We start from the raw sequence: 68,441 nt of genomic DNA, 5'->3' as shown, positions 1-68,441 counted from the left end.
GTTTTAGTTAACTTTTGACATGGGCACACCCAGGTAACCACCACCCAAGTTAACATGGCAAGTCCCCTGGTGCCCTTCCCAGTACAACATGTCCCAAATAGCTGTATGCGTTCTACTATCTTCACAGAGGTTGTCCCCCACTTTAAAAAATAATTTTATTGTTTTCCATTATTTTCATTATGCCTTGATCTTAATTTCTCAGCATTCCGAGTCTTTTTTCTCCCTTTCATTAAACATTTTTTTGGGGGTTTCATCTTCAAGTTATTTTTTTCTTTTTTTAAAAACTGAAGTGCTGTTGACTTACAATGCTGTGTTAGTTTCAGGTATATGGCACAGTGATTCAGATACACATACGTGCTGTGCTTCGACGCTCAGTCGTGTCTGACCCTTTGTGACCCCGTGGACTGTAGACCGCCAGGCTCCTCTGTCCATGGGGATTCTCCAGGCAAGAATACTGGAGTGGGTTACCATTTCCTACTCCACGGGATCTTCCCAACCCAGGGATCAAACCCAGGTCTCCCACATTGCAGGTGGATTCTTTACCAGCTGAGCCACAAGGGAAGCCCTGGGAAGTTATATATACATATATATGTGTGTGTGTGTGTATATATATATATATATATATATATAAAATACATGTATTTTTTTCAGTTTCTTTTCCCTTACAGGTTATTAAAAGTATTGAGTATAGTTCCCTGTGCTATACAGTAGGTCCTTTTAGTTATTGTCATTAGATTTTTTTATTTCTAAAGTTATTCTAGATTCACATGCAGTTATTAGATTGGTGCAAAAGTAGCCGTGGTTTCAGACCCTGAATTTTAAATCATCATAACTAGGCTCAATGGAGAAGGCAATGGCACCCCACTCCAGTACTCTTGCCTGGAAACTCCCATGGACGGAGGAGCCTTGTGGGCTGCAGTCCATGGGGTCGCTAAGGGTCAGGCAAGACTGAGCGACTTCATTTTCACTTTTCACTTTCATGCATTGGAGAAGGAAATGGCAACCCACTCCAGTGTTTTTGCCTGGAGAATCCCAGGGATGGGGGAGCCTGGTTGGCTGCCGTCTATGGGGTCGCACAGAGTCGGACACGACTGAAGCGACTTAGCAGCAACTAGGCTCAAACACATTTTATTAATCAAAATAGGAACAATTACAATCAGCACATTTTTGTCAACAAGAAATAAGTTTGTTTATTCCTGTAGCATAAAAATCCATGCTTTGGGATTCAATGATACTAAGAGGTGGCAAGAATATGCAGAAGAACTATACAAAAAAGATCTTCATGACCCAGATAACCACAATGGTGTGATCACTCACCTAGAGCCAGACATCCTGGAATGTGAAGTCAAGTGGGCCTTAGAAAGCATCACCATGAACAAAGCTAGTGGAGGTGATGGAATTCCAGTTGAGCTATTTCAAATCCTAAAAGATGATGCCATGAAAGTGCTGCACACAATATGTCAGCAAATTTGGAAAACTCAACAGTGGCCACAAGACTGAAAAAGGTCAGTTTTCATTCCAATCCCAAAGAAAGGCAATGCCAAAGAATGTTCAAACTACTGCACTAATTTCACTCATCTCACATGCTGTCAAAGTAATGCTCAAAATTCTCCAAGCCAGCCTTCAACAGTACATGAACTGTGAAGTTCCAGATGTTCAAGGTGGATTTAGAAAAGGCAGAGGAGCCAGAGATCAAATTGCCAACATCTGTAGGATCATCAAAAAAGCAAGAGAGAACCAGAGAAACTTCTACTTCTGCTTTACTGACTACACCAGAGCCTTTGACTGTGAGGATCACCACAAATTGTGGAAAATTCTTCAAGAGATGGAAATACCAGACCACCTGACCTGCCTCCTGAGAAATCTGTATGCAGGTCAAGAAGCAACAGTTAGAACCAAACATGGAACAATGAACTGGTTCCAAATTGGGAAAGGAGTACATCAAGGCTGTATATTGTCACCCTGCTTATTTAACTTATATGCAGAGAACATCATGTGAAATGCAAGGCTGGATGAAGCACAAGCTGGAATCAAGATTGCCGAGAGAAATATCAATAACCTCAGATATGCAGATGACACCACCCTTATGGCAGAAAACAAAGAAAAACTAAAGAGACTCTTGATGAAAGTGAAAGAGGAGAGTGAAAAAGTTGGCTTAAAGCTCAACATTCAGAAAACTAAGATCATGGCATCTGGTCCCATCACTTCATGGCAAATAGATGGGGAAACAGTGGAAACACTGAGAGACTTTATTTTCCTGGGCTCCAAAATCACTGCAGATGGTGACTGCAGCCATGAAATTAAAAGATGGTTGCTTCTTGGAAGAAAAGATATGACCAAGCTAGACAGCATATTCAAAAGCAGAGACACTATTTTGCCAACAAAGGTCCATCTAGTCGAAGCTATGGTTTTTCCAGTAGTCATGTATGGATGTGAGTTGGACTATAAAGAGAGCTGAGCACTGAAGAATTGATGCTTTTGAACTGTGGTGTTGGAGAGATCCAACCAGTCAATCCTAAAGGAAATTAGTCCTGAATGTTCATTGGAAGGACTGACGCTGAAGCTAAAACTCCAATACTTTGACCACCTGATGTGAAGAACTCATTGGAAAAGACCCTGATGCTGGGAAAGATTGAAGGCAGGAGGAGAAGGGGATGGCAGAGGATGAGATGATTGGATGGCATCACCAACTCAATGGACACAAGTTTGAGTGAGCTCTGAGAGTTGATGGACAGGGAAGCCTGGCGTGCTGCAGTCCATGGGGTCTCACAGAGTCAGACACGACTGAGCTATTGAACCGAACTGAAAAATCCATGCTTCGGGATTTAATAAACTCTTGGAAAGCACTTTCTGCATCCTGCTGGTTGTGGAAGCATTTTCCCTGCAAAATGTTGTCGAGATGTTTGAAGAAGTGGTAGTCGGTTGGCGAGAGGTCAGGTGAACATGGCAAATGAGGCAAAACTTTGTAGCCCAATTCATTCATTCACTCGTTCAACTTTTGAAGCGTTGGTTGTGTAGCATGCGGTCAGGCGTTGTCACGGAGAAGGATTGGGCCTATCCCATTGACCATGCTGGCTGCGGGCATGCAGTTTTTGGTGCATCTCATCGATCTGCTGAGTTTACTTCTCAGATGTAATGGTTTCCCAGGTAACCAGGGATAGGACAGTCAGCAACCTCTGACTCAACCCAGAGCAGTCTCCAGGGCCCCTGTGGGCCTGTCCTAACAGCTTGCCAGCCCAGCGAGCTGTTTTGTCAGCAAAATGGAATGACTCATTTAGCGCGATTGCCAGCGGAAGCAGGGTGGGGAGGCCCAGGCCCGCTCTAGATCGCTTCCTTCCTGCAGGGATGGCGAAACATCTCACTCTGCCTCCCGTCTGCCCTGACCCCACCTTTTCCATTTTTTCCCTTTCCTGCCTTCTTCTGAGGGGAAGGTGGTTGTCTGCACTGCGACTGTAGCCCTAGTACGGAAGGTCCAGCATGTCTTTGCCAAAGGGAAGTTCATGCTTCACGAACTATATGTAAGTTCGTGCTTACATATAGCACTTTGGTCCCCTGGGAGAGGGGAGCGTGAGGGTCCCAGGCCACCCTCAAAGAGGCTCGCTGTCCCCCGAGTCTCCCCAGATCAGGAAGTGTGCCTGATCAGTTGCTCAGTTGCTCAGTCGTGTCGGACTCTTTGCGACCCTGTGGACGGTGGCCGGCCGGGATCCTCTGTCCATGGGATTCTCCAGACGAGAATACTAGAGTGGGTTGCCATCTCCTTCTCCACAGATCAGGGAGAGGCTCTAAGGAACCCAAATATCCAGGAGTCTCCCTAGATTTCTCTCCTCCCTTAGGCCCTGGAACATTCCTCCCTTCAGCCAAATTCTTCCCCTGCTCCGGTAGATCATCTCTCCCCCAGCAGGTCTGGGGATGGTCAGGAAGCCAGGAGGCGTAGGGTCCACAGTTGGCGCCTAGCAAATACTGAACAGACCCATAGTTCTACTCTATGCCTCCTGACACCCTTGTCCCCAAGTCCTTTCTCCCTACAGCAGCCACTGGGAGCTTTCTAGAACTTAAAAACCATATCAGGTTACTCCCCAGCTCCCCCGCGTCTCCCATCACCCTACTCCCTGCAGCCCCCCAAGGAGCCTCAGGCCCTGCCTGTCTCCTTGGCCTCCTCTTTCTCCCTCCCCCACCTGCTCACCTGGCTCCAGCTCAGCACCACCCCTCTCTGTTCCTCAAACACTCCCATCTCTTTCCACCTCAGGGCCTTTGCGTATGCTGCGCCCTCCTCTGGAATGTCTTTCCTCCTGATCTCAGTGCTCCTGACTCCTACTCTTCCTGCTTTCACTTCAAATGTCCCCTCTTCCACTTGCTTCCCATTTCCTTCCCAGTGCCTATCACCATGTGACCTCTTCTTATTTATATGTGGCCCTTCATGTTTTTTTGTACCGCCCCCCACACCCAGTCCAGGGCCCATGACATGGTTAGAACTCAACACACCTTTGTAGAATGAATGAATGGACTAAAGTGGTTAAGGGGCCAGAAGTCGCAGGAATCCCTTCTGCGGGTCCAGCCATGGGGTAGACTGTTTACACCCTCCCCGGTTTGGAGATGATCTCAGCCATGGCCCCTGGGCCTCTCTGAAAGGGCCTCTCTGGAATAGGATGCGAAGGTGCAGGCCAGCCCTGCACTCGCCTGGCCTGGTGCCCTGGGGCAACCCCAGCATTCTGAGCCTCAGTTGTCTTCTCTGAGAAAATAATTTTGCCTTCCTCTGCTCTCCTCTGCCTTGTTTGGACCAGGACAGAGTCTAGGCACATCAGCTCCTCTCTCTGCTGGGATGACCGGCCAGCAGGAAAGCGTGGGAGCCACTTGTTGTTAGGCACTAAGTTGTGTCAAGCGCTTCTGTGACCCCGTGGACCCCAACAGGCTCCTCAGGTCATAGGATTTCCCAGGCAAGAAAACTGGAGTGGATTTCCATTTCCTTCTCTAGGGGATATTCCTGACCCAGAGATCGAACCCATCTCCCTGCATTGTAGGTGGATTCTTTGCCATTGAGCCACTGGGAAATCAGTTGGGTTGCCCAACTTCCCAGGTGGCTCAGTGGTAAAGAATCCACCTGCCAATGTAGGAGACGCAGGAGACTTGGGTTCTATCCCTGGGTTGGGAAGATCCCCTGGAGGAGGAAATGGCAACCCACTCCAGTATTCTTGCCTGAAAAATCCCCTGGACAGAGGAGCCTGGCAGGCTATAGTCCAAATGGTTGCAAAGAGTCAGACACCACTGAGCCACTGAGCATGCACGCACCAGGAAAACTGGTGTCTAATCAGCTGAGCAGAGCCACAGTTACTCTCCTTGCTTTCCTTGGGCTCTTAATTGGCAGAGCTTCAGGTACTTCTCTCTGCCTCCCTCCCCACTGCTTCAGGGGGTATGTCATCTCTCTGGCCCCCACTGCTCTAATTGAGCCCCTAGACTGGAGAATAGATGGTGAATTTGAGCCTTAGGGACCCCACCCCCACCTCAACCTTGAGATTCATGGCCGCCCAGAAGAGGAAAGGGAAGCCCACAGGGGCTTCCCATTTGCCCAGCCTTGAGAAGGGAACTAAGCGGTGGGGGGGGGGGGGGTGTCTTCCAAAAGATGCCTCACTGGGCCTCTCCAGTACAAGCTAAGGACGGCATCAGGGGGGCGAGGTTCAGAGAGGTTACCTTGCTCACCCAGAAATAGAGAGGGGAGGGGCAGAACCAGGGTCCTCCTGAGACAAGGGGGTGCCCAGGCTGGCTCTGTGCCCTGCAGGACAATCAGCCCAAACACCCCTCTGCTTCTGAATACTGACAAGTGTCAGGTGTCTGAGTGCAGCTGGTCGAAAAGTGAGATGATCCTGAGCACCTTTCAGTGGAGACCCAGGGAACTCCCTCCCTTCCTCCCTCCTCTCCTCCTTCCTTCCCTTCTTTTCTCCCTTCTTTCCACTGAAGACACCAAAAGTTCTTTTTTTTTTTTTTTTTTTTTTTTGGCTGCGTCTGTCTTAATTGCTGCCTGCAGAATCTAGTTCCTTGACCCGCGATGGAATCTGGGCCCCTATGCTGGGAGTGTGGGGTTCTTAACCACTGGAACACCAGGAAGTCCCTCCCCACAGGTCTTTAGAAGCATCCTTGCTTTCTGGACTCACAAGATGCTCCTGGATTCTCTGCCCAGTTCGGGAATCAGCCATTCCTCCAGGAGCCCTGGCTTCTTTCTTAGGAAATGGTAATTAGAGACCACATTTGGCATCAGGGGTGCTCACTGCTGCAGATCTGGTCACTGTTTCTAGGCCTTTTCAGTGTAGAGAGCGAGAGCATGCTTTTTCTGTTTAAGAGATAGTACATGCTGTATTCTTACTGATTTTCCAATTCAGTTATTTGGATTGCCGGATTTTACTTCTTTGCTCTATTTGTACATTTGTCTTCTAACACTGAGAATCTTGGTTTCTAACATTCACCAAATGACTTATTTGCTTCATCTAAAAATAGATATATAATAGTTTCAGAATAGCAACATTAATATTGTTACTAACATTATGATTTCCCATTAGAGAATGTGCTTTATGTAGTTATACTGTGTTCAAATGACTGTGTTCTAAAGTCATCTGAAATAATTCCTGTTTGTGTGCTTAAGCCCCCAACTCAAAACCACAATTAAGTTCATTTGTCTCTTTCTCTGTCTTGCTTTTTTGGCATCCTGCACAAGTTTGTGTAATCTTAGTTCCCTGACCAGGGTTTGAACTCAGGCCTTTGGCAATGAAAGCACAACGTCTTAACCACTAGACTGTCAGGGGATTCCCCATTTGTCTCATTTTTTTTTTTATTTCAAGGGTTTTTTTTTTTTTTTTCCCTCTCTCTTTCATTTAATTTTCTTTTGTAACCATGCAAGACATTTACAGGATCCCGAAGTCACATTTACAAAACAAGATAAGCTCAGATAAATCAGCTTTTAGCTTGTCCCTTTCATCCTGTTTTCCTTTAAAGTGTTGAGGTTTATTCTTCCTTTTTAGCTATAAGCAAGTAAATATACATTCATAATCCCCCTTAGATAAATGTTAGCCTATTGTCAATACACACACTTTTCTCTACCTTGCCCTTTGCACTTTATAACATACCTTGGAGATGACTTCAGTAATGTAGAGCTTTTACTTATTGTTTTTTACAATGTATTCCTTTGGGTGGGTGCATCGATAGTTCATCCCCTCATCCCCTCTAGGTCCTTTCCAGTTTCTTTTATTATCATGCACTTCCCACTCATCTCTTTGGACAAAATTCCTAGAAGTGGAGTTGCTGGTTCAAAGGATAGATGAACATGGGACGTCCCTGGTGGCCAAGTGGTTGAGAATCTGCCTACCAGTGTAGGGGACAGGGGTTGGGTCCCTGGGCCAGGAAGACCCCACGTGCCATGGGGGAACTAAGCCTGGGAACCACAACTACAGAAGCCCACATGCCTAGAGCCTGTGCTCTGCAACAAGAGCCACCACAATGAAAAGTGTGAATGCTGCAACCAGAGAAAGCGTGTGTGCAGCAGCAAAGACCCAGAACAGTCATAAATTTACTGCATACTTCCACCATGCCATTATACTAGGCTACATTCCCACCAGCAATGAACAGAAGTACCTATTTCTTCACAGCCTCACCAAGGATGTAAGGTCGTGTTTCTATCTCTGTATGTTTTCTTCCCCAAACAAAATGGAAATTTATTTTCTATCTTGTAAAAGTCCAGAGATAAATAGTCCAGGGACGGTGTGGTACTGCTCTACAAAGTCCTCTGGAATTCAGCCTTGTTTCCTGGTGGCCTCCATGCCTAATGTCTCATGGTTCAAGATGACTGCCTCAGCTCCAGCCATCACACTTGCAGTCCAGGTATAGGAATGATGAAGGGATAGAGAAGGATAAGAGAAATTGAGATTAAAACTTTCCATTTCTCTTATGAGAGCAAGGTTGAGCATGTTTTCAGGGCCAGTGTAATTTTTAATGGGATCTCTTGTCCATTTTTAAACATAAGGTAGTTTACTTTCTTCTTTATTTCTGGGAACTCTGTATTAGGTATATATTAACCCTTTGTCTGTGATATAAGTTGCAAATATTTCATCAGACTTGGAAACTGAGGCTTAGAGAGACCAAGGGGAGTGGGGCTCAGACAGAGGGTGGGGATCCCACTTCCTTGAAGAGCAGCTTAAAGTGGCAGCCCCTTCCCCACCACAGTGCCTGGACAACGTGGCCCTGCAGGTTCTTGCTGGAGCTGCCAGAGCAGACAGCACAGTCTAGGCACAGCCATGTGCAGCTGCTCTGCCGAATCTCGCCCACAACCATTCAGCACACTAATACCCTTCCATAGAACAGAGGGCCCAGCCCTGCCCACGAAATGCAGCGATCTGCCCCTCCCTCACTCCATGACTCCATCCAGCTGTTCTGAATAGCCTCGCCCCACGAGCCCCTTTAAGAGCATCCTCCAAGGGGCGCACAGGTGCATCCCAGCTGACCCCTCCTGTGGGGAGCCCTGCCCCCCAGGAGTGCAGCCTCAATGCTGGCATCTGGGTGTCCTCCGGCAGCTCACTGACCTCTGGGCCTCCCCCCTTGCCCCTCTGTACGGTGGCCTCAGGAGTAGTGTCACCTCAAAACCCACGCCTGCACGTCCTTGATGTGTGACCTTAGGTGTGCACTTCACTTCTGCACACCTCAGTTTTCCTCTCTGTACACTGAGCTCCCTCCTCCAAACCTAGACCCGCATTTCCCAGCTGGGCAAGGACCTTGACTGCTCTGTTTACCCATTCATGATGGGCTGTTGAGAGAACTTTGAGGAGTCACACTGGGTGCTCAGCATACAGCCAGCACTCAATAAATGTTTGGAGTTGTTCACTTAGTTCTTCCAGGTAAGGAGATGTGGAAACAAGTGGTGGTTGGAGAGGGTCATGGCTGAGGCAGAGGCCAGCAAGTGGAGGGGAGCCCAGGGTCAGCACTGAATCTGTTTACCTGCAAGGTGGGCTTGTGAGACTGGGCAGGTCAAAGGGGAATTACCAGCCTGGGCTTTGAGACAGAACAGAGTAGGTGGTTTACAAATGAGGGTTTGGGGACTTCCCTGGTGGTCCAATGGTTAAGACTCCGTGCTTCCACTACAAGGAGACCGGGTTTGATCCCTGGTTAGGGAACTAAGATCCCACGTGCCGTGTGGTGTAGCCAAAAAAAGCCTAAAACAAACAAACAGAAACAAGGATTTCCCTCTGCTGGTAGCTACTCACTAGTGATAAAGAACCTGTCTGCCAATGCAGGAGATGTAAGAGACATGGGTTCGATCCCTGGGTTGGGAAGATCCACTGGAAGAGGGCATGGCAACCCACGCCAGTATTCTTGCATGGAGAATCCCATGGACAGAGGAGCCTGGCGGGCTACAGTCCACACAATTGCAAAGAGTTGGTCACCACTGAAGCGACTTAGAAAGCAGGCAGTAACCACTCAGTCATTCCCGACTGGTTCCACCCTTACTGCAGGAACATCTAAGAACATCTATGGCTGGTTTCCAGCAGACCCCAGATGTTCCCTTAGAGAACACTGCCCAAGCAAAGGCATAAAGCCTGGAATACGCCTTTGAAGCCGAGATTGTTGAGGGTGGCTGGAGTGGGGAGGGGCAGGTGCCTGAAAGCTGAAGACGGTATGTGGGCTGGGGGAAGCGAGCCCAGATCCTCCTGTGAGCAGGACATGCTCTGGAGGAGGAGAGTGCATTCAACCTATAGTTTCACGGGGCACGTGGCGGGGAGGGGCCAAGCAGCCAACTCTGGAAGTTGAGTCCTGGCCTGGAGTCTGCCTGACTCTCCTCAATCTGTCCCCCCGAGAAAGATACCTCACCCCAACTCACACCCCAAGCCCCAGACAAACTGAGGCACTGGGAAGAGCTGGGAGGATGGGACGGGTTTGGAAGCCCACGTTTGGAGCCCTGCACTGCTGCTGTCTCTCCTGCCCTGCGGGCCCTTGGCCATGGCCATCACAGTCTTTGGGTTTGATTTCTGGATCTATGTCATGGAGATCGTCACACTGAACTTGGGAGGTTCAAATACCCCGGAGGTGGGGAGGGTCTGGTCAGGTGTTGGGGAGTGCGGGGCCGGGGGCGGGGTGGTTCTCTTTAAATGGCTGTAGAACGAGCAAATCCAGTCCATTCAGTTCAGTCACTTTCATCATCAGTAGCGCTGTTGTTGTTGTTTAGATCCTAAGTCATGGCTGACTGTTTTGCGACCCCATGGACTGTAGTGTGCCAGGCTCCTCTGTCCGTGGGATTCTCCAGCAAGAATACTGGAGTGGGTTGCCATGCCCTCCTCCAGGGGGTCTTCCCGACCCAGGGATCAAACCCACGTCTCCTGCATTGGCAGGCGGATTCTTCACCACTGAGCCACCTTGGAAGCCCCAGCGGCAGTTTGGGGGCCCCACAGACTGACTCTAAGACAAGGACTTGAGGGTCCCTGGATTACTTGGGAGGTGACCCCAGGAAGAGCTGCTGGGGGGTGAAGACCTAGGATGCAGGAGCCAGAGGATGGAATCATGCAGGCAGTGGTGCGGGCAACTGGGGCTTGTGTCCACCGAGAGTCTCGCAAGATGCCCTAGACCACACCTCGGAGCAGTGCCACTCCAAGGCTGACGCCACAGTGGCCTGGGCTGACCTGATACCAGTGGCCTGGCACTTCCAGCCGGCCCCCCAGGTAGGCAGAGATCCATGGCCAGAGAAACGGTGCTGGGAGCTGAGCAGGTGCAGGGGGTACACAGGGCGCCTCATCAGCGGCTCCTCTTCACATCTCATCCCAGCGAGCCCTCACCCAGCCCTAGAGCCTGGTGTCAGTGCCCACTGGTGTAGCTGAAGTGAGTAAGACCCAGAGAGGGTGTGCACCTGCCCTCGTCACACAGTCAGGCTGGACAGCTGAGCTTCCCCCGGCCCATACTGTGGGGTCCCTATAGCACAGACTGGCTCTCAGCAAAGCCCTGGGCACTTCCTCATGGCTCTGTCCTGCTCCCAGAGGACAGGCACCCGCACAAGCTCACGACCACCATTCAGAGACTGTCATCATGGAACAGCCTCCTTAATCCCCAGTCCATGGGCTCTGTGGAGCTGTCTCCCAGAAGAGAAGGCCACCCCCTCCTTGGTCCTTGGCTTTGCCCATGGCCAGCTTCTCCCTCAGAACAAGTGACTCCTTCAGACACCTTATCCCCAAAGATGTCTTATACTGTCAGCCCTCTGTATCCATGGGTTCTGCTTCTTTGGATTCCTCCAACCACAGATCAAAAATATTCAAGAAAAAAAATTCCAGAAAGTTCCAGTAAGCAAAATTTTGTACCAGCAACAACCATTAACATTTACATGGTATTAGGGATTATAAGTAATCTAGAGATGATTGAAAATGTACAGGAGGATATGCATGACTCATACGCAAATACTACACCATATTATATAAGGGACTTGAGCATCCACAGATTTTGGTATCCAAGGGGGATCCTGGAGCCAATGCCCCCATGGAGACTGAGGGACAACTTTAGGACATCTTCTTATCCCAAAGACATCCCGAGTCAGCCCACTTCTCTCCACCCTGATGCCCCCACCCAAGCTGCCCCAGTCTCTTCTGGGAGGCCCCAAGCCCTGCTTCCTCCTCCTCCTCCCTACTTCTGCTGCAGGGTGCTTCTCAAAATCCTCCTGTGCACCCCCAGCCCGCTAGGGATAAAACCCAAGCTCCCCATCAAGACCCTGCCCCGTCTTGCCCCTCCTGATGGCCCCAGCCTGGAGAGTTCAGGCCACGCTCTGCCTCCCTCTGGTCACATTGACATCTGCCTCATCCCCACTCCTAGGCCTCTGCACATGCAGCACCCTTCGTCAGAAACACCTTCTCCTGTGCCTGCCTCTGTCACTGAGTTCTCCATCCCTGAGCGCCAACCATCCTCCAAAAGCCTGCCCCAGCTCCCAGCCCAGCTTAAGTCACCTGATAAAGCTCTCATGGAGCTAATTCTTTTCTTTCCAATAGCTCCATTCAAACTTAGACATTTATTTCTCTATGTCTTCTGTGGGCTTCCCAGGTGGCCCTAGTGGTAAAGAACCCGCCTGCCGATGCAGGAGACATAAGAGACGCGAGCTCGATCCCTGGGTCTGGAAGATCCTCTGGAGGAGGCAATGACAACCCACTCTAGTATTCTTGCCTGGAGAATTCCATGGACAGAAAAGCCTGGCAGGCTCTGGTCCATAGGGTTGCAGAGTCGGACACAACTGAAGTGACTTAGCACGCACGCACAAGTATCTCCTGCACTGAATTGTTACTCCGTGATAATAGACCCAGGTCTCTATTTGTCCCCAGTGGCATCCCAGGCTCAACCCAATAGGATTCAATGCATGCTGAATAAACCTCCCCTGCACTCCCCCCAGGCCTGGACCTCCCTGTATATATAGCTCTCTCCACTGTCTCCCAGCCAGTGTTTATTGAGTAACAACTGTGCCCCACATGATTCGCGGGATTGCAGGCTGGGAAAGGACTTGCATCCCAGAATCCCAGGCCATAAGTTCCCTGGATGTCCCTCTCTCGATGACATATGTCTCCAAAGCATTCTTGGTGTCAGGCCGTCGTCCTCATCCACTCCAGGCCCCTGAGACCAAAACCCCTGATGCCTCTCACGCCCAAACCCACGTTCACTCAGGCCTCTCGTCCTGACAAGTCTCCCTCCTCAGTCCTCAGCTCCACCCTGGTGGCTGTGCCTCAGCTCCTCCCCACACCCTGCCTGGGCTCACCCTGGAGGGTCACGGCTCCCCAGCACCCTCAAGCATTAGAAGGGCGCTCCATCTCGGCCCTGCCCAGTGTGCAGAGCCTACTGGAAGCCGGGAGGCCCAGGAGGAGGCCAGAGAGGAGACTGCGGGTTCCTGCAGGCTATTTGTCACCCATCGACTTCATCCCAAGGCTGCTGGCTCACAGAGGGAGCTTGTTTTTGGAGGTCGGAGGCAGGCTGCAGCTCAGGAGCCCCCAGTGCTGGTGGCCTGAGGCCTCCTATTTGTGTCCTTATGGAGTTGCACCGTGGCACGGAGCTGCTACCAGCTCACCCTTGACTGAGTCCCCTCCCTACTGTTCCAGGGCCCTGCACTTTGCCCACTGAACTCCCCTGGCCTGGCCTCCTCCCCTAGTTCTGGTTGGCCCACGGAGGCAGGGACCAAGGGTATTCCTTGCTCCCTTTTCACAAGCAAGGGAATCGCGGTGTCACGGCACACTAGGATAGGAACCCTAAATTTAGGGTCCTCAGCTATCTTAACCACTCTCATATAAGCCCATCACAAGAATTCACAATTGCTGGGACTTAGCTGGTGGGAGAAGGCAATGGCACCCCACTCCAGTACTCTTGCCTGGAAAATCCCATGGACTGAAGAGCCTGGTAGGCTGCAGTCCATGGGGTCGCTAGGAGTCGGACACGACTGAGCATCTTCACTTTCACTTTTCACTTTCATGCATTGGAGAAGGAAATGGTAACCCACTCCAGTGTTCTTGCCTGGAGAATTCCAGGGACAGGGGAGCCTGGTGGGCTGCCATCTATGGGGTTGCACAGAGTCGGACACGACTGAAGCGACTTAGCAGCAGCAGCAGCAGCAGCTGGTAGAAGACAGCCTTTCAATGCAGGGGTTATGGGTTTGATCCCTGGTCAGGGAGCTAAGAATCATGTGCCTTGGAGCCAAAAAACCAAAACATAAAAAACAGAAGCAATATTGTAACAAATTCAATAAAGACTTTAAAAAAAATTCACAAGCATTCAGTTCAGTTCAGTTCAGTTGCTCAGTCGTGTCCAACTCTTTGTGACCCCATGAATTGCAGCACGCCAGGCCTCCCTGTCCATCACCAACTCCCGGAGTTCACTCAGACTCACGTCCGTTGAGTCAGTGATGCCATCCAGCCATCTCATCCTCTGTCGTCCCCTTCTCCTCTTGCCCCCAATCCCTCCCAGCATCAGAGTCTTTTCCAATGAGTCAACTCTTCGTATGAGGTGGCCAAAGTACTGGAGTTTCAGCTTTAGCATCATTCCTTCCAAAGAAATCCCAGGGCTGATCTTTAGAATGGACTGGTTGGATCTCCTTGCAGTTCATGGGACTCTCAAGAGTCTTCTCCAACACCACAGTTCAAAAGCATCAATTCTTCGGCACTCAGCCTTCTTCACAGTCCAACTCTCACATCCATACATGACTACTGGAAAAACCATAGCCTTGACTAGATGGATATTTGTTGGCAAAGTAATGTCTCTGCTTTTGAATATGCTATCTAGGTTGGTCATAACTTTCCTTCCAAGGAGTAAGTGTCTTTTAATTTCATGGCTGCAATCACCATCTGCAGTGATTTTGAAGCCCCCCAAAACAAAGTCTGACACTGTTTCCACTGTTTCCCCATCTATTTGCCATGAAGTGATGGGACCAGATGCCATGATCTTCATTTTCTGAATGTTGAGCTTTAAGCCAACTTTTTCACTCTCCTCTTTCACTTTCATCAAGAGGCTTTTGAGTTCCTCTTCACTTTCTGCCATAAGGGTGGTGTCATCTGCATATCTGAGGTTATTGATATTTCTCCTGGCAATCTTGATTCCAGCTTGTGCTTCTTCCAGCCCAACATCCGCTGGATCATCAAAAAAGCAAGAGAGTTCCAGAAAAACATCTATTTCTGCTTTATTGACTATGCCAAAGCCTTTGACTCTGTGGATCACAATAAACTGTGGAAAATTCTGAAAGAGATGGGAATACCAGGCTACCTGACCTGCCTCTTGAGAAACCTATATGCAGGTCAGGAAGCAACAGTTAGAACTGGACATGGAACAACAGACTGGTTCCAAATATGAAAAGGAGTACGTCAAGGCTGTATATTGTCACAAGCATTGAGTCACCTCAAAACCAGGGACATCCTGTCTATTTAAAGAGCAAGTGCTGAGTGGGTTCAAAGACTGAGCACGGTTTTGCAAGGAGGGAGGGGAAAGGGCATTCCAAGTGAAGGGCACTGCATGGGCAAAGGTGTGGTGGTGGGAAGGGCTGGGGGGTTTCTGAGGCCAGGTAATCGGACTGATGTCACTGCATTGGAAGAATCGGCAGGAGAGAGCAGAGCTGAATCACAGAGGCTTCTGAGACCTGCAGGATCCACAACTGCTACCGGAATTGACAGTGCCTACCACACACAGGCCGCTGGGCACTCAGCGCTGTTTGTATGTGACGACTTGGAAGACTGTGCTCATCCCCACTTTTCCTTCCTCTTTCTTTTAACTTTTATTTATTAACCTTTGGTTGCCCTAAGTCTTCATTGCGGTGCCCAGGCTTCCTCTAGCTGCAGCGAGCTGGGGCTGCTCTCTGTTACTGCGCTGAGCTTCTCATTACAGCGGCCTCTCTTGCTGCAGAACAGGCTCTAGGGCACTCAGGCTTCAGTAGTTGTGGCTCCCGGACTTAGTTGCTCTGCGGCATGTGGAATCCTCCCAGACCAGGGATCGAACCTGCATCCCCTGCACTGACAAGCAGATTCTTATCCACTGTGCCAGCAGGGAAGTCTTTGTCCCCACTTTCACACAAGCCCACGAGGCTGGGAACACAGGGTGGAAAGGGCGGCCTGGCAATGGAGCCCTAACCCTCAGCCTCATTCCTCCCTGTTTTGTGTGTGTGTGGGCGGGGGATTAATTCAGAACATCTAGTTGAACTAAGTACTCTTGCCTGGAAAATCCCATGAACGGAGGAGGCTGGTGGGCTGCAGTCCATGGGGTCACTAAGAGTCGGACACAACCGAGCGACTTCACTTTCACTTTTCACTGTCATGCATTGGAGAAGGAAATGGCAACCCACTCCAGTGTTCTTGCCTGGAGAATCCCAGGGACGGGGGAACCTGGTGGGCTGCCGTCTATGGGGTCGCACAGAGTCGGACACGACTGAAGCGACTTAGCAGCAGCAGCAGCTGAACTAAGGGAAGGATGTCTGGCTGTCCAACAGGTAGTACAGGACACACGACGGAAAGACTCCTCTGCTATCTCCACACAGCTCTCTAAGCAGAGAGTGTAAGCTCTGACCAGGGACCAGGAAAAACAATCAAGGCTCCCCAGGGCTTGGGTTTTGTGTGTGGGGACCAATGTGGGCATCATCTCAAGCCCTGGGAGAGGGGGACACTTCTCCCTCTGGCCACTGCCCCCTGCTGAGCCCTGCTGTCCAGCCACTCAAGACCCAGCAGTCCCTCCCTTGGGCCAGGGTCCCCCAACTTGTCACCAAAGACACCTTCTTTCCCTCCCCTTTAACCAAGGGGAGCCACTCTAGAAAAATTTCTCCCATCTCCCATACTCTATGTGATGAAACACACATAGTTCATTTTCCCTTTATAAAGACAGACATGCGGAAAATACATGAGACTTCCCTGGTGGTCCAGGGGCTAAGATTCTGCACTCCCAATGCAGGGGACCCAGATTTGATCCCTGGTCAAAGAACTAGATCCCAGGTGCTGCAACTAAAAAATCCAATAGGCCCCAACTGGACTCGGCACAGCCAAATAAATTAATTTTTTTAAAAAAGAGGAAAGTACAATCAGGGAGGGCTTAGAATTGTGCGCTCCAGCACCTCCACTCCCTTGCCTCTCCCCCATCACCCTTCCTAGCCTGAATGACCTTTTTTGGGTGGATTGTGGTTTTTCTTGCCTGGGTAGGATTTCTCTGTGGTACACTATGTCTGATTTTTTGCCTGGCAGGGTGACAATAATTGGGTCATGGATACTATTTTCATAAACATTGATTTTTACAAATATTCCCTAAGGACCTACTGTGTGCCAAGCATAGGTAGTGAATAAATGAATTAATGCCAGGAAGTAATGAGAGCTATGAAGATAAAGAAGACAGATGGAAAGTGCTGGAAGAGGTGCAGGGGCTTGCATGTGGTTGTGAGGAGAGGCTTCCTGGAGGAAATTTGAGCAGGGTTTGGGGGACTTTCTGGAAGCCAGAGACTCCAGGTTGGGGGTTCTGGTTTGTTGGCTAATTGGTTGGTTTTGATGTAAAATTCACATAACATGAAATTATCCATTGTGGGGCTTCCCTGGTGGTCCAGTGGCAGGAATCCACCTGCCAGGGCAGGGGGCACAGATTCAGTCCCTGGTCCGAGAAGATTAACTATGCCCAGGCAACTCAACTACCGAAGCCCGTGCTTGGCAACAAAAGGAACCACTGCCGTGAGAAGCCTGGGCACTGAAGCTAGAGAGTAGCCCTGGCCCTCTGCGATTAGAGAAAACACAAGCACTGCATCAGCAGACTCAACACAGCCAGAAACAAACAAAGCTTAAAAAACGCAACAAAAAAGAAAGCAGCCATTATAAACTATACAATCCCGAGGCGTTTGGCACATTCACAGTGCTGTGGACCGTCACCTCTATCTAATACCAGAACACTGCCGAAATCACTCCCCCAAAGGAAACCCAATACCTATTAAGCACTCACTCCTCAGACCCCCTTGGGTCCCTTTGGGCGCCTCTGATTTTAATCCACATTTTGCAAAGTAAACGTCTCTAATATTTATTTGCAAATGTCAAATGTTCAAAGAAATGGACAATGTCTCCCCAAACACTGGCTAAATTTTGGACCAAGAGAAGGAACTGAGAAATGGACTATTTCCTGTCAAATCAATCAACAAGGATGAATCATCAGCCACTCCAGTCCTCCAATGTGAGCTGGTGAGCCCTGAGGGAACTCAGGAAGGAGAATACCTCCCAAACTCACGCCCATTGAGTCGGTGATGCCATCCAGCCGTCTCATCCTTTGTCGTCCCCTTCTCCCACCTTCAATCTTTCCCAGCATCAGGGTCTTTTCCAATGAGTCTGTTCTTCGCGTCAGGTGGCCAAAGTATTGGAGTTTCAGCTTCAGCATCAGTCCTTCCAATGAATATTTAGGACTGATTTCCTTTAGGATGGACTGGTTGGATCTTCTTGCTATCTAAGGGACTCTCAAGAGTCTTCTCCAACACCACAACTCAAAAACATCACTTCTTTGGCTCTCAGCTTTCTTTAAAGTCCAACTCTCACATATATACATGACTACGGGAAAAAACATAGCTTTGAGTAGATGGACCTTTGTTGGCAAAGTAATGTCTCTGCTTTTTAATATGCTGTCTAGGTTGGTCACAGCTTTTCTTCCAAGGAGCAAGTGTGTTTTAGTTTCATGGCTGCAGTTACCATCTGCAGTGATTTTGGAGCCCCCAAAAATAAAGTCTCTCACATACATCAGATCAGATCTCACATACATAGAAAGCACTAAATTCCTTAACTTGGGATATCTGGTTTTCTTTTTTTTTTCAGATTTTCTTTTTTTTATTTATGCTGTGCTGGGTCTTTCTCTCGTTGCAGCAAGTGGGGCTACTCTCTAGTTGCGGTGCCCGGGCTTCTCACTGCAGTGGTTGTCTTGTTGCGGAGCACAGGCTCTAGGCACAAGGGCTTCAGCAGTTGTGGCTCGTGGGCTCTGAGGCACTGGTTCAGCAGTGGTGACCCTGGGTTTGGTTGCCCCACGGCATATGGGATCTTTCCAGACCAGGGATTGGATCCGTGCATTGGCAGGCAGATTCTTTAACCCTGAGCCACCAAAGAAGCCCCTGGTTTTCTCTAATTGGCAGTAATCTTTTGACATTCAGACCACCTGCCCTTTGTTGCAAAACTTCTATATAACCTGGCTCTTATCCTCAGAGCAGTTCTCTCAGGGTTACTTGAGATGCAGTCTCCTCAGCTTGAACTCCTAAAAATTTCTGCTGCATAAAACATAACTCTCAAGAAAAAAAAAAAGACACACTCACCCAGTGGGACTGGAATGAGATATGGATACCCCTGTGGAAATACGGAAGCAGGGTGGCCCTCAGTATCCATATGCTATGCTATGCTAAGTCACTTCAGTTGTGTCCGACTCTGTGCGACCCCATAGACGGCAGCCTACCAGGCTCCCCGGTCTTTGGGATTCTCCAGGCAAGAACACTGGAGTGGGTTGCCATTTCCTTCTCCATCAGTATCCATAAGAAACCCGGAAAAATGTACAACAAAGGGATTCCGCTTTTAAGGCTTTCTCCAAAAAGCACTCATCGAGGAAGCAACCTAGATGCCCAACCATCGGGGATCAGTTTAGTAAATCATAGAAGAGCCTTCAGCTGGACAATGATGACATCTTTCAATGTAAGAGAGTCTAATGGTACTGATTGGTGTGGGAAGTTGACTGACAGGTCGTACAGTGTACGTACACAGTGTGATTCCATTGTAGCTGAGAAAAAAGAATCTGGAGTGAAATAGACAATCATGTTAGTCACAGTGGTTTCTGAGTGTTGATTTTATTTTTTAAATTTCATTCACTGGACTTTCCTGGTGGTCTATTGGTTAAGGATGCGCCTGTCATCTGCTGTATAGAACAGAGAACTCTACTCAATATTCTATAAAAGTTAAATGGGGAAAGAATCTGAAAAAAATTCTATATATAATATATATGCGTGCTTCATCACTCAGTCTTGTCTGACTCTTTGGGACCCCATGGACTATAGCCCACCAGGCTCCTCTGTCCATGGGATTCTCCAGGCAAGAATACTGGAGTGGGTTGCCATTTCCTTCTCCAATATTATATAATAAACACATATACATAACTGAATCACTTTGTTGTACCACAGAAACTAACACAACATCGTAAATCAACTATACACCAATAAAAATAAAAATTAGAAAAATTAAAAAAAAAATCAGCAAGTAAAAAAAGAAAAAGAACCCACCTATCAAACGGGGGACATGGGTTCGATTCCTGGGCGGGAAAGATTCCGCATGCTGCAGGATAACTAAGCCCGCGAGCCCCAACTACTGAAACCTTCGAGCTCTAGAACCTGCGCTCCGCAACAGGAGGAGCCACCGCAATGAGAAGCCCACCGCGCACGCGCACAGAAACCTCGCCCAGCAACAAAGACCCAGCGCAGTCACATAAATAAATAAAAATGTCATTCACGCAACACTTTGCCAGTGGTTTTTTTTTTTTTTAACGTAACAGTGAGCACTGGGCATATCATAGGCACATAATAAAAATTCACTCAGGAAATTAAATGCTATAACAAAGCACCTATTTAGATTATTTATGTTATGCTTGTTGCGTTTTCTGAAACTGTTTTTACACTGAGCATATTACTTTGGCAATCAGGAGAGAAAATACATAAAGCTAATTCCATTAGAAAACATATGCTGGCATCTTTTACCCCCTCCTCACCCAGAATCACTGTTTATCTTCCCAGCCACCCTCTCCTTTCCTCCAGTCTAGTTTTTCCTGGCCTCTCATCCAGAGTAAAGTTGGTACATCCCAGCTCCTGGGGTCTGGGGCTGCACTGGGACTTCTAGAAAATATGCAATTAAGATGATGGAGAGGGAATTCCCGGGCAGTCCAGTGGCTAGGCCTCTGAGCTTTCACTGCTGAGGCCTGGAATCAATCCCTGATTGGGGAACTAAGACCCCGAAAGGCTCGGGTTGAGATGGAGAAATTTTCAAATGGGGGAACTGAGGTTCAGAGAGATAATCTGACCTGTTCAATGTCACACAGAACATAAGCGTCAATGGAAGCTGTCTGCTCCTAGAGCTCCTTCTCCCTGGAAAGGACTCAGGCCGAGCCTGGATTCCTTCCTTCCCTGCAGCCATTTTATTAGGCTTATATGATAATGGCTTTATTATTGATAGAGGGAATTGTAACCCATAGGGAATTTGATTTCTCAGTGGGTCATAAGCAGAAATTGCTGGTCTTTTCCGTCCCCGGTGTCTTAGTTGGTAAAGAATCAGCCTGCTGTGCAGGAGACCCAGGTTCGGTCCCTGGTTCAAGAAGATCCCCTGGAGAAGGAAATGGCAGCCCACTCCAGTATTCTTGCCTGGAGAATCCCTTGGACAAAGGAGCTTGGACTGTAGCCCACAGGGTCGCAAAGAGTCGGACACAACTGAGCAACGAACACTTTCGCTTCGACTTTCCTTCGTCAACACCTCACACTGGTACTGCCAATTCCCTGAGAAGCCTCAGCGCCAGGCCTGGGGGTGCCAGATCAAATATGTTTGCCCTCTGCTCCATGGGATCAGGCCTGGGCCAGATGCTCTGTCTGAAAAATCTGGAGGGCTGCATAGAGGAGGGGACATAGAGTTGGGGCTTGAAGAATGAGTAGAAGTGTGCTAGACTGAGAAGTGGAAGGCTAGCTGGATGGATGTGTGGATAGAGGAGCAGGGGGTGGATCATGGATGGTGGATCATTTCTGGAAGGTAGGTAGGTGGATGGATGGATAGATGAATGAATGGATGGACAGACAGTGAGTGGATGGCTGGATGGATGAATGAGACAAGGCAGGCCACTCCCAACCACTGACTGACCACCTGGCCAACCCTGTGGGGGTCACTCAGCCCCTCCTCTCTCATGTCTCTGCTCTTCTTCTCCCTGGAAGTTGCCCCCAGAACAGCAGAGACACCCCCAAGGACTCAGTCCAGCAACTAGTCACATCCATGGTGGTGGTGGTTTAGTTGCTGTTGTGTTCAACTCTTGCAACCCCATGGATTGTAGCCTTCCAGGCTCCTCTGTCCCTGGGATTCTCCAGGCAAGAACACTGGAGTGGGTTGCCATTTCCTTCTCCAGAGGATGCACTGAGACCCCAAGTCTTTTTTTTTTAATTTTTTTATTTTTGGCTGTGCTGGGTCTTAGGTTGCTGCACGCGTGATTTCTCTGGTTGCAGTGAGCAGAGACGACTCTTCATTGCAGTGCTCGGGCTTCTCATTTCAGTGGCTTCTCTTGTTGCAGAGCATGGACTCTAGGCACTTGGGCACTTGGGTGGTTGCCGTTCCCAGACTCTAGAGCATGGGCTCGGTAGTTGTGGCACACGGATTTAGTTGCTCCGCAGCATGTGGAATCTTTCCGGACCAGGGATTCAACTCTGCACTGGCAGGGGGATTCTTATCCACTGTACCAGCAGGGAAGTCTGAGAGATCTCAAGTCTTGATGTGGCAAGACCTCTTTGCCAGACTCTGAATTCCCCACTCAATTTGGGAATTGTAATAGTAGAGAATTAAAGGATTTCGAGAAGAATACCACATCTTTGGGGGTCTCCAAGATGTGACAAGAAGGCTGAGTCTCAACTGCCCCCACTACATTCATCACGCTTGTTACCATTTCAGGAGGCTGAGGGGGTCAGCTTCCGAGCTTACGGCTCTGATGTTACAGTCTTTAAAGATCTGAATAATTTTTTGACAAGGGGCCCTGCACTTCCTTTTGGCACTGGGTCCTGTAAACCCCACAGGCTAACGTAGCAACGTGCTCCCGCCTCAATCAACAAGCATTTAAGCTGTGCCAGGTGAATGCAAGCAGAGCCAACCCATGGTTCCCCTCCCCGGAAGCATGTGGCCGCTACTCTCAGGCCTCCCAGCCAGAATAAGACAGAGAAAGGCTTCCCAGGTGGCGCTTGTGGTAAAGAACCCACTTGCCAATGCAGGAGACATAAGAGATGTGGATTCGATCCCTAGATTGGGAAGTTCCCCTGGAGGAGGGTATGGCAACCCACTCCAGTATTCTTGCCTGGAGAATCCCATGGACAGACAAGCCTGGCAGGCTACAGTCCATAGAATCGCAAAGAGTTGGACATGACTTTGGGGGCTTCCCTGATGGCTTAGACGGTAAAGAATCTGCCTGCAATGTGGGAGACCTGGGTTCAGTCCCTGGGTTGGGAAGATACCTAGAGAAGGGAATGGCAACCCACACAAGTACTCTTGCCTGGAGAATCCCATGGACAGAGGAGCCTGGCGAGCTACAGCCCATAGCGTCGCAGAGTCGGACACGACTGGAGTGACTCAGCATGCACACATGGATTCGAGCCCAGGCCCCTGCCTGCAGCCGGGAGGTAGTGTTTCCCCTATATGTGGTTGGTGTCCAGTGTGTGACCCTTTCTCTGTCCCTTAGTGGTCCCCCTCCTCCAGCCCAGGGTAAAGCAGGCCCCTCTGTGACCTCCCTTGGTACTAGAGGATCTGTATGCTCCGGAAACCAGATGTTTCCGGCCTATTGGAGGCCTGGGATTTCAGTGATAAGGCCAGAGCCAGTGTGAAGAGTTTTTGAGAGAGAAAGAGGAAGGCCAGACAAAGCAGAAAGGGGGTTGCTGAGATGAGCTTCCTCCTCAAGGACCCAGGAGGGACATGTGCTCAGAGCCTGTGGCCATCCCTAAAGATTTAGTGATAGCTGATAACAATGCCTCTTGTCTGTCAAGCACAGTCCAGGATGCCCTCTGCTTCATGATAAACGAAGAGGAAAGTATTAGAATCACCCTCCTCAGTCCATTTGTGGCATCCTGGTGAATCTTATCTCAACCTATAAAAGCAAATCCTGTCCCTCTCCTGCTCAAAAGTCTCCCATGGCTCCCCAGTCTCCATTCTTCACTGGGGCCCAGAAGGCTCCTTCTGATGCCCAGCCCACACGGCCCCCAACTGTGCCCCCACTCACTCTGCTCTAGCCACACCTGATGCTGCCCCAAGAGGCGGAGTGCGTTCCCCGCTCAGGGTCTTTGCACATGCTCTTTCCCCTTGAATCATCATCTCAGAGCAGCCTTTGCCTACCAGCTGTCTTTGTCCGCTGTCTTGCTGGGTTTTCTTTCCTTCTCATAGTGCTGACTGAGGCCAGCCTGCTCTGCCCTTCGCTTGTCATCCATTTCGTCCACCCGACGGCTGTGAGTCCCCGAGGGCAGCGCCTCCCAGAGCACTGGCATACAGTAGGTGCTCAATAAACAGAAGTTACAAAGAGAAGATGCTGGGAGCCGGCATATTGCATGTTGAGTGCAGCACTTTCCACAGCATCATCTTTCAGGATCTGGAATAGCTCAACTGGAATTCTATCACTGCTGGGAGCCAGCGTGAGGAACTCCGCCCATGACAAAGGTCATGAGGAAGGAGGCTCGGCATACGCAAAGGTGGGATCGAGCCTCAGGAGTCCCCCTGGAAATTCTCGAGCATCTACCCCCCAAACCAGAGTCTGCCTACTTTCTGCTTTGTGCTTTCACCTACACCTCTGACTTTACGGGGGCTGTCCCCCACTACCTCTCTCTGAAAAAAGAGTTAGCTTACAGCTCCAGTTAATAATTCCTGGGTGTGACAGTGTTTCAACCTAAAAACTCCTTTGGAAATCCTCTAGCCTGCCTGAATAGGTTTTTCCGGCCACATGTGATTGTTCAGAGCCTCCCAACTGTGAGAGGCAGGAGATGTTCTAAACTGCCTAAACACAGATTCCTTTGAGTAGTTAAAAGATTGATTAGAAATTGTATTGGTGAAGGGTTTTTTTCACTTGTTGGGCCAATGTTTGCTGCTAAGTCTCCATACTCCGTACCTACTGTGTCCTTGGCAGTGTATTGATTGATATAATGGGTGTATAGAAATGTAAAATGCAGCTTTGTCCAATGCTTTTTTGGAGGCTGGTGCCTGACTTTGGAATAATCACCTTTAGAGAAAAATAAGTTTCTTAAAATGTTAACAGGCCTCCTGGCCAGAAGATGATGTCAATCACCTGAACTTTTGCATATGATAAGTTTGAAAGCCTGGCTTCGATTAGAACCAGGAACTGCTGTCCTTGCATGACTCCACCCCTTCCCCCATTATCCTCTATGCATAACTTAAGATATAAAAACTACTTTGGAAAATAAAGTGTGGGCCTTGTTCACCAAAACTTGGTCTCCCCATGTCACTCTCTCTCCCAAATTCTGGCTGAGTCTCCATCTGGAGCGCGGAACCCGCCATGCTTGCTAATTATGCCTGGGCTTCTAAGATCCGACCGGGGAGGCCTCAGTGTCTCCTCTCCTTCGGGAGAACGGAAGGACTCCTGCGGCCTACGTAAGTGGTGCAAACTTCTTGTCTTGAAGTTTTATTGGTCTCCCGCGTAAACCAAGCTACTCAGCCTCTTTTCTCCACTGAATTTTCCTACTGAGCTATCCTCATTCTATTACTCTTTGTATCCTTAATTAACGTGTAATTAAGCAGTTGTTTCCTGACCCTCGCCTATGCCGTCTCTCCTTCGAATACCCTGGATCAGCTGGGGCTGGACCCCGGCAAGAAGGGACTTCCCTGGTGGTCCAGTGACTAAGACTCTGAGCTCCCAATGCTGGGCCCAGGCCACATCCCTGGTCGGGAACTAGATCCCACATGCAGCAGCGAAGAGTTTGTATGCCGCAACTGAGACCCAGCACAGCCAAATCTATAATTGTTTTGGAAAAATGAAGAACCTCCTTCTTAAAGAGGAGGAAGCAGGGAATTCCCTGGTAGTCCGGTCCAGTGGTTAAGACTCCAAGCTTTCACTGCCGAGGGCCAGGTTCAACCCCTGGTCCAGGAACCAAATCCTGAAAGCTGCATCAGTTCAGTTCAGTTGCTCAGTTGTGTCCAACTCTTTGCGACCCCATGAATTGCAGCACGCCAGGCCTCCCTGTCCATCACCAACTCCTGGAGTCCATCCAAACTTATGTCCATCTAGTCTATGATGCCATCCAGCCATCTCATCCTCTGTCGTCCCCTTCTCCTCCTGCCCTAAATCTTTCCCAGCATCAGGGTCTTTTCCAATGAGTCAGCTCTTCACATCAGGTGGCCAAAGTATTGGAGTTTCAGCCCCAACATCAGTCCTTCCAATGAACACCCAGGACTGATCTCCTTTAGGATGGACTGGTTGGATCTCCTTGCAGTCCAAGGGACTCTCAAGAGTCTTCTCCTACACCACACTTCAACAACATCAATTCTTCGTCACTCAACTTTCTTTATAGTCCAACTCTTACATCCATACATGACCACTGGAAAAACCATAGCCTTGACTAGATGGACCTTTGTTGGCAAAGTAATGTCTCTGCTTTTTAATATTTAATAATCTTGATTCCGGCTTGTGCTTCCTCCAGTCCAGTGTTTCTCATGATGTACTCTGCATATAAGTTAAATAACCAGGGTGACAAAATAAAGCCTTGACGTACCCCTTTTCCTATTTGGAACCAGTCTGTTGATCCATGTTTGGTTCTAACTGTTGCTTCCTGACCTGCATACAGGTTTCTCAAGAGGCAGGTCAGGTGGTCTGGCAAGCTGCATGGGTGTGACCAAAAAATAAAAAAAAGAGAGGGAGAGAGAGAAGGAGGAAACAGAGGGCCAGGGAAGTCCCCAGGGTATCCATGGAGATGGGACGATTTGGAACGTTTGAGTCTGAGCCTAGATTATGCCAAATCTACCCATAGGCAAGTGAAAGCCCTTTGGGTAAATAAGACTCTGAAGGTTGCAGGGAGCAGAGTCTGGTCTGTCAGATGCAGGTTTCAGGCCAAGCTTTTCCACTCGGCTAGCTTTTGATTTGGGGAACTGGCCTGAGTCCCTTGAGCCTCAGTTTCCTCTTCTATAAAAACACAGTTAGAGGATGAGATGGTTGGATGGCATCACCAACTCAGTGGACATGAGTTTGAGGAAACTCTGGGAGACAGTGAAGGACAAAGAAGCCTGGCGTGCTGCAGCCCAAGGGGTCGCAAAGAGTCAGACATGACTGAGCGACTGAACAACAACAACAAGAGGGACTTTCCTGGCGGTCCACGGGTTAAGAGTCAGCTCTTCCACTGCAGGAGACATGGGTTCAATTCCTGGCCAGGGAACTAAGATCCTACATGTCACACAGTGTGGCCAACAACCAAAAAAATGAAGTTAGAGATCAGATCAAGGAAGCAGCCTGTGGGGTCCTGCCTTGGGCTGCCACGGCCGGTGTCTCCCTTTCTCTTTGTACCCCACACTGGGGGACAGTGGAGCCCCTGAGAGCCCTTTACTCAAGTCAAGACTCTGAGGGACTCCCAGTCTGGGGTAAGGGCAAAGCCAGAGAGAGATACTCCTGTGTCTTGGAGGGTCAGGCTTGGGGTAGTGGAGGGAACCTGGAAAGACTTCCTGGAGGAGGAAGTTTAGCAGAGCTCATATTCCAGGCCATAGATGGGGTCAAGTACAAAAGCTCAGAAACGAGGCCAAGTGCAAAAGTTCAGAGATGGGGTTCAGCAGCTTGGCCAATGGAAACGAGGTGCTAGATTCTCTCTCTGAAACCTCCAAGAGACTCATGGACGTTGCTGGAGCAGGAAAGTGAGCCATGCCACCAGTTAAGGGATCCTGGGGGTGGAGATGCTGGTTTGGGGGTGGCCCAGAGGGGTGAATCCTGACTCTAGCCTGTGCCTGGGGACCAGGAACGACGTCCCCTGGCAGACCGAGGGAGGATGAGGCATCTGAGTCACCCAGTTCCTGCAAGAACATTCGGCACCCAGCGGCCTCATGTGGGCTGTCACCAAGCGGGAACACGGCCCCCGGAGCCCCTCCACGCAGCCTTCCCCGAGGCCTCCCGCTCTCTGTTCCCGCAGCTGTTCCTTCACGGCCACAGAAGGCGAGTAGGAGGAGAGGGCAGGCGGAAGGGAGTCCATGTAGGCTGTTTGGCCGGAATTTGGGAGCTTGGGGTGGGGGGAGGTTCCCTGGCTGAGAGTCCAGGGTGCCCTGGGGCTGCCAAAGCCTCTGGACTCTGTCGGACTGGGAAACTGAGGCCCAGGGTCTGCCGCTGTTCTGCACACTGTATAGTGTTCTGCATGTGTGCTAAGTCACTTCGGTAGTGTCTGATTTTTGTGACCCTATGGACTGTAGCCCACCACGTTCCTCTGTCCATGGGGATTCTTCAAGCAAGAATGCTGGAGTGGGTTGTCATGCCCTTCTCTAGAGGATCTTCCTGACCTAGAGATCAAACCTGTATCTCTTGTGTCTCTGGCACTGGAAGGCAGGTTCTTTACCACCAGAGCCACCTAGGATGCCCATAGAGATACCTAGTTCTCTCCTAAGAGTTGAAACCCTGGAAAATTCTCTGGTCATTCAGTGGTTAGGATTCTTCACTTTCACTGCCAAAGGCCTGGGTTTAATCCTTTGTAGGGGATCTCAGATCCTACCAGCCTGCAATGCACATCCGATCACATCTTTCCCTCTCTGGTTCCAAACTCTCCCATGGCTCCCAAGTACCCTCAGAAGGAAACCCACCTACCTCACCACCACCCATGAGGTCCCACCTGGCTCCTGTGGCCTCCTTAGCCCTCAGCCTCCCCCTGCTTTCTTCCTACTCACTCTGTTCTGACCACCCTGGCCTCCTGGCTGTTCCTCCAACACACTAGTCCACCCTCACCTGAGGGCCTTTGCACATGCTGTGCACTCTGCCCAGAGCACTCTTTGTAACTTATGATCCCTGTTTGATCCCTCAGGAAACATGCAAAGAGAGAGGGTCAGGTGCCCAGGAACACACATCAAGTTGGGATGATTCAGGACTTAAACCCAGACCTGTCTGACTAACACTAGCAATCCAAGCCCTCTCTCACCAATTATTTCACATTCAAAACAGGCCTCCGGACCCATCCACCATGGAGATGAATGAGTCTCAGCCTCTCCAGGTTTTGCTGCAGGTAAGTGCCAAAGATCCTCAGCTCTAAGCCCAAATCCCCTGCTCAGGGGGCTCCTAGGCCAACTTGACTCTCAAGTCTCCCATTGTCTCTCCTGACGTGGTCCTGGTTTTTCTGCCCCACTTTCTGCCCTTCACACGAACGGATGGTAGAGCCTTCAAGGACGGCACAGCCAAAAATAATCGGGCCCCGACCTACCTCCTGAAAGTGGGGCAGCCCCGCCCAGCCACCTGGTACAACGGAGGTAATTAGTACATGTGGCAAATGAGGGTAATTAGGTCTGTGGGAACCAAACCACGGATCCAGGTTTGGAGTTTGGATGGGGCTCAAGTTCTGCTTCCCTAACCCCCAACCCACCCTGGTCCTGGGAGGTCTAGTCCATAATCCAGTGCCAGACCCCCTGCCCCAGCCCCTTCGTGCCAGGGCTGGGGTGGGGTGGGGTGGGGGAGGTGGGTACCTGTCTTCATTACTTCCTGGGGGCTGTTGTTTAATGAATTAACCTTGGCCTTTGGCAGAAATTAAAATAGATCTGAATTTAAGGTGGGGTCAGTTTTTGTGTGTGAGTTGAAAATCATCAAACTTTCCTCTGCCATGAATCCCATGCAGCTAACCCATGCTGGAAGATGCCAAATCCAAGAGATGCCTCAGTTGAGCCCTTGAGATACCCTCGGGCTGGGGGAATCAGCCCTGAACACAGACACTTCCACCAGGAGGGAGGGTGTAAGGGAGGGTTTAGCAGGAAAGAAGCCTTCTTAGAGAAGAGGTCATGGGGGTGGTGGGTAGGGGTTTGAGGAATGAATAGGAGTTTGCTAGGAGGATATGACTCTGTGGCTGTCCCAACTGGCAAACTTGGGGGCATAGGAAGTAGGAGAAGGAGGGTGGTTAGAGAGGCACATGAAGACCCCAGAGCTAAAGATTTAGAGGATATCATGCCACGTTGGACCCACTTCTGTCCTCAAGAGCTCACATCTGGTTGGGACCCTTCAAACCCTGAAAGTCTAAAGAACTTGGCTCAGTATCAAAACCGCCTGTCCAGATAGCCAAGAATAACTATGATGTTTATAACTAGCAAACATTTATTAAGCTCCTAGGGTCATGCCCTCTTCATGCCAGGCCATAGGGAGCCTTACAGGAAGCCTCAGAAGTGGGTACCATTCTTAATGCATGTTTTATAGATGGGGAAACTAAAGTACAGGGAGGAAAAGTGATTTCTTTAAGGTCCCCCTGCTGGTAAGAGGCACCCTGGCTCATGTAACATTGAAGGCCACCAAGGACCTAGGCAGGGCCCTTGGGATCCCTTCCTTGTGGCAACATTTACAGAGTTCCTGCTGCAGGTCAGGCTTGCTCTAGGTGGTGGGACAGAGGCTTGAACAAAGTAGGCAGTAACCAAATCATGACATAAACAGACCTGAGTGGTCCCCGTAATCCATGCCATGAGGTTGGGCATGTGGTTTGGGGGAAGAGTACAGACACTCTCCCCCCTTTGCTGCTCTGGTGGGACAGGAACCCTCCAGGGAAGAGAGACAATATAACTTCAGCCCAAAGTTTGGGTCGGATTTAATGAGACAGAGGCCAGAGCCTCACCTATAAGAGCTACTCTGGAATGCTGCAGTCCATGGGGTCGCAGAGAGTCAGAGGTGACTAAGCAACTGAACTGAACTGAGCTGAGAGCCGAATGAGCTGTTCTATTTCCTGCTTGGTTCCTCCTATGGCAGGAAGCGCGTTCCCTCACGTCCTTCCTCAGCCCCAAGAGGAAGCTGTCGTTTCTAGTCAGCCACCTTGGGTTGGTGGCCTCTGTTCGCCCCTCAAGGACATTCCCAGTCCTTTGTGGGAGAGGCCCAAGGACCACGCAGAAGAGGGCTCAGGCTGAGGTGGGAGTGGCCGCTCAGGGCAGCCTCCTACTCATCTACGCCCAGGGAACAGTGAGAAGCTGATGGTGTTGCCTGGATTCTTCTTGCCTCCTCCCCCAACCCCAGCACCATGAGCATCAGCCCCATTCTCCAGGCAAGAAAGCCCAGTCTTCACTGACAGAATCATTCTCTCAGTTTGAACTGGACTAAGACAACTTCAGGTCAGGGCTGCTCAAGGCCAGCTCCATCCCAGTCCTTCCTGGAGACTTGAGAGAGGACCCCATTCTCCATCACACTGTGGCCTCCTCGCCCACCCGCCCCCACAGAACAGCCACCTGACCCCAGTTCTACATCCGGCCAGTACTCAGCACATGCTGAGTGGCCTCCAAAAGCCTCAGCCCTGCCAGCACCTTTCCAGTTACACTTAAAAAAAATTTTTTTTTTTTTGGTTATAAGGAAAAGTCACTCTCTGCACGAAACAGACGGTATTTTCTTTGTTCCCTACAGTGTTCAAGCGTTTTGTGGCTTCGGGCCTGAGAGCGAAGCCAAATCCTTTGCTTATGCAGATGCTGTGCGAAGTTAGAGGCAGGTGGAGAAAGTGAGTCTGTGGCTCTGTTTCCTGAGTTGGAGTGATAGTCCCTCTCATGCTGAGTGAGGTTCAGGCTCGAGGATGGGTCAGTTCTGGCCACAATCGAACCAGTAAATAAATCAGGGACCCCAAAGAAAGGGATAGGGTGGTGCAGCAGGGGTGGGCAAGGTCCCTACCAAGCTCAGGATAGTCAGAGAAGCATCTGGGAGGTGAGGGGGCAGTGGAGCTGAGCCTAGAAGGACAAAACAGAATATAGGCCTTTGAGAAGGGCATTCTAGGTGGAGGAAACAGCTTCGGCAAAGGCTGGGAGGGAGGAAAACTCAGATCTTGGCCTGGGATGAAGGCTCCAGAAACGACATGACCTAGGATTCACCTAAAGGTAATTTGAAGGGAGCAACCAGCTCAGATGTGGGGGAAATAGACAAGAACAAGTAAAGGAGACAGAGGAGAGAAAAAGCAAAAAACCTTGAATGTGGGCTTCCCAGGTGGTGCTAGTGGTAAAGAACTCACCTGTCAATGCAGGAGAGATAAGAGATGCAGGTTCCATTCCTGGTTGGGGAAGATCCCCTGGAGGAGGGCATGGCTACCCACTCCAGTATTCTTACCTGGGGAATCCCATGGACAGAGGAGGCTGGCAGGCTACAGCCCACAGGGTCACAAAGAGTCAGACACGACTGAAGTGACTGAACATGCATATATGTGAGGCTCAGAGCTTCATGGAAGCGCAGGCAGGCCTTCCTCGGTTCAGTGCCCCTGTCCATGAACTGATGGCACTGTGTGACTTTGGAGGAGTCTCCAGAGAAAGGGTGGAGCTGGGACTGACAAGGGGGCTCCACAGGCTTGGACCAGGAGATCCTGGCTCAGCTCTAGAAGGGCTGTCTCCCAGAAGTGTAGGAAGGAAGTAGTGACAAGCCCAGGCCTGTGGACCTCCAGGCAATTCACCCATTCGGTGGCAAGTGGACATGGACAGTCCCCCAACCTGGGATTTGGGGACCCTTTAACAGCAATGATAATCCTAATCCAACCTCATCAACACTGTGACAGCTGTTTGGGGAGACACAGAAGCCCCAAGGTGGACAGAAGCTCCCACCTGGGGATCAGAGTTGGGTGGGAGAGCAGGCAGGAAGCAATCTGAGCAGCGCACCTGGGATCAAGCCCCATTAGCAGCAGCAGCATCTTCCAGCCTCCTCTCAGCCAAGGTCTCTTTCTTCATTTTCTGCATACGGGCACTGAGGACCAGCCACGCCTGGGCCCACCAAGGGGCAGATGTGCCCTGCACCTGGACTCCCTTCGGGTGAAGAGGGACCTGACTCCCCATGACAGACAAAAGCAGCCGTGGCCCAGAGGATCGGGGATACACCCCCCACATACACCCTTGAAAGGAGGATGAGGCCACATTCTCCTTTGTCCGCCTAGGTCTGTCTGCCTGTCGCCTGTGTCTCTGCCTCTCTCCTCCGACTCTCTGTCTCTGGGTCCGGGTCTCTGGCTCTACCCTTTGACTGTCCCCCTCCGCACCCTTCTTAACCTCTTGCCCCCCACTCTCCCCCTCTTTCTCCCTGCTCCTGCCCCTCCCTCTCTCCCGCCCCCCCGCCGCGGAGGGCCGGCAGGGGGCGCTGCGGGGCGGCCTCGGCGGCCCGGGGAGGCGGGGCGGGCGGCGGCCGCGTCGGGACCCGCCGCGATGGGACCGGAGGCGGCGCGGGCGGCGGCGGCGGCGGCGCAGACAAAGGCGCGGGCGGCGCGGAGGGCGGCGCGGAGGGCGCGGGCCCCGGAGCCAGCGAGCTAGCGGGGCGCCGGGCTGCGGGGAGTCGGCGCCGCGGGGCGGCACCCGTCTCGCGCCCGGACACTTGAGGGGCGCCGAGCCGGCAGGGTGAGCCCGGTCAACCGAGCCAGCGCTGGGGGTGCGGGGGGGCCCCGAAGTTCGAGAGCCCCGGAGAGGGTGCTGGGGGGGGTCGCCGAAGTTCGGGATACGGAGGCTGGGGGCGGCTGGGGGAGCCCCAAAGTGCCAGAGCTTGAGAGGGCAGGGGACCCCGAAGTTCCGGAGTCGGGGTCAGGGAGGGGACATTGGGAGGGGATCCCGAAGTTTCGACCCCGTCGTTGGAGAAGGCTGTGAAGGTGTCTCCGAAGTTCCGGACCTGGGATGAAGGGGCGACCCGAGGGAACCCCGAAATTCCCGACCTGGGGATGGAAGGGTGGCAGGGGGTCCCCGAAGTTCAGGAGTCAGGGACAGCGCGAAGGATCCCCTAAGTTCTGGACCTGCGGTTGCAGGAGGTAGATAACCTGTCCCCGAAGTTCTGGACCCGGAGTGTTGGAGGGCCGTGGCAAGGGATCTTGGAAGTTCCAGGGCTGGGGGCGACACTTCCCGAAGTTGGGGCGTCCTGGTCGTGACGCGGGTGGGGTCTTGATCCCGAATGAATATCCGATCCCCTGGACTGGGGCTCGTGGGGTGGGGCTTCGACCACCAAACGCAGTGTTGGATCCCAGACACCGGGCGGGTCGGGCTCCCCTTGGGGAGCCCCGCGGCCGGAGGCGTCCGAGGCGCATGACTAGCTGGTGAGTAACTTTCCCCAGTGCAGCAAGTCGTGGCAGGAGCGTCCGGACGGGCAGGAGGGACCTGAGTGTCTGAGACCCCTGCGCCCCCGGAACCCCGGCTCGACCCGGGACCCACCCCCAAGGCCGGCCAAAGTCACCGCCCCTCCCCCAACCCGAGCTCCGGTTTCAGACCCTGTGACCAGGACAGCAGCTGCCCAGAAGGGAGGGGGTGCACTCCTCTTTCTGACCACGGGGGCTACAGAGTTCAGGCCTCTCTTCCCTCCGTCTGCCTGCCCTCCCCCGGGTCTCTCCAGGACCTGGTTCCCACCCAACCGCACTTACTGGGATTCAGTGGTGATGGGTGGCCACCAAGTGGACCTGTTCAGCTGCATCTTGTCTCTTTAACTAGGCTGCAGGCTCCCTGGGGATTTTTGGACTTTGACTCCAAGGAGTGCCTCTGCTCTAGAGTGGAAGCTGAGGGGTTTCTTTGGGGGTCCTGTGGGGGATGGGTCTCCCAGTAGGCACCCAGTAATGCCTCACTCTTTTGGTGGAGGCCCTGCTTTGAAGAGTGCTGGGTGAATGTCAGAAGGTGCTGAACAGGAATTGGCCTTGGCCTCCTCGGCCCAGCCCAGAGATAGAGAAGACTTCACTGGGAGTCTTGTAAGCAGGAAGATGCAAGGTTTATGCCGGGGATGCCAGGTGCCTCCTGTCAGAGGCCATCTGCATCTGGAGGATGTTCCTGCAACACTCAGGACAGAGATGGCCTCTGGGGGCTCAGATGGTAAAGAGTCTTCCTGCAATGCAGGAGACCCAGGTTTGATCTCTGGATTGGGAAGATCCCCTGAAAGGGGGAATGGCTACCCACTCCAGTATTGTTGCCTGGAGACTTCCATGGATGGAGGAGCCTGGCGGGCTACATTCCCTTCACTTTGGGGTCGAAATTCTGTGAATGGTGTGCATGGGGTTGGACATGCTTGGCCTCCCTCATCCTGGCCTGGGGGACACTCACAAACCCCCTCTCCCTCCAGAGGCCAAACCAGCAGTTCCTACCATCCCACTGGCTGCCACTTGGAGCCCACTCAGACCAGCCTGACCAATGTCCACAGCCAGGTGAGCCCCTGCTTCTGCCAGCTTGACCCTGAGTCCCTGAGGGTGGGTGTGTCTGGCCCCCACTGAGCACCCTCTCCCCACACAGGGAGCAGCCCATCTTCAGCACACGGGCACACGTGTTCCAGATCGACCCAGCCACCAAGCGGAACTGGATCCCCGCGGGCAAACACGCGCTCACTGTCTCCTACTTTTACGATGCCACCCGCAATGTCTACAGAATCATCAGTCTTGGGGGTGCCAAGGTCCTGGTGGGGCCTGGGTGGGGTGGCAGGTGCCAAGGATCCCAGGACAGGACTGGGTCCATTTGCTGCCTTGCTGTGTGTCTTGGGGGCCAGGGGATACTCTGAATGTTTCTGGGTCTCCATCTTCCTCCTGAAATGGCTCAAGCCAAGTGGTGCTAGTGGTAAAGAATCCACCTGCCAATGCAGGAGACGTAAGAGACATAAGTTTGATCCCTGGGTCAGGAAGATCCCCTGGAGGAGGGCATGGCAACCCACTCCCATTCTCTTGCCTGGAGAATCCCATGGACAGAGGAGCCTGGTGGGCTACGGTCCATAAAGTTGCAAAGAGTCGGACAGGACTAAAGCGACTTAGCACAGAAGGACTAATAGAAGGCGATTTTCTCTGGGGGTTTCCTATTGATTATTACCAGTTCCATCACCCATGAACTTTTCTTCCCGACCCCACCTTCCCCCAGGCTATCATCAACAGCACTGTCACTCCCAACATGACCTTTACCAAAACCTCCCAGAAGTTTGGACAGTGGGCAGACAGTCGCGCCAACACTGTCTATGGTCTTGGCTTTGCTTCTGAACAGCATCTGACTCAGGTGGGCCTGTGGGGGTACATGGTGGGCGGAGCAGGGCTGGGGTTGGGTCTTCTCTTGTGTGTACTGGGGGACCCTGGACAGATGCTGGGCCTCCATCTTCCCAGCTACAGAATGGGCATACAGAGTTGGACCAGCCTATAGCCCCTTCCCACTTCCCTGGTCCACATCCCAGCTCAGTTGGCCCCCTGCTTTCATTTTGAACACACCCTGCTCCTCTGGGTGCCTTTGATGGGCTGAGTGCTTCCCCACCCCTGGCTCTGCCTTCATTACCACCTCCCTCCACCCTCTGCTGCTTCTAGAATTCGGCATTGTCTTATTAATTGTTTCCCTGTATGGTTCATGCTCTCTGAGATGCTTTTCTTCTCTTCTCTTCTAGAAGCATTAGTTTCCCTTTCAAATTTAGATCTTTAATTAATTTCCGCGGGCGGTATAAAGTAGGAGTATTTTTTTCACATATGAGTATTCAGTTGCTCTTGGGACTTTTTTTTTGGCCACGCCGTGTAGCATATGGGATCTTTGTTCCCCAACTGAGGATTGCACCCCCCGCGCTGGAAGTGTGAAGTCTTAACCATTGGACCACCAGAGAAATCCTGGAACAGTTTTTGAAAACACTACCCACCACCAATACCCCCAATGAATGGCACTGGCCGCTTTGCACAAACCAAGGGGGTGTATATCTGTAAATATTTTTAAAATTACTTTCAAGCTAAGAAAATTTATTTTAAAATTTAAAAAGGTTGGGGGCTTCCTTGGTGGCTCAGTGGTAAAGACTCTACCTGCCAATGCAGGTGAAACAGGTTCAATCCCTGGACCGGGAAGATGTGAGATGCTGCAGAGCAATGAAGCCTGTGCGCCATAACTATGGGTCCTGTGCTCTAAAGCCCAGGAGCTGCAACGCTGAGCCCACGTGCCCTAGAGCCTATGCTTTGCAACGAGAGAAGCTGCGATGGGAAGCCTGTGCACCGCAACTAGAGAGGAGCCCTTGCTCGCTGCAACCAGAGAAAAGTCTAAGCAGCAATGAAGACCCATACAACCAAAAATAAATAAATACATAAACAAAAATTTTTTTAAAAGGTTCCCTGGTGGCCTAGTGGTTAAGATTCCAGGCTTTCACTGCCATGGTCCAGGTTCAATGCCAGGTCAGGGAACTGAGATCTCACAATCTGCTTGGTGCAGCCAAAAATAAATAAAATGAAAAAAAAAAAAAAAGTGTATCCTACTGTAGCTGGAAAACAGGTATGGGAGATTAATGTAAACTATAATATAACAAAAATGAGAACAGGGTGATTACTTTCCTACTGGCTGCAGGTGCCTGTCAGAGGCTCCAAGTGCAAGACCTGCTTTCTCTTTGTCACAAAGGATATTCACAAGCGTCCCAGGCATGAAAGACAGATTAGCACCCACCTGAGGCTCTCCTTACTGAGATAAGCTGATTGAGAGGGAAAGGGGATCTCTTTCTCAAGGTGGCCTCCGTGAACATCCCACCCCTGCCCTCTAGCCTGATACCCACTCTGCTCCTTGGGCATCATTTTCCCAGCCTTCTTTCTTCTCTTCCAAAGTGACAGAGCTGGTGCTGGGTGGGAGTCATGTGGTGGGGCCCTGGTGGAGGGGGCTGGGAGTTTGTTGACTGTCTGTTCCTATCCCTCATCCCTCAGTTTGCTGAGAAGTTCCAGGAAGTGAAGGAAGCAGCAAGGCTGGCACGGGAGAAATCTCAGGATGGGGGAGAGCTCACCAGTCCAGCGCTGGGGATCACTGCCCACCAGGTCAGCACTCCTTGTCCCAGGAACTCAACTGCTATGGAGGGGAGGGGTCTAAATACTCTGCTGGTGCTCAGGACCAAATGTCACTGATGATGTAAAACTAGATCCATGGCAGGGACCATGAAAAGGGTCGTGGGTGCCATGGGAGCATGTCACAGGCCTGTCTGAAAGTTAGATAAAGGAAGGCCAGAAAACCAGCTCACATGGCAGAGTGGAAATGCGAAAGTTGAAATGGCTAAGTAGCGGTGCGTGCCTGCATACTGTCACTTCCGTCGTGTCCAACTCTTTGTGACCCTATGAACTGTAGTCCGCCCGGCTTCTCTGTTCATGGGATTCTTCAGGCAAGAATACCAGAGTGGATTGCCATGCCCTCCAGGGGATCTTCCCAGCCCAGGGATATTGAACCTGTGTCTCTTATGTCTCCTGCATTGGCAGGCAGGTTCTTTACCACTGAGCCACCTGGGAAGCCCTAAGTAGTGGGGTGGGGTAAAAAACTGTCCCTGAGCATTTCCCCCCACCAACTTATTCAACATCATTTATTGACCACCTACTGTGTGCCAGACCCTGGACTGGGCACAGGGCTTAAGAAGATAAAAAAAGTGGGCTGGTCCCTGCCCTCGGGACTGTGGTCCAGGCACCAGGTGGATTCATAATGAATTTAGCCTAATGGAGTAGGTTTCCCATAGGAATTTTAAATAGCTGTTGAAATTTGGCCCCAGGAAAGGTCACTGCAGTGAGGGAACAGCACCGAGGCATCAGATTGCTCCCCGATTTGCAGATTATGAGTATCTGTCTCCCTGGGTTTAGGCTAGCCTGCGTTAGGTTTGTTGCTGGTGGGTTGGTGAGAGCCCAGCAGGCAAGGAGGCAGGACAGGGCGCCAAACTACAGCCCAGGGCCCATGTTGGGGCCACGGATGGTGGGTGAGGAGGGGAGAGGAACGATTGGATCCCAGTGCTGGGAAGGACCTCCTAACCCCCTCTCAGTCAGGACCCCTGACATCAGCCCTGACCCCAGCCATGACCTAACTGGCCCTTAACTGAAACCGCGCCCTACTTGACTTCACTTCTATCCATGCCCTTAGGTGCCTCCGAGCCCCCTCGTCAGCGCCAATGGCCCCGGCGATGAGAAGCTATTCCGCAGCCAGAGCGCGGATGCCCCGGGCCCCGCTGAACGCGAGCGGCTCAAAAAAATGCTGTCCGAAGGGTGAGGGGGTAGCAGAGGGTACAGAGGCGTGACGGGACGAAAGGTGGGGGAGGCGAGAGGAGTTTCTCAGAAACTGTTGGGACTCGTTCAAGTGGAGCAATCTGACAGTGGATCCACGCCCGGGATCCCAGTACAGGCCTGGGTTGGAGAGGAGACACCCAGATTACGCCCCTTCCAGAGCCGACCCCACTTGCCTCATCCATTCCTCGGGGCTAACCCTGGCCCGTCCTCACCTCCCCCAGCTAATTCTAAACCCACGGGTGCCTCCCCACCACCCGGTTCTGTCCACATCCCATGGGTTGATACTGCCCTTCATGCGGACTGTGTCTCTCGCGGAGCGGACACAGAAGGGCCTACTCTGACCCCACCTCCCGGGAAGACCCCGCCTCCCCGGGACGTCCCCACCCCCTTGTCTCGAGGTATCTTGACCCCGCCCATAGCACCGCCCCAGACCCAGCACCGCCTTCGCCCCGCCCCCGGCCCAGTGAGGCCCCGCCCTGCCCTCTGCCGACCCCGGCGCTCTCGCAGCTCCGTGGGCGAGGTGCAGTGGGAGGCCGAGTTCTTCGCGCTGCAGGACAGTAACAACAAGTTGGCCGGTGCCCTGCGAGAGGCCAACGCGGCCGCCGCCCAGTGGAGGCAGCAGCTGGAGGCCCAGCGCGCAGAGGCTGAGAGGCTGCGGCAGCGGGTGAGGGAGCCCCACCCTCCCAAAGACCCTAAGTGGCCCAAGGGTCACTGTGAAGGCCCTGCCTCCTATTTGTCCTGGGTTCAACTGGCTGAATGTGTGATCTCGGCAGGTCACTTCCCAGAGTCTTAGTTTCTTGCTCTGTAGTATGGGTCTGAAGTAATGTCGGCCACAGAGGGTCATCAGACCCTAGAGTCCTACCTGCCAGAGGTGAGGTAGTGGCCCAGATTGAAGGGATGAGTTCCCAGTCACGGGCTTGACTGATCAGGAGGCATATGCCCAGGGTGAGGAGGGTACAGACTGGGTCATCAGGGACTGACCTTCCTGTCTGCACAGGTGGCTGAGCTGGAAGCCCAGGCCGCGGCAGAGCCACCTTCAGCCAGTGAGAAGGAGGGACCCAGCCAGTCCTTGGACCAGCTGGAGGCGCTAGTGCAAACTAAAGACCAGGTGTGTGAACGCACCTGTATGCGTGCGTGCTTCCTCGGGCCTTGCCTTCCTTGATCTCCCCCAGGGGAGCCAAGGACCTCAGAACAGATTTGGGGAACTTTTCCACCAGGAGATCCAGACGCTGAGGAGCCAGACTAGTGGGTCCCGTGAGGCCGCAGACACCGAACGTGAGGAGACACAGCAGAAGGTGCAGGTATGTGTGGTTGCTGTGGGGTGGGGTGGGGTGACTACCCGTGGCAGCCAGCCCCTGGTACGGGACAGACATGATCTTCCCTTCCCACGGGTTCTGGGCAGCCGTGGGCCTTCCTGAACCTCCGTTTCTTCACCTATAAATGGAGTCAGGAAGACATCTAAGGTTGTGAAGGATTCAGATGACCAGGTGCATGGAAGGACTGAGTCAAATGATGGTTATTAGGACAAGGTTTCATCTTCTTCCATTTGCAGTTTTTGAGTCTCTGTTGAATTTCCATTCTTGACTCCTATCAAATCCTCACACATCCCCGTCTGAGGCCAGAAGCTTGCATTTGTACCCAGATGTGGCTGGCCTGGCTTTCACTGAAGACTTTATCTGAGGAACGTTCATAGGGGCATGTCCTGTGAGTCCAGCAGGTGGAGAAGTTAAAGGATCTGGTGCCCCCAGAGAGAGAGTATTTGAGGGAATGCTCCCTGTTTTCTCCTGGGCAGCATGCACAGCAAATGCAGAGGCCCTGAGGTGGGGAGAAAGTATTCAAGGAACCACAGGAAGCCAGAAAGGCTGAGCAGGAATGAGCAAGGAGAGGGAGGGGTTTGAATTTCATTCCCAGAACAGGAGGATTTTGAGGAGGAATGTGGTCAGTTCAAATTGGCTGGGGGACCAGGGAGTATCTTGGGTACAGGTAGCTGGGAGAAAGCCAGCAGACAGGGAGAGTTTGGCCCAGAGTGGGGGCTGTGGTCCCCAGCGCCCGCTTTGAGATGCTGGACCCTTGAGACTTGCTGGGGCCCCAACATCGCCTGCTCTCTCCCTGTAGGACCTGGAAACCCGAAACGCAGAGCTGGAGCACCAGCTGCGGGCCACAGAGCGCAGCCTGGAGGAGGCCCGAGTCGAGCGGGAGCGGGCACGGGCTGAGGTGGGCCGGGCCGCGCAGCTGCTGGACGTCAGGCTGTTTGAGCTGAGCGAGCTGCGGGAGGGGCTGGCCCGCCTGGCCGAGGGCGCACCCTGAGTCCAGCCTCCGGGTCTGCATAGAGGAAGGGGCCTGTGGGAGCTGGTTTTACACAAACGGTTCCCGCCTGGGGCACAGGCCAGGCCGCAGGCGGCACGGTGGGCCAAGCCCCCTGGCAGCGACTGGGGCCCAGCTCAGCCTGGGGAGGGCTTGTCCACAGGACTCCAGCCAGCCCTGGCTGTTCACAGCTCAGAGGCTGTTTTTGAGCTTTTCATTGTGTAGAATTTCTAGACTCCCCAGGGCGTGTGCTAGTGCCCAAATTACATTTCTGAGCGTGGCTGTGTGCGTGGTGTCTGAGCAGCCCGGGTGTACCCAACCGCCAGCACTGGGCCCTCCGTCCATCTGCCCCCAGCCTGGTAAGCCACCTGGAGGGCAAGGTTCAGAAAGCCCAAGGGACCGCGCCCAGGACACATGGCTCTGCTTCCCCGTCTCCTTAAGCCCTGCCCATGTTGTCTGGACCACCTTGGACTAACGTGGACCCTGATTAATCCCCCCGCTTTCACTTCACTCTAGCCACAAACCCCAAATACAACCAAGTGGGCAAGCGGGAAAGCTCCTAGAATGTGGCTGTGTTCACTAGGCATGGAAACGATCTCTCCAAAACATCATGTCTACATCTGGGTAGTAGAGCGGTTGCTATACCCATTTTCCAGATGAGGAAACTGAGGCCCATATAAGGGACTTCTCCCACCCAAGGTCACTCGGCTGGAATGGTCAACACTACAGTCCAAGGCTTTGGGCCTGGCCTGACAGGAAAGGAGAACTAGTGGGTGGGGTGGCAGCGTGACGTTCCGGGGGACTTGAGAAGCACAGGCAGCCACACCCTCTTCTCGCTGCCCCTGCTCTCCAGAGCCAGGCTGCAGAAGCTAAAAGCCTCATTTATTAAGCACCTCCTGCAGGTGACACACCTCTGCTCATTGCACATCCAGGGTGACCCTGGGCTGGGGTCACTGTGCCCCAGGTGGACTGGGGCCCAACCTCACAGCCAGCGTTCTTTCTTCCTCAGCAGCCCGCCTCCCAGCCAAGGCTCTGAAAAGGGGCCACCAGAGGCTGCAGGGTGGAGGGCTGTGCGCTATACAGCATGTGTGTCAGCGGGCTCTGCTGAGGGGCACTGGGCAGGCTGGCAAAGGGTTCTGTCCTCAGGGGAGGGCACGCCAACCCTCAGCTTGATGAAGGAGTCCCAGGCTGGGCAAGTGGGCGCTGTGCGGAACTCAGGCTGGACCCTGAGTGGGTGCTGGGGACAAGGAGGCCTCAGGCCGGGCCCTGGGTGGGCGCCCCCTGCGGTCAGTCCTGCTGGCCTTCTGCCGCTGCAGTGTCTGCTCCACTTTCTCCTTGAAGCGCCGGTTCTTCTGCTTGATCTTGGCCAGCTCGGCCTTGCGCTTCGCCTCCAGGTCGGGGTCCTGGCACGGGCAGGACCAGAAGGTGGCTAAGCTGAGCGCCCTCCCTGGGGACCCTTGCGCCCTGCCCCTACCACACAGACGGCTCAGCCAGCCCTCACCTTCCCCTCCAGAATCATCTGCTTCCGCTTGTTAATCTCCTTCTTTTCATCGAAGTTGGCAGCCTCCAGTTTCTGGGCAGGGGGGGAAAGAGTAGGGGGAGGGAGAGACCATCACGGGGGTTGCCACCTTCAAGGAAGCACTCTGGGTCCCCGAGGACGAGCCCCTTCCCTGACACTCACAATCTCACACTCCCTCCGCACCACGTTGACCTGTGTGAGGATCTGTAGGACCTGGGCTTCCTCCACTGGGAACTCCTCCAGCTTCTTTTCTGTGGGGACAGGCAGGGGCCTGGGGTTGAGAGGGGGCAGGGAAGGGCAGGCACCACAGAGAGAAAGATTTCAACCATGTAGCTTTCCATGCAGCAGGGCACACAAGGCCATACAGTCATGTCAGATAAAGATCAGGTTGGCAAGAACTAGGTACAGATTGCTCTCTCTTTCTGGTTGTTAACAACACTATGAATTTGATTAGGAGTTGCTTTTTTTCTGAAAACAGTGTCCATTAAAGTCAAGACGTTTCTGAATCTCAGGACAGTCTGTGCAGTGGTTGGAGATGCCCCAGAGCTTCTCGGTCTTGGATATACATATATTACACCACCCAAGGGGATTTTTAAAAACCTGCCTAGGCCACAGCCCTGGGGCTTCTGACTCATCTGCAGGGACCACCCACACACTGTGGTCTGAGAAACCAAAGTCCCTTCCCATCAGATGTGGCTTTCGGCTGCTGAAGGCCATGAAGGAGTTTCTGCTTCAATTGCTGGGCCAATGAAACTTCTATGGGGGTTGCATAGGACAGAAAGTGCAATTTAAGCCTCCTCACATGAGCAGACAGGCAGGCATTGACAGGGTGAGTGGACGTCTCACCCGGAGGCACCACCCCCCCTTCCCCACACCACTCACTGATCTGCTCCTCGATGGCGTGAACCAGGTGGATATCATACTGCGTCACCAGCGTGATGGCCTGTCCCTGCCGCCCTGTGGGGACACACCCAGATTGTGTGCTGGAGGCCAGAAGAAGGGGCCGATACAAGCAGGTCCTGACCGCTAGGCAGCTCAGAGCTCCTCCTGATCAAGGGGAACTGTACAGGAGCTCAGTGGGTGGAGGAATGAGTGGAAACAAAGGAAGCTTAGAGCGTCAGGTCTCAGCCCCCTGCTTGACCTCTGTGTGGCAGGCAGGTCTGTCCCAGGGGAGCAGCCACTCCAGGGAGAGGCAGCTGTCCTGCCAGCTTGGCCTTAATCAGGGGCTGGTGATGTGGCTGATTTCCCTTTTTGGTGTGGCTGCCGGGGAGCTCAAGCCCAGTCCTGTCAGCAGGAAACCCAGACAGGCTTCAGCTCCGAAGACTACATGCCACCTTCTCTGTTCCCGGCTTCCATGAGACAATGCCCTAGAACAGCCCTGGGAGCTGACCAGGCCTGAGGCCCTCAGAGCGGCCCCAAACAGGCGTCACATTCTTGTTACCCATTGTTGGACGAGGTGGTGGGGGCCCAGAGAGCTGATGTGACCGACCTGAGGCCACAGGGCAGGAGAGAAGGGCCAGTCTGGCCCCAGAAACCATGGCTCTGCCAACTCCAGGTGTGAGAAAATCTCCCGGACTCTGTGCCCATTCCGGGTGGGGCTGAGGAGCAGACACAAGGCTCCTACCAGGAGTCACAGCAAGTGGTTGAACTTGAACACTGAATCCCACAGGGCAGCATCTTACCCATCAGGACCTGTATACCTGTTTGCTGCTGGGATAGGACGGCCAGCCCTGACAGATGAAGGGGGCTCAGGTGAGGCAAGAGGTAGTGGTGGGGAGGGGGTTGTGTGCCATGTCCCCAGGGGACAGCTCAGTGCTGCCTGGGTCATGTGGAGAAGACACAGCACCCTCACCTATGTCTTTTTGGTTGTTTGGGGGGCGGTTTTTGGCTGTAGTGTGCGGGATCTTCCCCAACAAGGGATCAAACCCGTGCCCCCTGCATGGGTAGCACAGAGTGTGAAACACTGGACTGCCAGGGAAGTCCCCGCCCATGGTTCTGAAAGGAGGATTCCCCCAGCTTGCAAGCACTACCTCTGGTATCTCTCACCTGCAGCCTGTGGCCCTCCCACGCCCCACCGGCTTGTGACTGGCTCTGCATGCTGTGGGCAGGCAGGAGGGTGGGTGCCCCAAGGCTGCCCGCCCTGTCTGCTCACCTGCGCGGGCTGTCCGGCCAACTCGGTGGATGTAGATCTTCGGGAGTCCGGGGGTGTTGTGGTTGATGACCACCTGCACAGTGGGAATGTCCAGGCCCCTGGAGGCAGAGGTCAGTCAGCACCTCTATCCAGGTGGGGAAACCGAGGTTGAGACTCACCCAAGGTCACTCGGCGGTGAAGCTGGGGCTGCCTGAAGCCACCCTCCCTCTCTGGCCCTTTTGTAGGGGCACCCTGGAGCCGCTCACCGGGAGGCTACATCTGTCGCAATCAGGATCCGGTAGATGCTGGACTTGAACTTGGCCAGGGCAGCAAAGCGTTCTTTCTGTGCCAAATTGGGAGAGAATTGGGGCGGGAGGATATCAGGTAGCTCCCAAGAAACGTTTCAGAGTGTATGCTTACTGTGTGAGGCCTGGGGACACGCACGGCAGAGGCCAGGACAGTCTCCGCCCTCAAGGGGCTCACAGTCCAGCAAGGGAGATGACCTTGAGGAGGCCAGAATGGGGCAGATGGGGTGGCAGGAAGAGTGTTCCAGGCAGAGGAGAGGGCCTGAGCAAAAGCCCTGGGGCCGGGAGGAGTCCCCAGGGCGAGGCTGGTCAGGGAGGGCTCTGGGTGGCCGCCTGGCGCCTTACCTGTTTCATCATGGAATGCAGAGCCACGGTGGGGAAGTTGAACTTGCGTAGCATCATGCATAGGATCTGGCAGGTCCTGGTGGGAAGGACAGGCTGTTGGTCCATCTAGTGCTGGGGTCCTGGGAAGGTGCTCTGCCCCCGCCTCCCCGCCCCGAGACCCCGAGCAGTGGCCCTGCATGACTGGGGAAGGAGAAGCAGGGGTGCCACGTCCTGCCTGCTGACCCCTTCCCTGGCCTAAGCCAACAAGAGAGTGCTCTACGTCCAGCCTTTTTTCTTCTGGTAGCCCAAGAAATTCTTGGGGGGCAGTGGTCAGGAGGTCGCCTCCACGTGCTGTGGGCTGCCCTTCTACGCTGGGTCAGGCTAGACCGGCCTACAGCTCCTTGATGCTCTCCCCAAATATGTCAAAGGATTTTGAAATCCCTGGGTCTGTGGAGAGGACAGCCGTGGGGGTGATGTGCTGGGCCTCAGTGACCCCCTGAGACCACAGTGAACTGGCTGCTCCAAGGCTTTCCCAGCTGCTGCAGGGGTCTCCTGGGGAGAGCCCAAGGCCCTCAGCTCTTCCAGTTAAGGGCAGGTCTCAAAAAGTGAAAGTGTTAGTCCCTCAGTCTTGTCTGACTCTTTGCAACCCCATGGACTGTAGCCCACCAGGCTCCCCTGTCCATGGAATTCTCCAAGCAAGAATACTGGAGGAGGTTGCCATTCCCTTCTCCAGGGGATCTTGAAAACTCAGGGAATGAACCTGGGTCTCCTGCACTGCAGACAGATTCTTTAGCATCTGAGCTACCAGGAAAGGGCAGGTCTGAGGACCCCCAAATCCTGGCTCAGTCTTTATGGGGGTGACCTTATTAGCAAACTGCTTGACCTCTCTGAGCCTCCTTGAGTGAATCCTCTGAAACTGCTGCTCGGAGCAGAGGCCCTGGAGTGCTAAGACTGGCCGTGTGCCTGACCCCTCCAACCGCAGACCACCTGCTGGACCTCCATGAGGCGCCGGGGGCGGGACGCCCAGGGGGCGGGAGCGGCAGGCCCGCCCGTGCTCACTTGCACGTGTTGGTGAAGATGATGATAGACCAGTCCTCGTGCTCGTCCTGGAAGTTCTGGATCAGGTGGACCAGGTAGGCGTCCTTGACCTTCTCAGGCACCAGCAGGTAGCGCTGGTCCAGCTGTTCTACGGTGCGCACCCTGGGCACAGGCAGATTGGTTTCCCCTTCTGTTGAATGAGGTCAATGACCTCTGCTGGACACCCCCGCCTCCCGCTTGCCCTGCCCCATCCCCCCGCCAGAAAGTAGCTATGGACTCACGGGGCCTGAGCCTCCCAGAAGAAGGGCTGGTTGGTGGCCAGGCCCTGTAGCTCCCTCAGTGTGTCGGTCAGCGTGGCGCTGAAGAGCAGTGTCTGCCTGCGGGCGGGCACGGCTGCCAGGATGACCTCCAGGTCGACGGTGAAGTCAGTGCAGCCCTGCTCCAACAGCCGGTCCGCCTCATCCATCACCTGTAGCATCAGCCGCAGCAGGCAGGGGGTGGGGACCTGGGCTGAGGCCGCTGTCCGAGGCCCGACCACCAGCCCGGGGCCCAGCCTACCTCCTCCGTGTGCCTCCTTCCTGGGCTCAGACGTGCACCCTGGAGCACTCTCCCTCGAGGTCTTGGAGGCCTGCTTTCTTGCCCATCTCAGCTTCAACGTTAACTCCTCAGAGAGGCCCTGCCCTCAACTAACTTTTTTAGTGTGTGCATGCACGCGTGCTCAGTTGTGGTCAACCCTTTGTAACCCCAAGGACTGTAGACCTCCGGCTCCTCTGTCCATGGGATTTTCCAGGCAAGAATACTGGAGTGGGTTGCCATTTCCTCCTCCAGGGAATTTTCCCCACCCAGGGATTGAACCCGCATCTCCTGCATCAGCAGGCGAACTCTTTACAACTGAGCCACCTGGGAAGCCCATCTTTTCTAGTACAGGCCCCCTTTTGTTGGTCCCTGAGATGTCATTATCACCATTCCTAACTCGGTAACGGATGGCCAATGGGACACACAGTTCCCAAACGGGTGAATCAGGGCCCCAGGCTGACTCACCAGGAAGCGGATCTTCTTTATGCTGAAGGTGTTGGAGCTGCGGAGGTGGTCAGCCAGGCGCCCCGGTGTGGCAATGACTACGTGTGGTTTCCGGGAGAGCTCCAGGGCCTGGGCCACCATGTCTGTGGGTGGAATGCGAGAGGTGGGGCTAGGTAGATGGTCTGAGGCTGCAGCAGTCCCATGCCCAGAGCCTCCTTGGGTCCCCCCATACCCATGCCGCCGACGATGATGCAGTCTTTCAAGCCCAGAGGCTTTCCCAGGACCCGGAACTGCTCTGCGATCTGATAGGCCAGCTCCCTGTGGGCATGAAGGGGCCAGCCTGAGTCAGATAGGGCTTTTGTGCCTGCCTCTCATTCCTGCCTCCATCAATAGGGCCTCCTGCTTGCATCTTTCCTGTTCACACACCCTCCATGGCTCCCAGTCCCCTTTGGACAAAGGTTCTAATACTGACCGTAGGAAGCCCGTTGTGGCTTCTGCCCTCTCACTAGGCTGGGTGCCCGAACAGAGTATGGCTTGTCCTCGGCCAGTCCCACCCAAACTGGCCTTTCCTCATCCCACGTCCTCAGCAATGGCCTTGACACCACAGTCATCAAAGCCTGAGATCCAAGTGTTAACCCGCCCGCCACCTGCACCCCCCCTCTCTGAGGCTGGTCAGTGGGTCAGTGGCCAAGTCCCCTCCTCTCTGCCCCCAGCTCTGTCCAGGCCCTTCCTCTGTCCATATGCCTACTTCCTGGCCTTCCTGCTTGCCCTGAGTCAAGCCCTGTGCTCAGCACTTCTCACACACTGTCCTGCTAATTCTTCAGCACCTCTAAGGGTTGGGCTAATTTCTGTTCCCATTTTGCACACATGAAAAGTGTATTTAAAGAGGTAAAGGCACGTGCCCAAGAGCACACAGCTAGTTCACTCACCAGAAAGGCATGTGTCTGTGTGTGGGGGGTGGGACTCACCTGGTGGGTGTCAGGACAAGGCAGAAGATGCCATAAGGATCCTCAGACAGCTTCTGCAAGATGGGCAGGACAAATGCTGCTGTCTTGCCGCTGCCTGTCTTGGCACAGCCCAGGCAGTCCCGACCTGGGCAGAGAACACAGCAGCGTCACAGGTACAGACAGGTATTCCATCAGGCACAGTTTACAGCAGCTAACATTTAACGAGCAATGACTATATGCTCAGGCTTCCCTGGTGACTCAGTGTTAGAGAATCCACCTGCTAGTGCGGGAGACATAGGTTCCATCCCTGGGTCGGGAATATCCTCTGGAGAAGGAAATGGCAACCCACTCTAATACTCTTGCCTGGGAAATCCCATGGACAGAGGAGCCCGACGGGCTACAGTCCACGGGGTCACAAAAGACTCGGGCATGACTTAGCAACTTAACAATAATGACAAGAACTATATGCTCAGTACCAGTCTGTACCCTTCCTGTTGAAGACATTATGACAACTTTCCATTTAGAGTAATTGACACATTTAAGGAGAGTGAGGCCATTATCGTTCCCATTTAACAGAAGGGGAAACAGAGTCAAAGGTTTGCCCAGGACATACAGCCAGTAACAGCCTGGACTGGAACCCATATCCATGTGACCTGAGATACTTGCTGCTGCTGCTGCTGCTGCTAAGTTGCTTCAGTCGTGTCCAACTCTGTGCGGCCCCATAGATGGCAGCCCACCAGGCTCCCCCATCCCTGGGATTCTCCAGGCAAGAACACTGGAGTGGGTTGCCATTTCCTTCTCCAATGCAGGAAAGTGAAAAGTGAAAGGGAAGTTGCTCAGTCGTGTCCGACTCTTAGCGACCCCATGGACTGCAGCCCACCAGGCTCCTCCATCCATGGGATTTTCCAGGCAAGAGTACTGGAGTGGGGTGCCATGAGATACTTGCTACTAACCACAATCTCATTTTGACTCCTTCCCTGGGATCAGAGCTTGGGAAACTCAGAATACCCTCCCCCAACCTGAATCTTATTCTCCCTACTGACTCTTCATTCTGTTTATTTAATGCCTTAACTTGTCACATCCTAGGTTTCCTGAAGGTGTCTCTTTAATGGCAAAACTGGGCTGGTCCAAAGGGGTGGAGAGAAGAGCAGTCTAGGGACCAGAGTCCTGGATTTACCAATAATCTTGACAACCTCAATTGCCATTTGTAAAATGAACACAGTAAAGCAAGTTCTACCGAATTTTCCCAGTACTATCTATTAGGTACTCATCAAACCCAACCAGTGATGAGGCTACGAGTTTCAGAGATTATATCACTTGTGCAGGCGAGTCAGTCGTACAGCCTAAACGCCAACATTACCTAGTCGTTCTCCGGAACCCAGGATCGCCCGTAAGGCCCAGGGCTGCCCCTTGCCTCACGGGACCCGCGTGGGCAAAAGCTGAGAGAAGGCAAGAGAAGCGACAGTTGCGGGGAAGCCTCCTGGAGAGGCCAAGCCACACTCACCCTCCAGGATGGCGGGGATGCAGCCCAGCTGCACGGGCGTGGGCTGCTTCAAACCCATCTGCCGACACTGTTCCACGAGCCACGAAGACAGCCCGAGCTCCGCGAAGCCTGCCATCCTCGCAGCCAGGGCAGTGTGAGCGCTCGTGTGAACGGTACTTCCGGCGCGTGTCGATGACGTCAGAAAGCGTTCCCGTTCATTAGATCTGCCTCCCGCTTGGTCCCACCTTCTCCAACTCACAGTTCAAAGCCTCGACCACATCCTTACCTCGTTTTCCCGGAATCCCGCGGGGAGGGGGCGGGGCGGGGGGCGGGGGTGCTCAGCCTCGAATTAAACTACAGTTCCCAAGATGCCCTGCGAGACGCACTTGCGTCTCCCGCCCCTCTAGTCCCCTTTAAGAGTCTTCTATTGGCTCATCTCCAGGGAAGAGCCAGTAAACTACATTTTCCGGCGTGCCCGTAGGTGGCTGCCTCCTTCCGGCCGACGTGTCTTTCAGGAAGCGGAGCGAGTGAGAGGGCAGCGATATGGCTCCTCCGGCTCCTGGTCCGGCTCCTGGCGGCTCCGGGGAGGTGGACGAGCTGTTCGACGTGAAGAACGCCTTCTACATTGGCAGCTACCAGCAGTGCATCAACGAGGCGCAGCGGGTGAAGGTGCGGCGGCTCCGGGGCTGGGAGACGCTGGGGGCGGAGACGGAAGACGCTTCCTGGTGGCCACGGGTCGGGCTCTGATTTAAAAAACCCTACCTTTTCTCCTAGCGCCGTTTCACCCCCCACATCTCTTCAGAGCGCGGTGAGGAATTGTCTTTGCCCCTTGACAAAACTCAAAGCAGTACCATTTCGTGATAATGCTTGTGTTGATTGCTTACTCTGCACGTTAGGAGGCGTTTGAGTAAGAGAGAGGTTCACGCTTCTATAGTAATAGTAACAAATATAATACTATTCTGCGGTAGTAATAACAGTAATAACAATAGTAGCTCTCATTTGTTTCCGCCATGCCCTCAATGCCCCTAAAGTAGAGACTGTTATTTATCCTCATTTTACAGGTGAGAGAACAAGGAGGCCCAAGAGAGAAAAGACTTCTCGCCTGTACCCTGCCCCACTAGCCAGTTTATTTCTCCCCAGACTTGACATTCATTCATTCGTCACTGATCATCTGTATGGGCCAGGCCGTGTATCCGTGCTAGGCTCAAAGCTGTGACAAAATAGATAAAACTCCCATCTTTCTTGGAAACCTCAGCTCCCAAGGGAGGCAGATAAACAATAAGAAAGTAAAGAAAGTATCAGGGGCATCCCTGGTGGTCCAGCGGTGAAACCTTGACATTTCCACTACAGGGGGCATGGTTCCATCCCTGGTTGGGGAAGTTCCGAATGCCACGCCAAATACAAATACAAATAAATAAAAGTAAGTCATTTAAAAGGTGTCAGGAAGTGGTGTGATGGAGAGTGGTGGGAGTGAGCCAGACTGAGAGCTAGAAAGTGCACCTGGAAAGGCTCAGGCAGTGAGTGGGTGACAGGAGAGGGGGCAGCCGGGACTGCTAGCAGCTCCTTTTTGGGAAGGAGATGTCACTTTGAGAGTGAGCTATTGGAGACTTTAAGAAAAAAAAACTTTTTTTGTATATTTATTTTTGGCTGTGTGGGGTCTTCATTGCTGCTCAGGCTTCTCTCTAGTTGCAGAGAGCCGGGACTACTCATCACATGAGCTTCTCACTGCGGTGGCTTCTGTTGCTGCAGAGCACAGGTTCTAGGTTTAAGGGCTTCAGTAGTTGGGGCTTGCAGGCTCTAGAGTGCTGGCCCAGTGGTTGTGGCACATGGGTTCTGTTCCTCCAAAGCATGTGGAATCTTCCTTGACTCATCACTGGCAGGCAGACTCCCTCCCAACCACTGGACCACCAGGAAATCCCGAGGATTTTTAAGAGCTGTGAATGTGACAGGGTCTTTGTCTGCCCTCACGGTCTAGTGTTCTGAAGAGTAAACAAGTAAAGAGTCGAGTGAATACATAATTACAACTTGAGCCCTGCAGGGATAGGAGATAGAAAGTGCTGATCAGATATTGGGGGGGGGGGGGGGTGCTGCTTCATGTGTGAGTGGTCAAATCAGACCAAGCTTCTGTGACTGTCATCTAACCCTTGTGACCAAACCTTGAGAAGGCTCTCACTCCATAGGTGAGAGTCCCAAAGGTGCTGAGACAGGGGTGAGCTCTGTGTAGTCAAGCCCTAAGAGGCTGGGGTTGCAGAAGTGGGGCGAGCGCAGTCGGGGAGATGAGGAATGAAGTGAACAGAGTGAGAGGTAGGGCCTGGGGCAGTGGCACAACAAGGGTTTGGAATTTATTCTGAAGGTCTGGGAGGCCATAGGAGCACCATGCAGGGGAGTGGCAGACGTCTTCACGGAGGCAGCCGAGGGGTTGGAGGAGTTTGGATTCTGAAGTGGAGAAGGCTTGCTTTCCCTTTTGGCCTTTGGTAGTGAGCCCCATGTCCCTGGGTGTCGTCTGTGGTATGGAGGGTAAAACCTCAGACTTCAGTAAGAGGTTCGGATTCGTTGAAACAACGTTTGCATGATTGTATTAGTTTTCCATTGTCAATGTGACAAAAAGGACAGCTCAAGGCAACACAAGTTTACTATCTTGCAGCTTCTGTAGGTCAGAAGTCCAACCCTGCTCTCCCTACGCTAAAATCAAGGTATTGGCCCAGCTGTGTTCTTTCTGGACATTGTGGGGAAGAATCACTTTCCTTACTCATTGAAGTTGCTGCTTCTTGGCCAGGGGCCACCCTTAGCTCCAGGAGGCTTCTAGATGCTTCTCTCCAGCCCTCAACTTCCCACATCACACTTCCATCTCAGAATCAGCCATGGAAGGACTTTTCTGGTGGTCCAGTGGTTAAGACTCTGCTCCCAATGCAGGGGGCCCAGGTTCGATCCCTGGTCAGGGAACTGGATCCCACATGCTGCAGTGAAGATCTCCTGTGCCGCAACTAACATCTGGTACAGCCAAATAAATTAAAAAAGAGAAAAAAGATCCAGGCATGGGGGTTCTTGGAGTCTTGCAAGTTTCCCCTTCCCCTTCATTCCTTTTGTCTAAAAGTCCTCTGCTTTTAAGGGGTTCTGTATTAGACTGGACCTTCCCAGATAACCCAGCATGGTCTCCCCATGTTCAGGTCCATAATCTTAATCACACCTGTGACGTCCCTTTTGTGACGTAAGGAAGGCTGTCCCAAGGGCTCGTGGATGTCTCTCGGGGCCGTACTGCACTCAGCGTCAGGGTTGTTAACGTGCCTCCCTGCTGGGTAAAGCAGGCCACAGGAAGGTTTAGACAGGCCTGGCTGCCTCTGGCTCTGTCTCTGCTGTGTTCTCCCTGCAGCCAGGGCTGACACAGCACCCCTCTGAGCCTTGCTCTCCCCTCCCGTCAGATGGGAGCTGTGACTTTCATCTCAGCAGGGCCCCGTGAGGTTCTGCGTCACACTCAGCGATCCACCCTCTGTCTTCTGTTGTGTGGCTGTTCTGTTTATGTTACAGCAGTGTGTTCTTTGAGTCTTCCTGTGTCATAATATGCAGATTTTACCTCCCTGCTGAAGGAAGCAGCACAAGCTGCTGTATGCAGAGAGCTGTGGAAAGCAAAGGAAGCCAGATCGGCTGTCAGATCACTGTTGTGGGGGGCAAGGCTGTGGCGCAACCTCTGAGCTGGGGCCTGGGTGCCCTCTTCTGCAACATGGTAAAGAGGCACTGGCACCAAACCAAGAGATCCTCCCTGACATGGCCAGAAGAATGGGAGTCCTTTCCCTGCTGAGCCCTTTGACGTGCATTAATTCTGGTCCGCAGGCCACCTAAACCCTCTTTGGCAACCTGTATTGAGTTAAATGGTGTCCCTGATGAGACGCGTCCGCTCGGAACCTGTGAATGTGACTTATTTGGAAAAGGGTCTTTGCACACTACCAAGTGGTGCATGGGAAAGAATCCGCCTGCTGATGCAGGAGACACAGGAGATGGGGTTCAATCCCCGGGTCAGGAAGATCCCCTGGAGGAGGAAATGGCAACCCACTCCAGTATTCTTGCCTGGGAAATTCCGTGGACAGAAGATTCTGGCGGGCTACATCCATGGGGTCACAAAGAGTCACACACTTCTGAGCAAACACACATGGAGCTGTAATGCAGTGAAGGATCTCTGGATGAGATCAGGCAGGATTTAGGATCGGCCCTAGACAAACCTAGACAGCATGTTAAAAGCAGAGACGTCACTTTGCCAACAAAGGCCCCTGTAGTCAGAGGTATGGTTTTTCTAGTAGTCATGTATGGCTATGAGAATGGGACCATAAAGCTGAGTACTGAAGAATTGATGCTTTCAAATTGGGGTGCTGGAGAAGACTCTTGAGAGTCCCTTGGATTGCAAGGAAATCAAACCAGTCAATCCTAGAGGAAATCAACCCTGAATATTCATTGGAAGGACTGATGCTGAAGCTGAAACTCCAGTACTTTGGCCACCTGATGTGAAGAGCCAACTCACTGGAAAAGACCCTGATGCTGGGAAAGATTGAGTGCAAAAGGAGAAGGGGATGACAGGATGCGATGGTTGGATGGCATCATCAACTCAATGGACATGAGTTTGAGCAAAATCATGAGATAGTGAAGGATAGGGAAGCCTGGCGTGCTACAGTCCATGGGGTCACAGAGAGTCGGACACGGCTTAGCGCCTAAACAGCAACTAAATCCAGTGACTGGTGTCCTTCTAAGAGAAAGGCAGAGAGAGGCTTGAGGCAGACAGAAAAAGTGGAGGCGGAGGTTGGGGTGACGCAGCCGCCAGCCAAGGATGACCCGGAGCCGCCAGCAGCAGGATGAGGCAAAGGCGGATCCTCTCGGCCTGTGGAGGGAGCACAGCTCTGCTGACACCTTGATCTCGGACCTCTGGCCTCCAGAACCACAAGAGAACAAGTTTCTGTTGTTCTGAACCCCACCCTAGGTGGTGGTTGGTTATAGCAACTTCAGACAGGCACCCCCAGAGGTGGCCCCAGGCGGAGCCCCTGGTGTGTTGCGGTGCTGGCCCCGTCGTGATGTCTGTTTCCCTACTTGGCCGTTTCTCGAGTGCCCACAAGATGGCAGGCACCGCACAGGTACTAAGGATGCGGCAGCTAAGAAAGCCCCCAGGAGGTGCCGGTCTAGTGTGGTCAGGAGACACTGATGGCCAGTCAGAGGACGGGATGTGGTCCCCTTGCCCAACCCCGTCCCTGGCCTCCCTGGACAGTCCCCTGGCTCTCAGCGCTGGCTGCACCTCTGAGCTGTTTGCAGGCAGTTTGAGGCCCCCCTCCCTGTGGTTGGATGTCACTGGTGGACGTGAGCCTCCTGGCTTTTGTGGTCTTTGAGCTCCCAGCTGGCGCTGATGAGCCGTCAGGACTAGGCACCAGGGCACTCCCCTGGTGGTACGCTTCATGGTTCCTGGGGTTCCCTGGTCTGTACAACTGTCTTCGTTCTTATGCCTCCCAGAAGCTCTTCTCTTTGGCTGCTTGGGAAAGTCCTGAGGTCTGCATGTGGGGTCTCAGTGACCCCACCTCGGCCATCCTGCAGGGTCGGCGGTGTGCTTGTTTGACGCAGAGGGCAGCTGAGGCTCAGGGTGGCGTCTGGTCCCTCACAGGGCATCTCACTGTGTCCCTGCTTCAAAGATACCAAGAGCCAGCATTTGTCTCTCTTTTTTTGAAGAAGATAATCTTATTTATTTTACTTTTGGCTGTCCTGGGTCTTCGCTGGTGCACGCAGGCTTTCTCTAGTTGCGGTGAACGGGGGTACTCAGAGTGTGGGCCTCACTGCAGCGGCTTCCCTGGTAGAGCACGGGCTCTAGAGCTGGGGCTTCAGTAGCTGTGGCGCACAGGCTCAGTGACCTTGCAGCATGTGGGCTATTCCCGATCAGGGATTGGACCCGTGTCTCCTGCATTGGTGGGTGGATTCTTTACCACTGAGCCCCCAGAGAAGCCCCTTGTCTCTCTCTCTCTCTCTCTCTTTTTATACTGCAAGTGGTGTGGGGACCCCAGCTGGGTTGTCCTCCCCAGTGTCCAGCTCAGGGTCTTTTGAGAGTCACTTCTTTAGGAGACACTGTGTTCCAAGTCCTGGCCAGACCCCGGCTGGCCACCGTGGCTGGAGCAAGCTGCTGAGACCCCGTGGCGAAGCTGGCTGGAGTCCGGCTGGGGCCAGGAGCCAGGCTTCTTGTTTGCAGTCTCCGGTGGCCTGAGAGGAGGACATGTCCACCTCCCTCACACCCTCAGGCTGGGAAGAAGGCCTGGGCACTTGGAGTCTGGATCTCAGCCTCGGGGGAGGGTAGTCCTGGCATGCGCCCACTGGTGAGGCTCCAGGCCATTGTCCCCCAGCTCGGGCAGCTTGGCAGGCTGTGGGTCCCCAGGCCCCGTGGTTTGGAGTGGCGGCTCCAAGGTGGCCAGGACCGCTTGCCCGGTCACTTTCCTCTCTTGGCCCCTGCGTGGCCTGTCCCAGCACCCCCGCACCCTCTGGGCTGAGTTGCTCTGTGCCTGCCTACCCCAGGCACTGTGGGGCCTCCAGGAAGTCGGCCAGCACTCCAGGGCATGGTCCAAGGCTGTTCCCCCAAGGAGGGGCCCCTCGCGTGCCCACAGCCGCACGGGGGCCCTCTTCAGGGTGCTGCAGTGAACTCTGCATGAGCGCCTTACAGCTGCTGCTGGGTTCTGTGCGGCGACTGGGCTGACTGAACGTGGCCTGTGGACCTCGTCCCCACGGACACGGTGGTCCCCAAGGACTCCCCCCGCCTGGCTAGACCCCAACATCGCTGTGCTGGGGCAGCCGAGCTGAGCTCTCCCAGAAAGGTCCTCTGAGTGAGGCGAATCTTCGTCTCTCCTGTTTGTCACGTTTAAAGAGCATTTTGAAACCAAAGCAGCATGGAAGGATCCGCTGCAGACAGTAAAGTCTGCTTTGCATGTCCCGCACCAGGTCCCATCCCTTCTCCAGCATCAGCCATCCATTTCCAGATAGGAGTCTTCCCAAGCCTGCTTTCCGGGCTTGTACAGACTTAGGCATCAGTGCACGCCCACCCCCAACCCCACTGTGGGCGTCCTCAGACCACCCGGCCTGTTGAGCTGCTTCCATTTTGGTCCGCTGCACCTCGGGGTCCTTCCCCATCGGCATGAGCAGCCCAGTGTCCCGTGGTCAGAAATGTCGCTTCTGCCCTGGCCCCTTCTGTATGGCTGGGGCCGTTTCAGCACTATTGTGTCCCCGTCTCTCACCCAGCCAGATGGGGGTGACAGTCGAGCCTCCTTTCCCAGGGGGATGTCCTGGGGGGCACAGAATGGGGTGCCCAGCTCTCCTGCGGCCGAAGGTCCTAAGGTGGCAGAGAGCCAGGGTGGGGACTAGGGCCCAGACTCCTGGGAAGGCTGCCCGCGGCTGGTCTCTGCAGGCCTGCTGGCTGCACGGCCCCCGTGAGTCCTGACCTGCCTTTGCTTCTGCAGCCATCCAGCCCGGAGAGAGATGTGGAGCGGGATGTCTTCCTGTACAGAGCATACCTGGCCCAGGTGAGTGTCGGCCCTTGACCATGACTGCCGGGGCCCTGGGACAGGAGAGTCAGGAGCAGAGTGTCGGAGGGGGCAGGAGCCACACAGCCAGTGTGGCCGCCGCAAGTCGGTGACCGGTCACTGAGGCCCTGCAGCACAGCTCAGGAGACCGGTGTTGGGGTTTCTTGCTTTGCTTTTTTTTTTTTTTTCCACTTAATCAGTAGATTTTATTTGTTCAGTATGGTTCTGGGTTTACAGAATAACCGAGCAGATGATAAAAAGAATTCCAAATCCCCAGCCCCATCCCACAGGCATTTTCTCTCATTAACAGTTTGGGTTCGTGGGGCGCTTTTGTTACAACTGATGCACTGGTATTGATACTCTTATTAACTAGAGCTGGCAGTTTAGACGCTACAGTTAAATTTTTAAAAGCATCATTACGTGTTACGCTCAGTCATGTCCAACTCTCTGTGACCCTATGGACTGTAGTCCGCCAGGCTCGTCTGTCCATGGGATTTTCCAGGCAAGAGTACTAGAAGGGGAAGCCATTTCCTACTCCAAGGGATCTTCCCACCCAGGGATGGAACCCGCATCTCTTGGCGTCTCCTCCATTGGCAGGCGGGTTCTTTACCTGGGTCTTAAAAAGCAGCATTCCCCCGGGACATAATACAGTGAGAGTTCATCCCCCTGTTGTAAAAACAACCCGGACTCTGCAGAGGATTGAGCTGTGCCCGCCGGGTTCCCATCCCAGGCCCACAGCACAGGTGTGGCTGCCAGCCTCATGCCCTTAGAGCAGCGGGGAGGGGGCAGGCCTGGGCTGCTGTGTGGGGGGCACATGGCTCCACAGGTGCCCCCACCTCACGTCAGGCCTCAGGTAGCTTCCCAGGTCTGTTTGCATCTTTCCCTCTGCAGAGCATTCTAGAACCTGAGGGGACTTCCCCCTGTGGCCCAGGTGCTCCTCCCCTCCACCTCCCACCTCCAGGGTATGTGTGCCCCCCATCAGAGTAGGGTGCCCAGTACACTCCAGAGTCTCCTTGGATATGTTCATATATACATGTGTGTCTTTAAAAGATAAACATATATAGGTCCAGTGGTTAAGGCTCTGTGGCTTCCATGCAGGGGTCACAGGTTTGATCCCTGGTCAGAGAACTAAGGCCCTACATACCGCGTGGCAAGGCCAAAAAATTCTTTTTTAATAAATTTTAAAAAAATAAAGGTGAAGACACGTAGAAGGCAATGAACACACTGAAACTGCTTGGAAAGGAACAGGAAAATGGGTCCCTGATTCCGGTTTCCCTTGGCAGTGACCTCCCTGCTGGGTGTCTGTGGGTGGGGCGAAGCACGTGCCCAGATTCCCTGATCCTGGTGACCCCCTCCCCTTCACTAGGGGGGGCTGCACAGTGACCGGCCAGGGTCTGCAGCTGGAGCAGCAGGCAGCCTGGCTCCCGAGGGCCAAGGGGCGTCCCTGGGAGCGGTAGGTACTGGGGCTTCAGCAGGGCGCTGCTGGCACCAAGCAGCCCTTGTGTGTTCCGCGGGGTCTGGGACACAAACCGCACCGGGAGGGTGGGCGGGGCTGACGGCGTCCGTGTCCTGCCCGCAGAGGAAGTACGGCGTGGTGCTGGACGAGATCAAGCCCTCCTCCGCCCCCGAGCTGCAGGCTGTGCGCATGTTTGCTGAGTACCTGGCCAGCGACAGCCGGAGGTGAGGCTGGGGCTCTCTGGTCGGCATCCCTGCTGTGTCCCCTCGCCTTGCTGAGCCTTGGCTCCCCTCACCCGCACAGCGGGGGCAGTGAGGGGCCCTGCTTCAAGGAGGTCTCTGCGGGGCTGGGGGACCGGAGGTGGGGACTGCACAGCTGTGGGAGCCTTGTTGCCCAGAGAGCCTCCCCGGGACACGCGGGGCCCCTCCCACCTTCCATTGCTGCTCGCCTGCCTTGCGGGGAGGCGCTGGCGGCCGCACCGCCTGTCATTCATCTCTGCAGACGGGTGGGAGGGTGGACGCTACATCCTCACTCTGAGCTGCATGTCCACCTCGTGCCGCCGATCAGAGTCATCAGACTCCCTCAGGCGGTGGCCAGCAGAGGCGACGGTCAGGGCTGTAGGGACCCGGAAGCGCTGGGTCTTCCAGGACCAGGCCCGCCTGTTCTCTGCTGCCCGGCGTGGGGTCTGAAACCGCTCACGGTCCGGCCATGCTGGCTTCGGGTGGCTCCTGCTCAGGCAGATCTGGGCTGGGATGCTCACCCAGGTGCCTGTGAGCTCAGCCTCTGGCTGGGAGCTGTGTGGCCCTGCCTCACCTGTGCGTGGAGCACCAGCCTGACCCAGCAGGCCCTGTGGTCCCCCTGCACCTCGGTTCCCCCCACCCTCAGAAATGGACTGCTCACAAGCCCCCTGGGATTTCAGAGGTGAAACACCCCCCAGAAGGTGGCTGGGCTAGAAGGCTGGGGCAGCACAGCCCGTGACAGGGAGACGCTCTGCTCTGTGAGCTTACTCCAGCTGCCCGCCCCAGTGCCGGGGCCTTCTCTCACAGCACTGTGAGGCCTCGGGGGATCTCAGGGAGGTCCTCTCCTGAACTCTGCCCCGTGGAGCTTGTTAGACCAGGATGTGGTCGTGACCTCATCGACACTAGCTTCCCTCGTGGGCTGCTGCAGCCCTCTGTGGGTCCCAAGTGTGGATATCTCCTGTGACCCCCACTCTGCTCCTCATGGAGGGCAGCACCCCATGCACAGCCTCCTTTGATCTGGCTCCTTGGTCCTCAAAGAGACCTGAGGGGTTTCTTCAAAGAGGCTTAAGCGGTGGCAGCTGAATCAGATCAGATCAGTCGCTTAGTTGTGTCCAACTCTGCAACCCCATGAATCGCAGCACGCCAGGCCTCCCTGTCCATCACCAACTCCCGGAGTTCACTCAGACTCATGTCCGTTGAGTCAGTGATGCCATCCAGCCATCTCATCCTCTGTCGTCCCCTTCTCCTCTTGCCCCCAATCCCTCCCAGCACCAGAGTCTTTTCCAATGAGTCAGCTCTTTGCATGAGGTGGCCAAAGTACTGGAGTTTCAGCTTTAGCATCATTCCTTCCAAAGAAATCCCAGGGCTGATCTCCTTCAGAATGGACTGGTTGGATCTCCTCATAGTCCATGGGACTCTCAAGAGTCTTCTCCAACACCACAGTTCAAAAGCATCAATTTTTCGACGCTCAGCCTTCTTCACAGTCCAACTCTCACATCCATACATGACCACAGGAAAAACCATAGCCTTGACTAGACAAACCTTTGTTGGCAAAGTAACGTCTCTGCTTTTGAATATGCTATCTAGGTTGGTCATAACTTTCCTTCCAAGGAGTAAGCGTCTTTTAATTTCATGGCTGCAGTCACCATCTGCAGTGATTTTGGAGCCCAGAAAAATAAAGTCTGACACTGGGACCCCCAAAAGCTGTGAACCTGACCTCGTTGGAAACGGGGTCTCTGCAGATGTAAGTGGTTAAGGACCTTGAGCCCATCTTGGATGTAAGGTGGGCCCTAAACCCAGCGACGGGTGTCTTCAGAAGAGGGGGAGAGAAGACGCAGATGCGGAGGCCACCTAAAGACACAGGCAGAGATCTGGACAAAAGAAGACACAAGCCAAGGACTGCCACAGCTCCGAGAGCTGGCGGGGTGGTCCCGGACACGCTGTCCCTTGGAGCCTTGCAGAAGAAACCAGTCCTGCCAGCACCTTAAAAAAAACAAACTATTTGGCTGCACTGAGTCTCAGTTGGCACATGCAGGATCTTTGATCTTCACTGCAGCATCTTGAGTTGCGGCATGCGACATCTTAGTTGTGGTACTTGGGATCTAGTTCCCTGATCAGGGATTGAACCAGGGCCCCCTGCGTTGGGGGCATAGAGTTTTAGCCAGTAGACCACAGGGAAGTCCCCTGCCAACACCTTGATTTCAGACTGCTGGCTTCTAGAACTGTGAGAGAATACATCCTGTTGTTCCAGTGCTTCCTGGCACCTGGTGCTTTGTGATGACCCCGGGACAGTTAAGACAGGCGCCCTCTCTGCACCTGACTAGCCTGGGTGATGAGCCCTTTGGGAAGGGGAAGGAGCTCCGGGACTGCTACAAGCATTACAGAAAAGAATGGACAGGAAGCCCAGGGCATGGAGCTGGTGCTCACAGTGCATCCGTCCTGACAGTGCAGACTGCCACCCCGTGCAGACTGCCTGGCAAGCAGGTGGTGGAGAAAGCACCAGAGCCCACGGGATAACCACAGCACGTTCCAGTAACAGCATACAACACCGACGTTAGAAGGACAAGAGCAGGCTGCGTGTTCACCGCCTGTGCACCGGGAAGCAGGCAGGAAGCTTTGTGAGGTGGCCTTGGGGCAGCTCATGCCAGCCCCGTGGGATCCCTGCACAGTCCTGCCGCACGCGCAGTGGGCAGCACACTCAGCTGTGAAGTCGCTTGTCCGTCAGGCCCCTCTCTGGTGGGCGCAGAGAGGCTGAAGACACGTCCCTGGCCTCCAGGGGCCCCGGGGTACACAAGCATTTGGTCACCGCCCCCCGGAACCCACGTGAGACGTAGGCGTTTGCTGAGATGACGTCGGTCCCGAGCCACAACCTTGTCCAGTAGTGACACAGGGCCTTTCCCTCGTTAACTGCTCAGCGGCCCTTTGAAACAAGAATCCCAGCTCCTCGATTCAGTTAAGTAGTGCATTTCTGGTGTAATGTGACGTGTGGGTGCGCCCAGCTGGTCCTCAGGCCAGCCTGGACTCTGGCCTGGCACCAGCACACCACCCACCTGTCGGAAGCAGTCAGGCTGGGGAGCCAGGGACAGCCACCTTGGCCGCGGGGCGTCCTCCCACACAGCCGCCCTCAGGACCCAGGCCCAGTGCTGACCGAAGTAGATCTGGACCCTCTGCTGAGACCACCAGCCTCCTGGGGAAGTTGGTGGCGTCATGAGGATGAAGTGCACCTGTGTAGCCTCATGTCCCTGCGGTGGGAGGTGCCCCCAGCAAAGCCAGCCCACCCCTCTGCATTGGGGTGGTGTGGACACCTCAGCCCTTGAGCACTGATGCCAGGGTAGCACGGGGCCTGGGTGGTCATCTGCGGGCAGGGCCAGGCACGACCCTTCCTGCACTGCATCTCCCCACGGGGCCTGGCGCACCTGACCCCATTTCTGGCCTCGGTTTCCCTGTGTGTGTGAAGGCTGAGAAGTGCCTGATGAGGTGGGGAGACTGGCACCCAGAGGGGCTCTTGGCGCAGACAGCTGGGCCCATCCTGCCTACTGCTGCTCTGTGCCCGCGGGGGCCTGACTCGCCATCTCTGGGCCTGTCTGTTCCCCCTGGGGGTGTGGCCACCTCCTGCCCCTGCCTTGGGCCATGAGCAGCTGTGTCTCACAGGGATGCGATCGTGGCTGAGCTGGACCGGGAGATGAGCCGGAGCGTGGATGTGACCAACACCACCTTCCTGCTCATGGCCGCCTCCATCTATTTCTACGACCAGAACCCAGATGCAGCCCTGCGCACCCTTCACCAGGGGGACAGCCTGGAGTGGTGAGTGGCCATCCTTCACAGGGGTTTGGGGGCCGCTGCCTGAGAGGCAGCTCAGAGTCTCATCAACCGTTGTCATAGGAACGGCGAGAGGGGCTGCTCGGAAAGTGGGCCTGGGGTGGGGTGCAGGCCTCTCGTTCCAGCGCCAGCTCTCGTTCCCAGTCCCAGAGACACTCTCTTCCGCACGGCTGGGCTGCTGCTCTGAGGACATGGCACCCTCTGCTGAAAAGCCTCTGTTCGCAGCAGCAGAGCTGAAAGCACCTTTGTCTCTGCCCGAGGCCTCTGTGCCCGCCCTCCCTCCACGAAGCCTTGTGCTCCTCTGTCCAGGGCCCTGGCCTGTCCGCCTCTTCCTTGGGCCCTCACCACCCTCCACTGAGGCTGGGCCTTTGGCACTGCAGGCCTGGGCCCTGAAGCCCCGTGCAGCCTGAGCTGGCTCCACCCCCACCCCAGGAGGCGGCTCTGGGCTGTGGTGTGACCCTCACTCTGGCCAGGGCTCCACGAGCCCTCTGGTTTCTGCCTTCCCTTGGTTAGTCTTCCTTCTCGTCCATTTATATCCCACCTCAATCCAGAAGGGGGTTTGCAGTGGGCCTGGTACGTGGCTGAGGTGGCAGTGGATCCACGAATGTTTCTCATGCCCCTCCCCAGGCTCTTCTGGGCACTGGGTCACGTTCTGGCGGGAAAGCTCTGGAACACGAGGCCACATTAGTGATCGCCGGTCCCAGCTGTCAGGTCTAAGAGGGGCTGGTGGGTGTGGATGCTGAGGGCAAGGAGCACGTGCTTACCTGCAGCTCTTCCATCTGGGACTGCATTTGGAAAGAAGGGGGTGCAAACCTGGTGGCTGGCCATGGGATGGGCATGGAGCGGGCCGCAGGCCTGGGCCCCGTGGAGCTCTAGGCCTGATCCTGCTCGGCGGAGGCACGGCCTGGGAAGCGATGGGGCGCTGGTTGTGGCGAGCAGTGCCCGCAGAGTTTGATTCTACCGGGCTGATGGTCAGCTTCAGTTTTCCCCTCTGCGAAGTGGGACTGGTGGCCCGAGCACCGACAGGAAGTTTCGGGAAGGTGGTGCTTACACAGAGTGAGCTGCCAGTGGGAGGGTACGGTGGGGCGAGGGTTCACGGACCACACACCTTTCCCGCAGCATGGCCATGACAGTGCAGATCCTGCTGAAGCTTGACCGCCTGGACCTTGCCCGGTAGGCCCGTCCCCACCAGGGGCTGCTGGGCGATGGCCTGTGCCTGGGGGTGGGAGGGGAGGGTATCTTAGCCAAGGCCAGGCTGTGCTGGGACCCTGAATTCTCCAGAAACCGGTCCTCTGTCTTCAGTGGGGACCACCTCGAGCACGCCCCCTGGCTCAGATATCAGCAATGCGAATGTTTCTCCATGTAGTGCGTTCTGGTCCATGAGGGTGACGGCACCACTGCTTACCTACCCGTTCCTGCATGGTGCTGCCTGGGACAAGGGACGTCACTGCCGGTGCCTCAGCTTCCTTCTGTGAGGCCGGCAGCAGGGCCCGGCCTGCAGGGTGGGAGCAGGCTTCGGGTGTGTGCGGCTGCAGGGGGGTGCTAAGGCCTCGTGAGCAAGGAACTCGGGCAGGGGTGGGGGACAGCAGCCGGGCCCCACAGCCACTGGGCACCTCTCCTCCGCCCCCAGGAAGGAGCTGAAGAAGATGCAGGACCAGGACGAGGACGCTACGCTCACCCAGCTGGCCACCGCCTGGGTCAGCCTGGCTGCGGTGAGCCCCTGCCCAGCCTGGGTGGGAGCACGAGGGCAGGAGCAGCCGGGTGCCCCGAGGCTGCAGCTGGGCTTCATGGACACCCCGGGCCTCATGCTTTCTTGGGGGCCGGTCACCTGGAAGAGCCCAGCACGTTTTCCCCATCACTCAGCCTTGACCCCTTCTGGCTTCCTATAGCCCAATAGCTTGGCCAGACCCAGGGTGAACCGACTGGGGGGCTCTGAACCAGACTCGGCATGCTCTCCCTGCACGCACTCGAACTCTGGGGCCTGGCCCCAGGCTCGGCTGCTGCTCAGCTTGCTCTCCAGCTCCTGGCACAAAGCTGGGGCCCGAGTCCCTCCTCGAGCCCAGCCCCCTACCCCCACATGCCCGGGCACCCTTCTCCTGGCAGCAGCCCTGTTTTGGTCTTGGGCTTTTGACTTCCTTTCTCTGAGTTCACGCTCTTGTCCAGGCTTTTTAAAGCGTGCTCCTTGTCTGCATGTATCTGCAGGTCGTTTTGCACAGCTGAGGCCTCACCCCGCAGGATCCATTCAGTGCAGGGGACACACCCCAGCAGTCCTCTCTGTAGCCTTGCATTTGTTCACAAGTGCATCTTCGTGTCAGGCTCCCCTGCCAGTGTGACACTGTGTCTCTGCCATGCAGACAGAACCTGCTGTTGAGAATGCGGGTGGGCGGGCTCAGGACCGACCATGGAGCAGAGGCTGGTGGGCCGTGTGCCCCAGCCCAGGCCTTGGCCCAGCTGCCAGCACGTGGATTCCTCCTCGAAGCTGAGCCTTTCAAGTCCGTAAACTGAGGGCTTGAGGGAGCCGGGTTTGAGGGGTCTGCACAACGCCTTGGCCCCTTCGCAGCACAGGCTGCTCAAGGGCCTCTGTGCGGAAGGGGTCGGCGTCCCCAGGGTGCCTGCCCTGAGATCCTCCAGGAGGGGGCAGGGCAGGGCAGCAGGGTGACAAGGCGGTGATGTCCCAACTGTCCCCGCAGGGAGGTGAGAAGCTCCAGGACGCCTACTACATCTTCCAGGAGATGGCCGACAAGTGTTCGCCGACCCTGCTGCTGCTCAATGGGCAGGCAGCCTGCCACATGGCGCAGGGCCGCTGGGAGGCCGCTGAGGGCGTGCTGCACGAGGCACTGGACAAGGTAAGGGCAGGCCCAGCCCCACCCCAGAAACAGGTGTGGCAGGGACCCCACGGCCTGCCTGCTGGCCAGGTGGGGATTCTCACGCTGACGCAGCTAAAAGTCGGGATTGTGAACCACAGTCCTCATTCTGACTTCTCTTGAAAATGGGAGGATCCGGTCAGCCTGGGCCTGAGCTAAGCAGACACACGGGCCTGAGCTAAGCAGACACACGCCCCGTCTCCTCCTCACTGATGCCGCCCCTGCCTGGCCTGGGGCGTTTCAGGGTGATGACCCCTGACCTGGATCTGTGCTTGAGAGAGACCCCTGCCGTTGGCTGCTGAGGAGCAAGCAAAGCGCACACACACATGTCGCCTGTGCCCGTGCTCGCCGAGCAGAGGGCCTGAGTGTGCCGCCCGCGGAAGCTGGGGGCCGCTACAGTGGCCTGCCTTCTCCCGACCGACAGCTGAGGCAGTTTCTGATACAACGAGAAACTGACGCCACTGGGCAGCCCCCCCCCTTCACCTCTGCAAGGGGCCGGGCTGTCACGGCAGGCTGTCGGCCACGCGGGGACAGGCCAAGGGTGTGGTGGGGTCATCAGGCTGCGCGTGTGGGGCTGTGCCCCATGCCGGTGCCCAGGGTCCACGCGGCCCCTTGAGCCTGTGACACCCCGACTGGCATGTCACCGCCTCGCCCCCCATCAGGGCCTTCGGGCTGGGGTCCCTGGCCAAGGCAGCAGCCGAGCCCATTCCCAGGATTCCCCGGGCTTCAGCGCCCAGTGTGGGCGGGTGAGGGGAGGTCAGCTGCTTGGAGGTTCTGGTAATTTCCTGCAGTTTCCTGTTAAGTCCCCTGGGGAGTGGGCGGGCCCTACCCCACGGTCTCAGGCCTCACAGCTGTAGCAGGAAGACCAGCTCGCTGGGCTGTGATATGCTGAGGCTGCCTTGGCCTAGACTCTGTCACCTTAAGATTTGTGGTAAATAAATAGGCCCCTCGGAAACTGCAGCAAGCGGAGTCTTCATGTCAGTCTGACCTGTTCAGGAAGCACCAAGCCCCTGGAGAAAGCAGCTGGTGTGGGGAAGCAGAAGGGAAGGCTGCGAGGTCTCCACCTGGCCAAGCATCCAGTCATGGGGCACACTGCATCTTGTAGCCCCAGCCCTGTCTGAGCTGGGGGTGAGTGGGCCAATCCACTGGCCTGGAGAAGCTGACCCTGCCCGTCCCTTTTGTTGTCAGGACAGCGGCCACCCTGAGACGCTGATCAACCTCGTCGTCCTGTCCCAACACCTGGGCAAGCCTCCTGAGGTAGGCCCCTCCCCGCCCCCAGCAGGTGCAGCAGGGTTTTCTGGTCCTCGCAATGCCAGCCTGTGGTGGGCAGGGGTCTCCGGCGAGGCCCCGGCTCCACAGGGAGCTCGAGGTCACGGAGTCTGAACTTCAAGGCTAGCCTGGGGTTGGGGAAGGAACCTGCTCCCCATGAGTGGATGCGGCTGCCATTGACCCTGGGAAGTTGGTGGTACAGTCACTCCCCCAGGGCCCGCATCCTGCCCGGAGCTCTGAGAGTCCTGTGGACACGTGAGCTGAGGCTCAGGGCTCCCAGGGTGGGAGCCAGCCTGTGTCACCTCACAGTCAGGAGCAGGCAACAGGACAGAGAAATGGGGCCCAGGGGAGCCATCCCAGTGAGCCTGTCTCATCTGAGGGTGCAGGGGGAGGATGCGGGGCACTGCCCATTAGGTGCCAGGCCCAGGCGGCCAGGGGCCCCCCACCCCAGGGCTTCATGGGGGTCTGTCCCCAGTGCCTGTGGAAGGGCCCCAGCAGCCTCAGGGCTGGGGTGGTGTGGGACAGATAGGACGGTGCCCCCACTCAGCACAGAGACACCCCCAGACTACCAGTTTGGAAGAAGCAGAGCTGCATAGACGCCCCCAGCCCCGTATGTCAGGGCTGGGTGCGAGGCTCTGTCTTGGCCCCAGTTCCCATCCCCAGGCCTCTGGGGTGTCTCCATACAGTGTGCCCAGAACAAACCCATCTCCTTTCCCAGCCCCATCCCCCTGACCTGCCGTCCACTCCGTCTGGCCCCCTGCCTTTCCCCGGGCCTGGGTCCCCACCCAGCCCCCATCCCTGAACCTGGTGCATCCCTTCAATCATGTGCAAGTACAGGCTCCTGGCCCCGCCCCCCAGGGTCCCCTCTAATTCAGCATGATTCCGGGGTGTGGGGTGATGGAAAAACGGGGGGGAAATCGGGGCTCTTGCCTGGGTCTGGCTGGGTGGCCCTTGTTTGATCCCATTCTGCTTTCCAGGTCAGAGCCAACGTGGGTCCCCACGTTTAGCTAACCTTGCCTCCTCCCACAGGTGACAAACCGCTACCTGTCCCAGCTGAAGGATGCCCACAGGTCCCACCCCTTCATCAAGGAGTACCAGGCCAAGGTGAGCCCTTGGGGGTGGCCCAGCTCTGCACCCCAGATCCTGCAGGCTCTACTAGGCAAGGTGGGGACTCGGGGCCTGGCTCACAGATTCTCCCGTTTCTCTGTCTCTCTGCCCACCGCCCCCCCCACTCCTGCACCCCCAATTCGCATCAAAGGAGAACGACTTTGACCGGCTGGTGCTGCAGTATGCCCCCAGCGCCTGAGGCCTGCCCCAGACGCACTTCCGGAGGAGCCGTGGGAATGCGAGGCCAGGGCTCTGCTGCCCTCTCTGCCGGGCACTTGCCCTTTGGCTAGAAGTACAGGCTGGAAGCCCAGCCCAGCCTGCCGTTTTTCAATAAATGTCTCCATTCCAGGAATCCCCACCCAATCTGTGTTTGCTCCAGCCACTTTGAAGGGGCAGATGGGAGGGACCCCTGCTGACCAAACAGCTACCCCCACGCCCAGTTGGCATCCAGGGAAACTGAGGCACAGGGAGGTCACAGCCATCAGAAGGGGTACCACGATTTAAACGCAGCACCCCTGGGGGGTCTGGAGGTGGTGAGGGTGCCAGAAGTACTCGGGCCTCAGCTCAGTTGAGTGGGGAGGGGGCGTGCCGGGTCCTCATAGGAGGAAACATTGCCCTACCGCACCGGCCCCTGCTCCTTGCTGCCGTGCGGTGAGTCAGGACAGGCCCGCCATGATGGGGGCGTGGGTGCCAAAGCACCGCTGTGGCTGAAGCACTGAGCTCCCTGCCCAGAAAGGTGACTGCCTAGTGAGCGCCCCTTGATAAGTAGAAGCTGGATAACAGAGGGA

At 54.4% G+C, this 68,441-nt stretch overlaps 3 protein-coding genes across 5 annotated transcripts; 2 read left to right on the top strand and 1 right to left on the bottom strand.

Annotated features, from left to right (window-relative positions):
* The first annotated feature begins 32,578 nt into the window (after positions 1-32,578).
* Positions 32,579-40,886, top strand: HOMER3 (homer scaffold protein 3). The gene is made up of 10 exons (XM_044948358.1): positions 32,579-32,717; positions 34,408-34,489; positions 34,575-34,731; positions 35,187-35,318; positions 36,974-37,081; positions 38,160-38,281; positions 38,810-38,966; positions 39,300-39,410; positions 39,520-39,603; positions 40,418-40,886. The coding sequence occupies exons 2-10, from the start codon at positions 34,476-34,478 to the stop codon at positions 40,607-40,609; spliced, it is 1,077 nt and encodes a 358-aa protein (XP_044804293.1). The 5' UTR covers positions 32,579-32,717; positions 34,408-34,475; the 3' UTR covers positions 40,610-40,886.
* A 550-nt stretch (positions 40,887-41,436) lies between these two features.
* On the bottom strand, positions 41,437-49,572 carry DDX49 (DEAD-box helicase 49). Of its 2 annotated transcripts, none has more exons than XM_006058012.3 (13): positions 49,395-49,570; positions 47,912-48,035; positions 47,176-47,261; positions 46,965-47,086; positions 46,205-46,392; positions 45,945-46,085; positions 44,907-44,982; positions 44,523-44,599; positions 44,278-44,375; positions 43,008-43,082; positions 42,288-42,376; positions 42,108-42,179; positions 41,437-42,009 (listed from the first exon to the last, which is right to left on the bottom strand). In XM_006058012.3, exons 1-13 carry the CDS (start codon positions 49,507-49,509, stop codon positions 41,821-41,823), a joined length of 1,452 nt encoding a protein of 483 aa, XP_006058074.2. In that variant the 5' UTR covers positions 49,510-49,570; the 3' UTR covers positions 41,437-41,820. The 2 variants fall into 2 exon arrangements, with proteins under 2 accessions (XP_006058074.2, XP_044804291.1); XM_044948356.1 differs by having other exon boundaries at positions 41,867-42,009; positions 42,288-42,396; positions 49,395-49,572.
* A 285-nt stretch (positions 49,573-49,857) lies between these two features.
* Positions 49,858-68,005, top strand: COPE (COPI coat complex subunit epsilon). Of its 2 annotated transcripts, XM_006058009.3 has the most exons (10): positions 49,861-50,042; positions 56,837-56,899; positions 58,479-58,579; positions 62,246-62,398; positions 63,533-63,586; positions 64,044-64,125; positions 65,104-65,259; positions 66,466-66,534; positions 67,576-67,650; positions 67,805-68,005. In XM_006058009.3, exons 1-10 carry the CDS (start codon positions 49,917-49,919, stop codon positions 67,850-67,852), a joined length of 927 nt encoding a protein of 308 aa, XP_006058071.2. In that variant the 5' UTR covers positions 49,861-49,916; the 3' UTR covers positions 67,853-68,005. The 2 variants fall into 2 exon arrangements, with proteins under 2 accessions (XP_044804294.1, XP_006058071.2); XM_044948359.1 differs by lacking the exon at positions 63,533-63,586 and having other exon boundaries at positions 49,858-50,042.
* Positions 68,006-68,441: the final 436 nt, after the last annotated feature.

The sequence above is a fragment of the Bubalus bubalis genome, chromosome 9, assembly GCF_019923935.1.
Source record: "Bubalus bubalis isolate 160015118507 breed Murrah chromosome 9, NDDB_SH_1, whole genome shotgun sequence".
Classification (NCBI taxonomy): Eukaryota; Metazoa; Chordata; class Mammalia; order Artiodactyla; family Bovidae; genus Bubalus; species Bubalus bubalis.
The sequence above is the reverse complement of the archived record's forward strand: the minus strand, read 5'-3'. Positions and strand labels throughout refer to the sequence as shown.

Coding starts and splice junctions, on each gene's coding strand:
- COPE (XM_006058009.3), top strand. CDS start 49,917: ATGGCTCCTCCGGCTCCTGGTCCGGCTCCTGGCGGCTCCGGGGAGGTG. Junction 62,399..63,532: donor CAGGGGGACAGCCTGGAGTG/GTGAGTGGCCAT, acceptor CCTTTCCCGCAG/CATGGCCATGACAGTGCAGA. Junction 65,260..66,465: donor TGCACGAGGCACTGGACAAG/GTAAGGGCAGGC, acceptor TTTTGTTGTCAG/GACAGCGGCCACCCTGAGAC.
- DDX49 (XM_006058012.3), bottom strand. CDS start 49,509: ATGGCAGGCTTCGCGGAGCTCGGGCTGTCTTCGTGGCTCGTGGAACAG. Junction 46,086..46,204: donor TTCTGGGAGGCTCAGGCCCC/GTGAGTCCATAG, acceptor GCCTGTGCCCAG/GGTGCGCACCGTAGAACAGC. Junction 44,600..44,906: donor TGCATTCCATGATGAAACAG/GTAAGGCGCCAG, acceptor AATTTGGCACAG/AAAGAACGCTTTGCTGCCCT.
- HOMER3 (XM_044948358.1), top strand. Junction 37,082..38,159: donor TGGGGATCACTGCCCACCAG/GTCAGCACTCCT, acceptor CCATGCCCTTAG/GTGCCTCCGAGCCCCCTCGT. Junction 39,411..39,519: donor TAGTGCAAACTAAAGACCAG/GTGTGTGAACGC, acceptor CTTTTCCACCAG/GAGATCCAGACGCTGAGGAG.